This window comes from Gracilinanus agilis, chromosome 4, assembly GCF_016433145.1.
Source record: "Gracilinanus agilis isolate LMUSP501 chromosome 4, AgileGrace, whole genome shotgun sequence".
NCBI classification, from domain to species: domain Eukaryota; kingdom Metazoa; phylum Chordata; class Mammalia; order Didelphimorphia; family Didelphidae; genus Gracilinanus; species Gracilinanus agilis.
In genome coordinates, this window is record NC_058133.1 from 255,383,137 (window position 1) to 255,452,556 (window position 69,420).

A 69,420-nucleotide genomic window follows, 5' to 3' on the forward strand; every position below is an offset into this window, starting at 1 on the left:
CAGACATTCCTAGATCAGCCTTCATTGCCTAGCCCTTATTGCTCTTCTGCTTTAGAATCAATCCTGTATTGATTCTAAGACAGAAGGTAATGGTTTAAAAAAGAAATAGAGGTACCCAACAAACAGTATGTGGATTTTTTCCCCTTTGTTTAGTTTTTATTAAAATTCAATTTTATTTTCAGTTACAAATGCTTTGCCTCTCATTTTCCCCCTTCCCAGTCATCAAGAAGGCAAGAAAAACAAAACCTCTTACAAATATGTATAACCAAGCAAAACAAATTCCTGTATTGACTATGTCCAAGAAAGGAAAATATGCTTCAGTCTCTGTACTCTGAGTCCATTCGTTCTCTATATGAAGGTGGGAAGCACTTCTCATCACAAGTCCTTTGGAATTGTAGTTGGTTCATTTGCAGCAATCAGAGTTCTTGAGTTTCAAAAGTTGTTTATCTTTGCCATGTTGTTGTCATTGTGTATGTTTGTTGCCCTGATTCTGCTCCCTTAACTTTACATTAGTTCATATGTCTTCCCAAGTCTTTCTAAAACCACCCTCTTCACCATTTCTTACAGCACAACAGTACTCCATCACAATTCATAACTTGTTTAGCCATTTCTTAATTTATGGGCACCTGCTCAATTCCTTGCAGACTAGATAGAGATTTTGGAAAGAATAAAATGAGCTGCTTATAAATATTTTTGTACATAAAAGTCCTTTTCTTCCTTTTAAAAAAGTATCCTCTCTCTTGGAATCAATACTAAATATTGATTCCAAGGCAAAAAAAAAAATGGTAAGGGCTAGACAACTTGTCCAGAATCACAAAACCAGGAAGTATCTGATGATCTAATGCCAAATTTGAACCCAGCACCTCCCATCTCTAAACTGGCTCTCAATCCACTGAGCCATCTAGCTACCCCATTTTCCTCCTTTTTTTTTTTTTTTTTTTATCTCTTTGGTATTCATCCTTTACTTACAGACCTCAAACAAGAGAGAATCCATCTATGGATCGAGAATGTAAGATCTTGAAAGGATCATAGGGACCACCTAGTTAAACCCCCTCATTTCATAGATGAAGAGCATGAGAAAAAATGATTGCCTAAGTGATTGCCCAAAGTTAAGACAGCTGGGCCTTGGAGTCAGGAAGTCAGGAATTCGAGTCTTTCCTTAAACTCTAGCCTTGTTTTCTGGGCAAGTCATTGAAACTCTTTCAGCCTCAAATGCTTCATCTGTGAAACTATGGGATTGAACTCAGTGACTTCTAAGATCCCTCCTAGCTCCAAATCTATGATAAGTAGCTTCACAATGATTAAAAATCTACTCGTTTCCAAGTTCATTACTTTTCCAGTATATAAGCCAGCATTCATAAAGCACGTAAGATTTGTATCTCTTATCTCATTTGATTCTTACAACAACCTTGAGAGGTAGATGCTATCATTATTCCCATTTTATGGAAAAACGAATGGAAAAAACTGAGGCTGAGAGAAGTTAAGTGACTTGTTGGAATCCCATGACTAGTATCTAAGGAAGAATTTTATGTACAGTCTTCCTGACTAGAAGCCCAGAACTCTATCCACTATACCATCTAGCTGCCTAAAGCACAGAGGCTCACTAATTTGTTTAAGATCACACAGGAAGTTAATAAGACTAAAGTCTAAGTCTCTAGGCAACTAGGTGGCTCAGTGGACAAAAAGCCAGACCAGGAGACAAGAGGTCCTGGGTTCAAATATGACCACAAATACTTCCTAGCTATTTGACCCTGGGCAAATCACTTAACTCTAATTGCCTAGCCCTTACCCTTCTTCTTCCTTGGAACCAGAAGGTAAGCATTTAAATAAATAAAGTCTAGGTCTCTTATCTCCTTTCCTTATATTATATATTTTTATTAAATAATCATTACATATTATATATATTATTATAGTACATAGAATTATATCATACTGTTATTTATGTTATTTGTATTTATTTTATATTATATATAATTTATATTATTATACTTTCCTCATTGCATGTGCCTGTGCCTACTTTCATACAATAACCAAATTTCCAACAATTATAGGATCTAAGGCTAGAAAGAAGGGGAGAATAATAGGATCTATTCCCATTATAATTTGTGAAAATCCTTCAGAATACTTCAGAGACAAATGGCAAGGGTATAACAAAGTTCATAAAAAGCCAACAGCTTAGAAAGGAGAAATCACTTGGACAATTTCCCTATCCAGATTTTACTAGGTAATCTTGATCATAGGGAGTCTCTTGCCCTCTGGTGGTCATGTAAAGTATGGTTCCTGGAATTCCTCCTAATACCAGGACTTTCTCAGCATGATTCAATTTGAGTTGAACTGTGATCCTCCAAGAGAAAATCAAAGGATCTTAGCCATTTGGAGTTTTCCCTTACTTTTTTTTCATTTCTTTTTTCATTTATATATTTCTTTCTGTGTATAAATAAAAAGAGAGAGAAAAAATGATAAGCGAGGGGAAATAGGATGGAGAGAAATATACAGTTAGTGATCATAATTGAATGGGATAAACTCACTCATAAAACAGAAGTAGACAGCAGAATGAATTAAAAACCAAAATCCAACAATATGTTGTTTACAAGAAACACGCTTGAAATAGAGAGACACATAGAGCAAAAATAAGGGGCTGGAATAGAATCTATTATGCTTTAGCTGAAGTTAAAAAAAAAAAAAAGGCAGGGGCAGTAGTCAATCTCAGACAAAACAGAAGCAAAAACAGATCTAATCAAAGGCCCAAAAATAAAAAAATAAAAGAGAAGCTACATTATGTTTAAAGGTACCATAGACAATGAGTAATATCAATACTATGCATATATGCTTCAAATGATATAGCATCCAAATTCTTAAAGAAAAAGTTAAATGAGTTACAGGAAGAAATAGACAATAAAGTGGGGGACCTCAACTTTTCCCTCTCAAAACTTGATGAATCTAACTAAAAAAATAAATAAGAAAGAAATTAAGGAGTGAATAGAATTGTGGAAATAACAGCTATGAGAGACTTCTGGAGAAAACTGAATGGGAATAAAAAAGACTATACCTTTTTCTCAATTATATATGGAACCTTCACAAAAATTGACCATGTATTAGGGCATAAAAACCTCACAACCAAATGAAGATAAACACGAATATCAAATATACTTTTTCCCAATTATAATGCAATAAAAATACATTCAGTAAAAGGCTGTGAAAACATAGATTAAAAGTTAATTGGAAACTAAATAATCTAATCCAAAAGAATTAATAGATCAAAAATAAATTATAGGAACAATCAATGTCATTAAAGAGAATGAAAACAATGAGCAACATGCCAAAATTCATGAGATGCAGCTAAAGCAGTATTTAGGGGGAAATCTACATCTCTAAACAAAATCAATAAAAAAGAGAAATAGCAGGTCAATTCATTGAGCATGCAACTAAAAACTAGAAAAAGAACAAAAATTAAATCCCCAATTCAATGCCAAATTGAAGATATTGAAAATCAAAGAATAAAATTTCAAACAAAAAATAATTGAACTAATAAAACTAGGAGTTGGTTTTATGAAAAAATAGATAAACCATTGGTTGATTTGATTTTTTTTAAAAGGAAAGAAATAAGACAATCAAATTACCAGTTTCAGAAATGAAAAGGGTGAATTCACCACCAATGAAGATGAGATTAAAGCAATTATTAATGTTTTACATGTCAATCTAAGTGAAATGGATTAATATTTCCAAATATGTAAACTGTCCAGATTAACAGAAAAATAAATTGAACAAGCCATATATGAGCTCCCCAAAAAGTATATCCAGGACAAGATGGATTCACGAGTGAATTCTACCAAAAATTTAAAGAATAATTAATTTCAATACTATATAAACTATTTGAAAAAATAGGTAAATTCTTTTTATGATACAAGTATAATTCTGATACCTAAGCCAGAGAGAGCAAAAGCAGAGAAAGAAATCAAAAGACCAATTTTCCTAATAAATATTAATATAAAATTTCTAATAAATTACTAACAAGGAAAATACAGCAATATCTCAAAGATCATAGACTCTAAAAAGGTAGGATTCATATGAGGAATGAAGGACTAATTCAGTATTACAAAAACTATCTGCAAAATTGATCATATCAATAAAGGAAATCATGTGACCACCTCAATAAATGCAGAACAAGCTTTTGACAAAATATAACTCTTATTCCTCTTTAAAACACTGGAAAGCATAAGTGGAGTTTTCCCTAAAATTATAAGTAGCATGTATCAAAAATATTTTGCAAGTATTATATTTAATGGGGTGAAGCTACATGTTCATTGTCAACATTATTATTCCATATTACACTAGAAATACTAGCTGTAGCTAGAAAGATAAGAAAACAAATTGAAGGAATTAGCACAGGCAATGATGAAACAAAACTATAACTCTTTGCAGGTGATATGATGGTATACTTAAAGAATCCTAATTGTTGTATTGTCAAGTTGTTTCAGTCATATCTGACTCATTTGGGGGTTTCTTAGTAAAGATACTGGACTAGTTCACCATTTTCTTCTCCAACACATTTTACAGATAAGGAAAGGAGGCAAATAGGGTTAAGTGATTTATGTAGGCAAATTTGAGCTCAGGAAGATTGGGTCTTCCTGTCTTCAGATCCAATCCTCTACACATTGTGCCACCTAGCTGCTAGAGAATTCTAGAGAATCAACTAAAAAAAATAGTGGAAATAATTAACAATTTCAATAATGTTACAGGAAATAAAACAAACCCACATGAATCTTTGGAATTTCTATATATTACCAATAAAGTCCAACAGAAAGAAATAGGAAGCGAAACTCCTATTAAAATAACTCGAGACAATATGAAAATTTGGGGAGTCTATCTACCAAGACAAAACCAGGAACTATATGAACACAATTTAAAAATACTTTTCACACAAATAAAGTCATTTCTAAACAACTGGAAAATATCAATTGCTCATGGATAGGCTAAGCCAATATAATAAAAATGACAATTCTACCTAAATTAATTTACTTATTCGGTGCCATATAAATCAAACTACTAAAAAATTATTTTATAGAGCTAGAAAAAATAATTTTAAAATTCATCTAAAAGAACAAAAGGTCAAGAATATCAAAGGAATCAATGAAAAACAAATGAAGGAAGCCTAGCAGTATCAGCTCTCAATCTATATTACAAAGCAGTTATCATCAAAACAATCTAGTACTGATTAAGAAATAAAGTGGTAAATCAGTGGAATAGATTAGATACTGTTATGTGGGAACTATTAGGAGCAGCCAAGGGCCTAGGCAGATGTTGATGATGGAATATGAGAGGAGGGTGTCCCAAACCACAGCTGTATGTGAGTTAGATATGCTCCCGTATCAGCAGGGTTAGGTCTCCTTTAAGCCCAAGATTCTCTGCCACAGCCCAGGATTTAGAACCAATCCAGCCAGTCAGTTAGGAATGTTTTCAGGAAGCAGATTAAGACTTCCTGTAACCTTGAATTGAAGATGATAAACTGGCTTGGAAAGGCTTGCTCAACTAAAGTTCTAATCCAATCTGACTATTAATGATTAGATGGTTGATGGTAAGGTAAGCAAGGCTCCAAGATTGTTTAGGCTTAAGGTTAACCAGGGTTTATTTGTAATTAAACAGAGGGAAGATAAGGGTAGGAAGGTGGGTGAAAGGAAACCCTAAGATCTTGCCTAAAACATTGATGTTAATTAATCTTGAAGCACTGGTTGATGTTCCCTAGGTGCAGAATAGGAAAAAGCCTTGAGGGCAGATCCCAACTCTGTTGCTTGTTGCTGAGCCCAGAGGCTGGCAAGCCCCTGGGTCAGATGCTACTGTTCTTGGTTGTAGTTGTTCTCACTAGTTGGTAATGTAAGGATGTTGTCTATGCCAAGGAAGTATTGAATATTGGCTAATACAGGAATTAGTCCCTACCTGCCTAACAGAAACTCACTCCCAAACCACCCTGGGGCCCAAAACCCTCTTCCTCCCTAACCCTCCCGGTGAGTCAGAGAAGTGAAGCTCCCAGGGGTTTGAGGACCCCCTTTTAGACCCTGTCCTTAACTATCACCCTGGTACATGCCCTGGGTGCTCCACCAGGTTCTGTGTTCCAAAGTGGCAACTGCCAGCTTGCACCCCCAAAAAGATGGCTACTTATGTCTGCATATTACAATACACAGTAGTAAATGACCATAGAAATCTAATGTTTGAGGACAAGAAGTCATTATCTGATGAAAATTTCTGGGAAAACTGGAAAGCAATTTGGCAGAAACTAGATATCTCATACCATATACCAAGATAAGATCAAAACAGATAAATGGTTTTGACCAAAAAAGGTAATATCATAAGGAAAGTGGAATATCTTACCTGTCAGATCTATAGATAAGGAAAGAAGTTATGACCAAACAAGAGGTAGAGACTATTATGAGATAAAATTAATCACTTTTATTACACTAAATTAAAAAAGGGTTGACCAAACAAAATGTAGCCAAGATTGAAAGAAAAGCATGAAACTGGGGGGTGGGGGAAGAGGGGGCGGTAATTAAGGCTTCATTTCTCAAATATATAGAGAACTAAGCCAAATTTGTAAGACTGCAAATCATTCCTCAATTGATAAATAGTCAATGGATATGAAACAGTTTCCAGAAGAAATTATCTAAAGTCGTATTTTTTAAAAGCTCTAATCACTATTGATTAGAGAAATGTAAATTAAAACAATTCCAATGCTACCTCATACCTATCAGATTGGCTAATATGACAGAAAAGGAAAATAGCAAATGTTAGAGAGCATGTGGATAAATTGGGGCATGTGGGGATCCATATTGCTGAGAGGGGCTCAAGCTGCAGAGATGGATGCAAGCTGCAGCACAGAATTCCATAGTGCACCCCAGAACTCTGAGAGAGGGGGCAGTTAGAGGCAGTTGGAGTCCTAGCATAAAAAAGCAGGTCACCTGGCTTGCAGGGTCTTGGGTCTTGGATCTTGATCCTGATCTGGGTGCTGTCTCTGCAAGCTATGTGGCTCTGAGCTGAGCCATTCAGTCTCTGACAGCCAAACCTGTTTTACTTTGGTTAGACCTTTCAACAATATCACTATTTACCTTAGTTTAGCTATCTAGGTTTAGAAGAAGAATATTTATAGGATTAGAGAGCAGATCAGGCATTCAAGATACATTTCCCCCTTTGCCGGGAGGGCGTGATAATTAGATTAAGTCTACACTGTCCATCTTTAGATTTAATCACCAAAGGCCAGAACACCTCTAATTCTGGGGAGCACACCCAGGTGTGCTAGAGTGGGTGATGAATCAGAATCAACTGACTGCCCCCTAGGCAGTACTATGAGAATGGTCTATTGTGATTGGATGTGCAAATTGGAGGTGGATGCAGGGAAGTGACAAAAGATTCTATCTTTTAATATGATGGTAACTTCCTGTAGAGGGAGTGGGCATTTTGAACTTGGTGTAGAAGAATCTCTGGTGGGACCTCTAACTGCTTCCCTTTGAATTGTCATGGGGGTAAGTTAGGCTGACTCTTCTTTCTCTTCCCTTGGTGTTTCTGGAGGCTCTACCCTCAGGGAGGCCTCTCTTGCTTCTCTAATTGTAAAAGGCCTTGTGGCTAGAAGCCTTGTTTAATTAACCTCTGTGCTCCTCTACTGGGCCTCTAAATTCTTACCTGGTCCAGGCCAGAGTTTCTCTCTCTCAATTTCCCTATCTTCAACCTTCCTAACTGTAAATAAATCACCATAAAAGTCAATTTTGACTTGAGATTATTCTTAATTGAGGATTGATAATAATTCAATCCTCTGGTGACCATCTTTTAATATATTGAAGCCATAAAGCCCCCTTTTCCCCCTTACAAGGGACTGCTTTAGACATAACTATTTAGGTAGTTTTCCCTTACCTACCAATCCTGAACCATTTCTTCATTCCCATTCCCTGATATCATTAAACCCTTATCAACTAGGAACAGTGTCTGGATACAGATATTTATACAGATATTTTTTGGGGATATACTCGCAACCTCCTTAAGACAAATTTCTCTTACTGGTGTCCCTGAAGTTAATCCTAATCTCAGAGTCAGTGAGCTTTAATACAGCAAGATTCACCAATTCTATCCTGTGGGGAAATAATTCAGAGAAAGATATCATCATAAGGAGTTTAGCCTTTCCCACTTACCATCTAGGCCCAGAAGTTTTCAAGTCAGATTGTCCACCATTACCAAACTGTTAATTGATTCCAACTGCTTAGTGGGAGGGGGGAGGTGAACCTGCCCCTCCCTTCCAGTCAGACTGCTTGTGTGTGTGTGTCTCTCCAAAGACCTGGGATTAGGGAGACTACATTGCCTTCTACAGTTTCCCTGATCCTACAGGCATTAATGCACTATTGCTGAGGTTGTAAACTGATTTAACCATTCTGGAGCACAATTTGAAATTATTCACAAAAGTCTACAAAACTGTGCATACCAGTTGACTCAACAATACCACAACCAGTTCTGTATCCAAGAGATCAAAGGAAAAGGGAGAGTACCTATATGTACCAAAATATCTATAGCAGATCTTTTTTTTTTTTTTAATAGCAAAGAATAAGAAATTGAGAAGATGTTGACCAACTGAGGAATGGTTGAACAATTTGTGGTATGTGACTGTGATAGAATGCTATCGTGCTAAAAAGAAAGAAGAAGAAGAAGAAGAAGAAGAAGAAGAAGAAGAAGAAGAAGAAGAAGAAGAAGAAGAATGTTATTGTGCTATAAAAAATAATTGGTAGGACACTTTCAGTAAAACCTGGAAACACTTGTATGAACAGATACTAAGTGAAATGAGCAGAAACAGGAGAACATTGTACATAGTAATAGCAATACTGTATGATGCTCAACTATGAATGACTGAGCTATTCCGAGCAATACAGTGATTCAACACAATCCCAAAGGACTTATGAAGAAAAATATTATCCACCTCCAGAGAAAGAATTGATGGAGTGTGAATACAGATCAAAACTTTTTTTTTTACTTTATTTTTCTAGAGGCAAAATTTGTTTTCTTCTGCAACATGGCTAATATGGAAATATATTTTGCATGACTATACAGGTATAATCTACAACAAAATGCTTCCTTCTCAAGGAGAGGAGAGGAAGAGGCAAAGAAAGAATTTCAAACTCAAAATTTTTAAAAGTGAATGCTAAAATTTACTTTTACATGTAATTGAGAAAAATTAAAAATTTTCAAATCTCCATAAGCAATTACTCATATGTCTACTCCCCCCAATCCAAAAAAAAAAAATAATAATGTTTAGCAAGAGAGGCTTAGCAGTATAATGGACAGAGAGCCAATTTCAAATTCAGAAAGACCTTTGTTTAGGTCAGTGGTTCCCAAACTTTTTGGGCTTACCACTCCCTTTCCAGAAAAAATATTACTTAGCCCCCCTTGGAAATTATGCAACTATTTATTGAACTCAGAATAGAATGTAATACAAAAAAAGTGTGGCCATCACCATTCCCCTGGATCACTGCAGCACCCACCAGGGGGCGGTGGAGCCCACTTTGGGAATCACTAGTTTAGGTCCTATCTCTGCTATATAATTAGACCATAAAATTCTAGGAAAGTCACTAAATCTCCCTGGGCCTTATTCTCTCATCAGTAAAATAAGGGAATTAGTCTGGAAATGTTTCTGAGAGGTCTTTCAATTATAGACATCTATAAAAATAAATGTGCATATGTATGTATATGTGTATGGTACATATATATGCATATATATATAATATATATATATTTGAGAAATACAGTTTTGCAGGAGTAAGCCCTCAGAAATAATTATGGGACAAATACAAATTAAGCAATTGAATGAGAGGGAACTTCCACCGAAGACTCAAATGGGATAGTACTTCCAAATGTCTCCATGTGACTACAGACCTATTGGTTACAAACCACTACAGTCTCCCTAGAATCTAAGGAGAAATCTTATTTTCTGTCTGACTCTAGATCCTTCTTTAGGGTAGGATTTACTTTTTTTTTAATCTTTAATTTTATTGATATTTACACCACCTTCATTCCCAATATATTATTCTTCCCTCTCCTCCATCTAGAAAACTATTTCTTTTAACAAAGATGAAAAAGGAATAAGTAGTAAAAATTAACCAACACATCAACTAAATCTGACAATACATGCAATGTCCCACACCCAGAAGCCCTGACCTCTACAAAGAAGAAGAGAGAATGATATATTTCACATTTCATCTTCAGGGACAAGATTGGTCATTATATATAATCACAGCCTTCTTATTTATTTATTTATTTGTTTGTTTTTGAGACCCTTATCGTCTGTCTTGGAATCAATACTGCATATTGATTCCAAGGCAGAAGAGTGGTAAGGGCTAGGCATTGGGGGTGAAGTGACTTGCCCAGGGTCACACAGCTGGGAAGTGTCTGAGGCCAGATTTGAACCTAGGACCTCCTGTCTTTAGGACTAAAGCTCTATCCACTGAACTACCCAACTGCCCCCAACAGTCTTCTTTTTTAAAGGAGAGGGGATGGCATTCTTTCCTTTTACATTGTTGCAGTCATTGTATAGATTGTTTCCTTGGTTCTGCTTTTTTAACTCTGTACAAGTTCAAAAAAAATCTTCCCAAGCTTCTCTAAATTCTTCATATTTTTTCATCTCATGACTTTGTAACATCTTACATTCTTCTGCCACCCTTTGTTTAGCCATTCTCCAGTTGATGAGCATCTACTTTTCTTTTCTATGAGACAGAATTTTCTTTTTTTCATTATTAACATGATTTATTGTATTTTTTGTCTTCTTTATGTTTATTTTATTTATTTTATTTTTTCCATGGTTACATAATTCATGTTGTCTCCTTCTCCTTCCCCCCTCCCAGAGATGACAAGCAATTCTACTGAGTTATACATGTATTATTACTCAATACCTATTTCCATATTATTCATTTTTATAATAATCTTTTAAAACCAAAACCCTAAGTCATATATCCATATAACGTGATAAATTATGTTTTCTTCTGCATTTCTACTCCAATAGTTCTTTATCTAGCTAAGGATAACACCCTTCCTCATAAGTCTTTCAGAATTGTCCTGCAGTTCATTATTCCTTTTAACACAATAGTATTCCATCACCAGCATATACCACAATTTGTTTAGCCATTCCCCAATTGAAGGGCATCCCCTCATTTTCCAATTTTTTGCCACTACAAAGAGTGCAGCTATAAATATTTTTGTACAAGTCTTTTTTCTTATTAACTCTTTGGGGGCATAAACCCAGTAATGGCTAAATCAAAGGGCAGGCAGTCTTTTAAAGCCCTTTGGGCATAGTTCCAAATTGCCATCCAGAATGATTGGATCAATTCACAACTTTACAAGCAATGCCTTAATGTCCCTATTTTGCCACATCCCCTCCAACATTTATTACTTTCCTTTGCTATCATGTTAGCCAATCTGCTAGGTGTGAGGTGGTATCTCAGAGTTGTCTTCATTTGCATTTATCTAATTATAAGAGATTTAGAACACTTTTTCATGTGCTTATTGATAGTTTTTATTTCTTTATCTGAAAATTGCCTATTCATGTCCCTTGCCCATTTATCAATTAGGGAATAGCTTGATTTTTTGTACAATTGATTTAGCTCCTTATAAATTTGAGTAATTAGACCTTTGTCAGAGGTTTTTGTTATAAAAAAATTTTCCCAATTTGTTGCTTCCCTTTAATTTTGGTTGCATTGGATTTGTTTGTAAAAAAAAAAAAAAACAAAAAAAACTTTTTAATTTAATGTAATAAAAATTATTTATTTTACATTTTGTAATTTTTTCTAACTCTTGCTTGGTCTTGAAATCTTCCCTTTCCCAGAGATCTGACAGGTATTCTATTCTATGTTTAACTAATTTGCTTAAATATATAACTTTATGTTTAAGTCATAAACCCATTTTGAACTTATCTTGTTATAGGGCAGCATTGTTGAAGATGTGGCACACCTGGCACTTGAGGAGCTGTTCTGTTCTGCCTCTTCCCAGTACCCAAGGACATTTTTTACATGTCCAGCTACCCAAAGCAAGCATGTCCTCACTCACTCTCTCAGGTATGGGGGTGGGGAGGCCTCACAGACAGCTTGAATTTGCCCTCTGGGCATTCAAACTCAGAAAAGGTTTGCCAGGGCTGGTATAGGGTATGAGATATTGATCTAAACCTAATTTTTGCCATATTGTTTTCCAATTTTCCCAGCAGTTTTTGTCAAATAGTGAGTTCTTATCCCAAAAGCTGGGATCTGGGTTTATCAAACACTAGATTGCTAAGGTCATTTACTCCTCGAGAGACAGAATTTTCTAATCAGCAACTCGACGGAGCTTTAAGCCAAGGAGTAAGAAGACATGAGAAGAATCTCCTTAGAGGAAGAAAACTTGATATAACAAAAAGAAAAAAAAAACAATAGAGTAGGCAGTCAGAAGATCTCAGTTGGTGTCCAGGCTCTGCTACTTACTAGTTTGTGAAGCCTGGCCAAGTCAATTGACCTCTATGGATCTTAATTTCCTCGTCTTTAAAATAAGGAGGTTGGACTAGATGTCCTCAAAAAAACCTTTCCAATTCTAATTTTCTCAGCTTCACTGTAGTCTGTGGTATACACTTGCTTTATCTCCCTTATCAAATTATAAATTTCTGAAAGTCAAGGACTAAAATTCTCCACTGCAGCCCTTATAGAGATCCAAGTAGTTTCTCCCCTTATCTCAAGCCTAATTGATTATATCTTTTTTATTCCTGGGATTTTCCCCCTTCCCCATCCTCATCCAAGGCTTACATTCCACTCACTCTCAGGACCATGTCTTGATTCTCAATCTAACCCCACAGACACTACATTCTCTACCCTCAACCACAACAGGACAGACATGACCACTTATATAACTTTGATAAGTGAGAAATCATCAATTATAATCCTTCTGCTAAGATTCTGAAGAATCTGCCAGGGTGCTTTAAGGACCTATTGGGTATTACCATGCTGTCTTGCTTTTCTATTTTTATCTTCAATGCTTGGCATAATGTAATTGCTTAATAAAAGGTTTTTTCATTCATTCAACTAGAACAGTGCTTGGCAAACACCATGTGCTAAATGAATGTGCATGAAATGATTGAAAGGATGAATGAGTCTCATTCTTTAAAGAGAAAGGCTCAAGTAAGGTTTCTTTTTTTTTTTTTAATAGCATTCCACATTTAATTTTTTCCTGAGTTTAGACTCCAAAAGAGAATATTTCAATATGCACAGCAAAACACAAAAGGATTCTCTGTGGAACCATGAACTTCCATTTCCTAACACTTGCTTTTTTTAAATGCATATAATAAATCATAAACATTACTTTCAAAACTTGTCTGCTTACCTGTGATTCCTTCTATTCTTTTGTCTGCATTTTAAGAAATGTTACATTGGTCCTTTTTTTGACATCACTATTGCTAACCTCTCTTCCTCAACCCCATCTTCTATTAAAAAGCAACTAGGTGATTCAGTGGTTAAAAGGCCAGGCCTGGAGACAGTCTGTCCTGGGTCCAAATCTGACCTCAGATATTTCCTGGATGTGTGACCTTAGGCAAGTCACAGTGACCTAGCCTTTACTGCTCTTTCACCTTGGAATCAATATCAATTCCAAGACAGAAAGAAAGGGTTTTTTTTCCCTTTTTTAACTGAAGAAAAGAAAGGAGAAAAAATCCTTGTAACAAATAAGCACAGTCAAACAAATAATCTCATGGTAGCCATTTCCTGAAATATATGTCTCTATATCTTGGGTCCATCATCTCTCTGACAGGACATGGGTAATACATTTTAACACAAGTCGTCTGGTGGTATCATTTGTCATTATATTGATCAAAGTTATTGTCTTTCAAATTCATTTTTTACAGTATTTTTTTCCTAGTATGAATTTTATTTCTGGTCCTAATCACTTTACTGTGTATCAGATAGTACTACCCACACTTCTTTGGAATAAATTCTTCCACTATTTCTTCTGGCACAATAATATTCCATTATATTCATATACCAAAATTTGTTTAGTCATTCCTTCCTTATATTCCAATTCTATTTTCCCCCTTTCAGTTCCCCATTCATAAGGACATTTGTTTTGTTTTTGACTGTTCCCATTCTAATATTACCCTCCTTCCTTGTCTCATTCCTCCCTGACTCTATTTGCTTCCCTAATAACACTGATGTATTTTTCTTTTTTTTTTTAAACCCTTACCTTCCATCTTAGAATCAATACCATATATTGGTTCTAATTCAGAAGAGTAGTAAGGGCTAGACAATGGGGTTATGCCCCAGGATCACACAGTTCAGAAATGTCTGAGGTTAGATTTGAACCCAGGACCTCCTGTTTCCAGACCTGACTCTCTTTCCACTGAGCCACCTAGCTGTCTGCTGTGATGCATTCCTACACTAAACCATATGTGTCCTCAGCCTTCCTTTATCCATTTCAAATGAGTGAGATTCAGTTGCTGCCCACTCCCCCCAACCACTTCCTCCATGTTTCTATTTTCTTCTAATGTATGAGACATAGCAAGTTTAGTGTATTCCCTTTCTTTTCTTCTCTTCCCTTCCTTTGAACTCTCAGAACAAAATGCACCCCCAGGACCTTTGTTATCCTTGTTTAACTTCCTCAATGCCATTAGAAGGCTTTCTTTTCCCTATTTGAATGTTAGCTTTAATTACTATGTGTAAAGAACTGTAAGTACTTGGGGGTACAAAGAAAGGCAAAAGACAGCCCCAAAAGCTCAAAATCTAATGGAAAAAGACAACACATTAAAAAGAAACTGAAAAGCAGAAGGAGAGGAGAATAAGGTACGAAAGACAGGGTCATGATGAAGTCTTACAGCCTGTTGAGAGATGATAAGGTGATGGCACTGGGCCCCCTCCTTAAATCTGGGTGGATCTTCTACATCCAACCCATCATCATACAACTCCTTCTAAGACCTAAATGAATTGACCATTGTAGATTTCATTGGACTCATGTTTGTATTTCAAGTTTCTACTCACATCTTTTCATCAGAAATGTTTGAAGAGCCACTATCCATTAGTTCATTTTTCCCTCTACAGGACTTAGATTGAGCTTTGGTAGGATAAGTTATTATTTCTTGCAAACCAATCTCATTTGCTTCCATTGGAGTCAGGAAGACGCATTTTCCCGAGTTCAAATCAAGCTTCAGATACCTACTAGCTAGTGACCCTAGGCAAATCATTTAACCTTGTTTGCCTCAGTTTCTTCATCTATAAAATGAGCTAGATAAGGAATGGCAAACTACTGAAAATAACAGATGAGGAAACTGAGGCAAACAAGGTTAAATGATTTGCCTAGGGTCACATAGCTAGTAGGTGTCTGAAGCTGGATTTGAACTTGGGAAAATGCATCTTCCCAACTCCAGGCCTAACACTTACATACCTAGATACCCATTTCAAGATGCTTATAGTACTTTCTTTTCTTTTGTTTTAATGTAGAAACTCTAGAATTTGGTTCTGGACTTTTTGTTTTGTGGTTCTTTTCAAGGGATGATCTATAAATTTTATTTTTACTTTGTCCTCTAGGTCTAATACATCTGGGTAGTTTTTGTAAATAATTTCTTGAAATAGTGTCCAGGCTTTTTTATTATGGTTTTCAGGGATTACAATGATTCTCTTTTTAACTATTCAATTTTATTTTATTTCCCTTCTCCAATCCCTCCTAATTAATTGAGGACAGAAATATAAAACCCATTTCAAATATGAAGACATGAAAAACACATTTTTGCATTAGCCATGTTCCAGGCAAAAGAACAAGATAGAAAAATATATACTTGAAACTGCACTCTGAATCTATCTCTAGAAGTGAGTAGCATTTTTCATTGTGAGTCCTTAGAAATTGTGATGGGTAATTGTGTTGATCAGAGTTACTAAGTCTTTCATAGTTGATTATCTTTGATGAAGAGGATGGTTTCAGAAAAACCCAAGAAGACTTAAAATGTACTAATACAGAACCAAAAGAACCACTCATACAGTATTAGTTTTTGGGACTTAGTTCTAAATTGCCTTTCAAAATATGTGGACTAGTTCACAGTTCCTCTAATAGTACATTAGTGTACCTATTTTCCCACAACCCCTCCAACATTTGTCATTTTCCATTTCTGTCATCATAGCCAATCTAATGGGTATGAGGTGGTACCTCATGGTTTTTTAAGATTTTATTATTATTGCTTATTGTTTATTTATTACTTGGAGTGGAGTGCTGGTTTTGGCCCTCTTAGATTCTTGAAATAACACTCATCTTCCTGGGTTAGACTTGAATCTTTGAGGCTCAGAGTGCTGGGTCTTCGGGGCCCTCTCTAGCTTCTCAGAACTGAGTATTAGGTATATAAGAACCCATGGGCTAAGTTGTCTTGATCTGAGCACTGAGGACACCTGGGTCATCTCTCATTGCTGCCTATTTCAATTCCCCAGGGCTCCAAAAGGTTCCATTTTGGGATAATCTCAGATGAATCTTCCATTTTTTCTGTCTCTGGACACAAAGCCTCATAAACTAAATGTCTTATTTACATCTCTGGATAGTCTTTGGTCATGGTAGTGTGTGGGATGAGATTCAGCGTGTAATTCTTGGAGTAGAATTTAGTTTGTAATTCCAATTTTCAAGACCACTTAGTGTTATTATTCCTTAGAAAACTATCTTCCCCCACCCCACCCCATAAAACCTTTAGTTTTCCTGATCTATCTTCAAAAACCTTGAGACGAGTTTATCTCTAGCCTGGGAAATTTGCCAGCTCTAGGAAGAGGGGCAAGATAAGAAGGAACAGCAAGTTTCAAAAGTATCTTTTTGTCCCAAGCTAGAAATCCCATGATAGTCACAGGTTTTTTTTTTGATCATGGGGATCTTTAGGGGTACATAATGTTGAAAATCACCCGTTCAAGACTCTGAACATCACAAGTCCCTCTTCTGTGGGATTGGACAGAGGGGAGGAGGAGAATCTTGTGTCAGGATTATTATAAAAGTCTGTGATTGCAACTAGAAGAAGAGAGGACACTTTTTGCCCCAAGCAAGCCCCTTCTGTGGGCAGAAATCCCTTTTCCTTCCCTTCTCCTCCTCTTTTTCCCCACTACCTCCCCCGCAACTCCCCCACCCTGCCCCCAGTCCCCCATCTGCTATTTTCTCCAAATAAAGCACCTTTTAGCATCTTATCAAGTCTTCTGCTTGCTCATTAGAGTGATTTCTGGGGCTACGAGCCTCCCCAGAATTCCACTCCACACAGTAAGAAGCTACCCTGGCACTGACTTTGCTGGAAGAATCTTCTTTCCTATTGTCCATGAGCTGCTAACTGACTTTTAATGTCATTTCAGGGTAGAGGAAAACATGTTATTTCTCAGTGGATTTCTTGATCATTATTTAATCTGCTATGAACTTTACAGTTTTGCTGAGATAGATATGTGGGAACTGGGGGATATGCTTCCCATTCAGGTAATCAGTTGGTCAGAGGACTCAGATAAGATTTCTAAAGATGCTATTTCCTAACATTTAGGGCAATCTTAAATATGCTAAAGTGCCCTCATAAGTGATTAAAACTAAAGACACAGAACCAGGAAGACAAAGGTCTGATTTTAATTTGAATCATAACCCAAATTAACCCAATTCCTATGGTAATCCTAATTGTAACCCTAACGCTTATCTTAAACCAATTTTCCATTTTCTCTCAGTAACCCAGCTAGGTTTGAACACTACGGAACATCTTTACATCCCTAGACTAAGATGATCACCTGAAATCTCATTATTAGGCAGACTGTTTTTCATAAAAAACCCTTGCCTTCTGTCTTTAAAAAAAAAAAAAATAATCTTGGTCCCAAGGCAAGTAGAGGCTAGGCAACAAAGGTTAAGTGACTTGCCCAGGGCCACACAGCTAGGAAATGTCTGAGGTCACATTTGAACCCAGGACCTCCAATCTCTAGAACTGTCTCTCAGTCTACTAAGCCACCTAGCTGCTCCTAATTGACTCAGTTTTTGATGCTCAATACCTTTTCAACTCCCTCAGTTGCTTTATTGGAGTCCAGAGGGCAGAGCAATAAACTCCTCCCAAAGTCTTCCAGGTAATTCTTCATTTTCCATTAGGGGCTTTGCTTCCTTTCAACTCCAAGAGTTTATTATAAGCTCCTTTAAGGCAAAGATTTCCTTTTTCTTATTTGTATCCCCAGCACTTAGCACAGTGCCTGGCATATAGTAGGCACTTAATAAATTTTATTTAATTGAATTGAACCATAAAATATTTACTAATTACATCATCTCTAACTATAACCTCACATCAAACTCAGAATCAATTCAAGTATTGGTCTTCATTTTGTTCTTAAATTTTTAGAACTAACCCTAAACTTAACCTTAATTTAAGTTTATCAAATAACAAACATGAAACAAAGTAGGGTCAATAAATTGGGAAAGTGCTAAACAAATTATAGTATGTTAATGTAATGGAATGTAAGTCACAGAAGAGATGAATATGTGAAATTCAGAAAAGCATGGGAAGATATATAAACTATTGCAAAGCAAAGTAAAAAGAACCAGGAAAACAATATAGAAAATAAATATAACTAAGTGTAAAGAAAACAAGAAACTAAATCCTGTTTAATCTTATAATAAAATTTAGTCCTAAAGAGATAAAAAATATATATTTCCCTCCCACAAATACATATTTGTGGGTGCAAAACATTTGATATATTCTCAGACATATATTATTGAGGTATAGTCTAGCTGAACTGCCCTTTTTCCTTTTTCCTTCTTATTCTTTGTTACAGAAAATGTAGCTTCCTAGGAGAAAGGAGAGGAGATATATAATATATACATATATGTGGAAATGAGGATGAGGTTAAGAATAAAGGAGCAATATTTTTAAATAAACTAATAACTTTTTATAACACGTTCCAAAATCATGCTTTTGCAAACTTACCTGGCCTTCAATACCATCTTATAAATCCTTCAAAGGCTGGGACTGTTATTTTCCATCACTGTAATCCCAGGTATTGAATTTTCAAATATGATGGGTATTTTCAATAGTGTTTCCTTGCTCTTCTCCTTCACCCCATCTAGGCAACTCCCAAGTCTTTCCTTCTGTTGATATCCCATTACTCAGAGATACTAATGTCAAGATTTGGCAAATACATAAAATGTTCTTGCCAGACACAAGACCCAGAAAAGTGCAAATGAGCAAAATAGAGAGACTACCATGAATTTGCTTCTTTAAATAAGATTTACCTCATTAAATGACTGAATGCCTAGCTTCCTTTTAAATATGTCCAAGGTTAAGTTAAATCTAAAACCTCAATACCTAGAATTCATCAAAATCCTGTACTATCCATCCTTTATACAAGTTCTTCTTGAGCAACAGAAAGTGCTATTGAGAATTCAGGTCCCTTGGCTCATCTGAACTACATCCTCTGGTCTTGAGAGAACTAAGCCACTCTCAATGATCATAGATAATAGGACCAGTACCACAAATTTAGAGAAGGGCAAATGTTATGCTGGCTTTCTAATAAAGGAAAGAAAGCAGAGTCTGCAAACTATGGGACAGAAAGCTTGGCTTCTAGTTCTATGAAATTATAGACTAGATCCGTTAAAAAGACGGCTGGAGAACATATTAAAAGGAAACCAGAGATTACAAAGAGTCATCATAGTTTCATCAAAAATAGGTCATGCTAGTCTAACTTCATTTTCTTTCTTCACTGCATTATCAAGCCAGTAGATGAGGGAGTTCTGCAGATATATTTTGCCTAGATTTTAGCAAAGCTTTTGATACATATCTCATATTATTCTTGGGATGAAAATGGAGTGATGTGGATTTGGCAATAATACAATCATATTAATAACATGCTGGATGGCTGGATTCAAAGAGTAGTTAATGGTTCAATGTCAACATAGCAGGAGATCTCCAGTGGCATCTATGCTTATCCTTGTGCTATTTATTATTTTTTCTTCATGACTGAGGTCAGTGATGGGCAAACTTTTTAAAGAAGGGGCCAAAGGAAAGGAAATGTTCATCTGTCAGTCTGTTTTTAAGACAACTCTTTTGAAGTTTCCTTGTATTGTATCCTACATTGTATTCGTCAGATTCGGAATAATGTCGCAGGGGTCAGATAGAACATTTAAGGGGCCCGCATCTGCCCCCCCACACACAGCTGTAGTTCACCCATCACTGATTTAGGTGATCATAGATCAGTGCTAGCAAATCTTTTAGAGCCTGAGTGCCCAAACTTCAAAATGCATGGAGAGGGGAAGGGAAGCAGCCCAGCCCCACGTTCCTCTAGCTTTCTAGGAATGAACTCTGGCAAATTCTATGCTGGGGTAATAGTGCAAGTGCCCACAGGGAGGGCTCTGAGTGCCCCCTCTGGCACACATGCTATAGGTTTGCCAACATGGACATAGATTGTATGTTTGTTGCATTTGAAGATAATGCAAAATTGTAGGAGGATGGGGGTGGATAGCTGCTGCAATGGATGAAAGGACCAGAATCTAAAAGAATCTTAAATCTTAACAGGCTATAGTACTGGGCTAAATTGAATAAGATGAAATTCATTAGGGATAAAGTCTTGCCCTTGAGTACCAAAAACATATATATATATATATATATATGTGTGTGTGTGTGTGTGTGTGTGTGTGTGTGTGTGTGTGTATACATATATATATCAAAAGGATAAGATGAGGAGGCATGATATGCTAAGATCAGAATCTTCTAGGGTTTCTCTTTACTCCCCTCCTCTCCCTTGCCATTGTGAAGATAAGATTAACTCTCCCCTTGTCTATTTTTAGCTAATCAAATCAAGAACTCAAAGCACCCCTACTTAATTATTAAATACAAGAGAGCTCCTAAGTCACTTACTAGAGTAAGTGACACCTCCAAAGGCCACTGCCTGCCCCGCTGGGCAATGCTAGGCAAATTGGGAGGCTGCGATTGGTTCCTGTAAAGTGGAGGAGCATGAGGAAGTGACTGAGAAAACTGCTTTAAAAAGGCCAGCCTGAGGATTCAGTGATTCACTCTGCATCAGTGAACCGGGCTGGAGAAGGAATCTTTGCATCCTTGGCTTTGGAGGAGGCTGCGCTGGTGGACTTCAGCTGAAGACTCCATGTGGAGACCTGAGGAAGCCTCCTGCCAGGGTGCTAAACTGGGCTTCACTTCGCTGGAGAAGCTCTTGGGGTTGGGAGGCTTGTTAAGAATCTGTCTCTTTATCAACATTTTCCCACTCTTTCCACCTCTTTGTAAATAAAAGTCATTTTGACTTAAGCTATAATATTTTAAAATCAGCGACCACAATATAACTTTATAACTATTATTTAGTCAAAAACTCACATTTTAATCCTCACACCATGTAGATTAGGAAAGTTCTTTCCCTAATAGTTGGCCTAGAGGGCTGACTCAAGCCAGTTTCCTAGTGGAATCAGATCATTTTAATAGGGTGTTATGGTCACTATAAGGCATAAGAAGGCCCACAAACACACACATGAAGTAGGGCCCTTAACATTTAGCAGATATCTCAAGACAATACAGTCTCCAGGCTCTGTCCTGATGACAGATGAGCAGTACAGAGGCTATATGAGCTAAGTGCTATATCCTTATTGTGTATCATTTTTAATGCTATGAATAAGCTTCCTTTTTTTTTTTTTTGCCATTAAATGACCTATTTAAAAATAGTCTCAGATTCTACTATCAACCCTAAACTATCAGGGCACCAACTGAGTCATGCAAATATGTCTATAATAAAGTCAGTAGCTAGAACAAAACAGAGTCATGGTTCATATCATGATTAAACTAGGAGAAATGCAATCTAAATCCAGAGGATAGGGGGATGAGATGGCCAGGTACTCCAACATGGTACTCTGTGACAAGGGGTCTCTGTGTAGGGAAATGCTATGGAGAATGCTCTTAATGGAGCAGAGAAAAAGCCCCACAGATGCTTGGCTGACAGACCACCATGATCAACTCAGAGACAGAGAGCTTCATTCAGATGAATCAATTATATCTTTGAGGCTGTCAATCTTGAAAATCAATCACACTCATATATAAATGTTATGATTAAAATTATCTGGAGACCATTTTTATAGTTAATTTTATTATTATTTATTAAATTATAAAAAAGCAGGTCAGAAAGAGAAAAGTATGACCGTATGTGACTGGCTAGCCTCCTCTATGAGCAGACTGAGACAGTCCAGAGTGAGACTGCAGGCCTTCTAGAGTTTTTGTTTCCAAGAAAAAAAGAAGAAAAAAAAACTCAATTTCTTGTCCCCTCTATCAGTGTATACACTTAGTGATGTCCCTTTCTCAATCCTCTCTGATTGGAAGACTCGGACCTCAATCAAGACAAGAAACAAGTTTTCCAGATGCTAGGAATAACCAAAATCAGCATTTGGAATGGCTTCACAGGCATGTGCACTTTTCTCCACATGGCTCTGCCCAGCTCATTTAATTACTTCACTGCCAAAAGACTTATTGTTTACAAATAAATAAAGAACTTGTCTCCAACCTGCCTCAGCCTAGGGGGAGAAGCCAGTTCATAGCTTCAGTCTAAAAGCAAACATTTTTCTAGCTTTAAAATCAAAAGGTTGTTGAGGGGGCAGCTGGGTAGCTCAGTGGATTGAGAGCCAGGCCTAGAGACGGGAGGTCCTAGGTTCAAATCTGTCCTCAGACACTTCCCAGCTGTGTGACCCTGGGCAAGTCACTTGACCCCCATTGCCTACCCTTACCACTCTTCCACCTATAAGTCAATACACAAAAGTTAAGGGTTTAAAATAAAAAAAATAAAAAAAATAAAAAGGTTGTTGGGAGGGTGGGGTAAAAAGGAGTACAAATTAATATTAATTTTCCACATAAAGAAAAGGCATCTTTGAGGCCAAGAGGGTCATGAGCTAGAACACTGCACTGTACAAGGGAGTACATGAGTGTCCATAGAGGAGAGCAATGGATTTATACACTCAGGCAGAAAAGAAGGGGAGGTCAGATAAATTGATGGAACAAGGAACCCACAAATTATTTCTTGTAGGATAATGGCATTTTCCTGGAAAAGTCACAGGATTAGTTTAAACCACCTCTAACCAACAGAGGCAGGCCACTGACTTGATCCCAAGAGGCCAAGAGGGTCACCTGTAAACAAGATAGATGAACTACATACAGGGAGGAAGGGATTGTAAAAATATAACAGGGAGTGAATAGAAACTACTAGTCAGAACAGAATAGGAGTCCAGAATTTTCCATGGATTGACAAGGCAAATCCTAGTTGAATGTACTTAGCCTACCATGGCTAAATAAATCTCCTTCTGTTAACTATTGAATGACATACAAGCATCTCATTTCATCATACTATTGGGGGACTAGCCCAGAATAACCAGCACAATAATACAAAACTGAAATAGAATGATCTCAATAAAAAGATGAGTGCAGCCAAAAGTGAGCTCATATTGGCTGCTGTGCTTCTGGTGATGACTCTAGAGGTGAGATTTGCTCATCATGAGACATCCTGTATCATTGGGAAATCAAAAAGTGAACTAAAGCCATCCACTAGGAAGAAACTGAGGTTTATATATGATTATATCCTATATCATTAAGAATACTGCTCTAGGGGGGCAGCTGGGTAGCTCAGTGGATTGAGAGCCAGGCCTAGAGACGGGAGGTCCTAGGTTCAAATCTGGCCTCAGACACTTCCCAGCTGTGTGACCCTGGGCAAGTCACTTGACCCCCATTGCCTACCCTTACCACACTCTTCCACCTATAAGTCAATACACAGAAGTTAAGGGTTTAAAAAAAAAAAAAAAAGAATACTGCCCTAAAGGAATGGCTGAACAAATTGTAGTATATGATGGTGATGGAATACTATTATGCTATAAGGAATGATGAACTGCTTGATTTCTATAAGAACTGGAAAGATCTCCATGAACTGATGAGGAGTGAAATGAGCAGAACCAGGAGAATGTTGTACACAGTAACTGAAACACTGTGGGACAAACAAATATAATAGACTTTGCTACTAATAGCTATGCAATGATCCAGGAGTTCTGAGTGACTTATGAGAAAGAACACTATTCAACGTCTAGAAAAAGAACTGTGGGAGTAGAAATCCAGAAGAAAACATGTGATTTATCATTTGTATATATGGGCATTCTTATGGTAAAAACTGGGGTTAACTTATATATTTTATCTGAAGTTAGGTTGACAGTATATGATTTGGGGATTTGGTTTTAAAAGATTACTCTATTACAAAAATGAATATGAAAATAGGTTTTGAGTGATAATATATGTATAACTCAGTGAAATTGCTTGTCAACCCCAGGAGGGGGGATGGAAGACGGGAGGGAGACAACAAGAATCATATAACTATGGGGAAGCTTTTTAAAAATAAAATAAAACAAAAATACTGCCCTAAAGAGAATCACACCAAACTGCTGGAGGTTGATTTTGTGAAATGTCTTGTATTGGAGGATAGTAGTGGTCTCCAGGCCTGTCAGTCAGCAGGTTTAGACCTGATCTCCCTTGCCCCATTCCCAGACTGTAATTTGGGGATAGACTGAAAAGTTGTGCCAAATGAACTGATTGAAACTTTTTATGTGACATTTGAGAGGTCATTGAGGGCTGTGCCATGGGGAACTTTTGAGAGAAACTGAAAGGAAATTGATTCTTGAAAGGAAGGGTTGATTCTCCCAAGGACCTTAGAGACTTTTATGGAACTATGAATATGGACAAATATCCTAGCTGAATTGCAAAGGACAGAAGGTGGTGTATCAGCTTAAAAAGAGATATAGCTTTGAATCTTAACTATGAAACATAACTGTGTCCCTCTCTGGGTCTGCCAAGTCCTGGGTGCCCTCCTTTGCCAGAGGACATGACATAAATGAGTAACCCTGAGCTGGGTATGAGTTCAGTAATAGCCTTGACAGCCTGAGATAACAGGAGCTTCCAGGTCCCTCTGTGGGGATCTACCGCCAGAAGGAAAAATTTCTTACACTGAAAAGGAAGACCACAAGCAGGAAGAACTCAAATCCTGGCGTGATCAGCCAGAATCACTTGGAATTGCCCAAGTTGCCCCATGTGAAGGGACCTGATCTTATCAACTGTGAAGTGCTAATCAGGGGCAGTGACATTCTGGCCTGTAGTACCTGACCCAATAGAAGAGGTGGGGAGGAGAGGAGAATTAGACTCAGGCAATGAGGGACAACACTTGCCCTGACTTTGGAGGTACACTTTGCCTAGGCATAGAGGGAAGTCAGGCCTCTGCCTTGAGCAGCAAATCTCTGACTTCAGTAGGGACAGTTGTCCTATCCTGGCAAATGGGAGAAATGGAAGCACCATATCATTCATGCCCCAGTTCAGGGGAGTAGCAGTTAATCCAGGAATTCAGATCCTTTCAAAGGGAGAGATAGAGCCTGAAATATCTGGTCTTAGTTCCATCACATTCAGACATTCCTTCAAGAAACTTATATTGTTTTATCTTTCTAATTTAGTGTTTAATTCTCTCCTCTTCTTAGTATTACTTATTTATTATTTTTCTTTATTTTCTTTATTATTATTTATGTCAGGCTGCTGGCATCCCTGAGGTTAGCATTGCCCAGTAACTGACCTAAATTATTTAAATAGTAGAAAGTCCTCTAGAAGGCCTTAAGGTCCTTACCTCCAAGGGGTAGGGTGTGGTGAGTGCAACACTCTAACTTCTTTCCCTAGGTAAGTTTGACTAGCATTTCCTTAAAAGGATGAAATCATCCTCCAGGCTCAGTACCAAATTTAATTGGCTCAGTACTAAAAAGTCTAAGAGTTCCAAGCACTCTCTCAAACTTGGCTGGTAGACTATGAACAATTTAGAAGCAGATCTTCACTCAGCTGAATCAGTTTTGAATATCCCCAAACTATATCCTTAGTGAATTTCTTTTCTCTGATATGACTAAGTAAATATCCTTTTGTTAACTGCTGAACAATTTGGATCTCATTTTGCTCCAATATGGTACTTAACTATCAGAGAACTGGCCCAGTCGGACCCAGCCCAGAACACCCATAAAATAGAATTTCCACTGAAGCCAGTTCTGATAGGATTTTGCAAGGGAAGAAATGTAGTTACTAAGAAAAAATGAATTTGATAGATTGGATTTATGCAATCTGCCATGAACTTGGCATATGATCCTAAAAATAGACTAGAATAATCTGTCATTCCACTTCCCATAATAAAGAGGGAAGCCCAGAATAATTTTTGGAATCTAGTTTTTGGAGAACCTACATTCCCTATGTGAATATCCTTACGGCCCTCATTAACTGAGTTATCTCAAAATGGTTTAGTCTAAAGAGACCTCAAGTGAGGTATTCAGTAGTCTTAGCTCCTGGACCCTTTCGACCCTGTGGAGTATATGTTTTTGGAGGCATCTATCTAAAGACTTAAGCCAATGAGTTTTTGGCAGGCACTTCAATTGCATTAAGAAGAGCAAAGCTCCCCAGGAATAAGGGTGATAGTTCTGGTGCACTATTATGATAGTTCTACACTCATGATATGTCCAGTTCCAGGCATTACCATTAAATAAAGACATTGATAAGCTTGAGATTGTCCAGAGAAGGGTCATCAGGATGGTGGAAAATCTCAAGTCCATTTCACAAGTGGATTGTTTGAAGTTACTGAGTATGTTTGACCTGGAGAAAATAAGACTTGAGAAGAAAGGAGACATGACAACTATCTTCAAGTATTAGAAGGGCAGGACTACCATGTGGAGGAGAAATTAACATAATTCCATTTGGCCCCAGAAGGAAGAGTCAGGAACAATAAATGGAAACTGAAAAAAAGGCAAATTTAGGCTCAATATCAGGAAAATCTTTCCAACAATTAGGGCTATTCAAAGTAGAATGAGCTGGCTAGAGAGGTAGCAAGTTCCCTGTCCTTGAAGGGCTTCAAGGAGAGACTGGACAAACCGCTTGTTGGGTACGTTATGGTGGGGATCCATTTCATGGATGAATTTAACAGGATGGTGGCTGAGATCCCTTCCAAAACTCAAATTATGTGATTCTGATTCTACCCCTAGAAATGCTTCATCTAATGACAAGACAGGGAAACATTTCCCCTGTGTGCAAGACTTAAAAGTGCTTTTTTGAGGATGAAGAATAAAAGACTAAATAGTGTAGGGAGGAATCAATGAAGGCTTTAGTGGTGGCTTGAAATGAGATTGATGTACCTAGTATAAATCACATTCAATGAATATTTTACTAATTAATGGGAAGGAAAGGAGTTAAGGCAAGCCATGGAGGGAAAATGGTCAATGTGAAAGGCTAGAAGTTAAAAGAAGCCCTTCATAATGTGGCTCCAACATACCTTTCAAGATTTATTATACTTCACATACTTCACAGTCCAGCTAAATCATTCTTGTCTCTGTTTCTCACATGGCATTCAACCTCTCATCCCCATTTCGTTGTGCGGGCTGTCTTCCATGTCCTCCATCTTTTAGAATTCCTAGTTTCCTTCAAATCTAAGCCACTTCCTGAAAGAAGCCTTTCCTGGACCTCAGCTGCTAGCACTTTGTCTATGTGCATCATATTACATAATACTATATAGAAATAGCCATGAGTTACCCAAACAGGATAGATTTCTTGAGGCGTGTCACCCAATGCATGCTCCAGTGTGACCTAGAAGCTCTAGTTTTCTCTATTAGCCAAAAAACTGGGAAAGGATAGAAATAGAGCCCATGACCAGGGAACACCATAAAGATAGGGTACTATGGGAAGAGAGATATGTTCCAACATATGAATACAGCTAAGACTGAGAAAAGCTCTGTAATACAAGGGCAGCAATGGAAAAGAGCTATCCAAAAAAGGGCAAAAGCTGTTCTTTAAGAGTTAACGGGACTCTAAAAGTCATAATCCATACATAATAAATAATCCCCAAGGAATAGTTAAGGCAAGAGAATTTCACATTTGAAATTAGAAATTATTCATGTTTTTCAATATCACAATAATAGGACATTCTCTAATGCCCAAGGATGAACAAGAAACATAAGGTGAACATCTAAGGACAACTAGTTAAGGCAAGGAGGACAAGTATCAGCATTCACACTAGGAGGGCAGGTTCAGAGACCAAAAGGTCAGAAAAATGAGCCAGAGCAGAATTGGTCATTTGGATGGTAAACTGTGATTTTAGGAAAAGCTATTTCCTCTCTGCTATTTTAAACTTGATGTTGTCAGTTCTAAGCACTAAAGTATTAACTGGGGCAGGAAAGAGGTCAGAGTCCTGAAGGGGAATCCTGTCCCAGATTGGTGAAAAGACAGAGATATCACTACTAGGTCTATGCCCCAAAGAGATAAAAGAAAAGGGAACTAGACCTACATATAGAAAATTATTTATAGCAATTCTTTTGGTGGCGGCAAAGAATTGGAAGTTGAGGGCATGCCAATCAATTGGGGAACAGTTGAACAAGGTATATAATAGTGATAAAAAGTGATTGAGGTATAAGAAATGAGGAGCAGAATGCTTTCAGAAAAACTTAGAAAGTCTTATATGAAGTGATTCAAAGTGAAATGAGCAGAACCAGGGGAATAGTGTGTACCATAATAGCAAAATTTTATGATGATCAAATTGTGAATGACTTAGCTATTCTGAACAACACAATGATCCAAGTCAAAGAGTGCAGGATAAAAAAATGCTGTCCACCTTCAGAGAAAGAACTGATGGAATCTGAATGCTGATCAAAGTATACGTTTTTAATTTTCTTTTTTAATTTTTTGGGGGGGTTAGTTTTCTTTTGCAACGTGGCTAATATGAAAATGTATTGCATGACTTCACACATACTATTCATATGAAATTGCTTGCCTTCTCAAAAAGGGGAAAGAGGGAAGGAGAGAATTCGGAACTTAATTTTTTTAAATGAATGTTTTTAAAAAGCAAATAAGACTGGCAGAGGAAGGAAGGAATAGAAATGCTAGGCTTGCTTTACAAGCCTAAGGGTATCAACAATTATGATGAGGAAAAAATGACAATTGACTGAAGAGATTTTAAGTGTACAAATGAAGAACTCATCAACTAATTTGTATTTTAAAATGATATGTATGGAAGATGGAAACAAGTGCAGAAGAGAGGATGAGTATAAAACATGGCACAATCCTTTAAAAACAATGTCAGGAATGGAAAAACTCAAAATGAGCTGAGACTGGTGAGGAAATTTAAGGACAATGAAATATCAAAAAAAAAAAGTTTCTTCAAGTTGGGAAATGAGCACAGTATCTCTAGATAGTATGGGGGTAGAGCCTAGTGTTAGAAAGACCTGAGTTGAAATCTGACTACTTACTAGCTGTATAACTCTGAGCAAGTCATTTAACTTCTGATTCAGTTTTCCCATCTATAAATATAAATAAATAATAGCACACATCTTCCAGGGTCATTGCAAGGATAAAATGAGATAATATTTGTAAAGTGTTTTGCCAACTTCAAAAGTGCTAAATAAATGCTAACTATAGGAATCTACAAGCTATTGGACTGTCATCTTCACTTTATTTCCTGGCAAAATTCTGGAATAAATTATTAAAGATATTGTTAGTGAACAGCAAGAACAGTAAGTGGTGATCACAAAAAAGCTTGAAGAACAAGTCACACTTTACTCATCTTCTTTGACAGGGTTATTAAAAATGGTGAGCCAAGGGAATGCTATGAAGAACTTATGTAGATTTTCACCAGAGCTCAATAAAGTATATCACATTATTCTTGTAGGAGGGGGAAATGGAAAGCTATAGACAAGATGAGAACAGTAGACAGATTCAGAACTGGATGTAATGAGACAGATTCAAAGAGTAATCAATGTAAATATGATGTCTCCAGTGGAATGCTCTAGGCCTCAGCACTATTTAACATCTTTATCAATTACTTGGTGGGGATGGAAGGAAGCATAAATATTTAAAGCATTTTAAGCATAAAGCACAAATAACTCATCAGATTTTCAGATAACCCAAAGTTGGATAGATAGTTAACAAAAGCCTTCCAAATGGACTCCCTTCCTACCTCCTCCCATTCATCACCACATGGCTGCCCAAGTGATATTCACAAAGCATAGTTCTGACAAAGTTATTCTCTTACACAAAAAGCTCCAGTGGCTTCCTCTTGCCTCTAGGATAAGATGCAAGCTCTGTTTGATGTTTAAAGCTTTCTAAGCTTATTATACATTATTCCCCTTCATGTATTCTTTGGCCAGATCAAACTGGTTGCTGTTCCTTGTATATCTTTCAACTCCTGTCTTTATGCCTTTGCACAGTCTCCCATGCCTAATATGCACTCCTTCTTTACCTCTAATCTCTAGAAAAGTTTTGCTACCTTCAAAGCTCAGCTCAGATGTCACATTCAACACAAAACTCTTTCCTCTTTAAAATTAGTTTGGATATGTTTTATAATTACATATTATCTCCCCTAAAAGAACATGAGCTCCTTGAGATTAAGGATTATTTTTTCCTCTACATGCCTAGTGCCTGGCACTCTTCCTGGCACATTGTAATATGTGCTCAATAAATCTTGAACAATTGGGTGACAAAAGATCCAAAAGTCTTTGATATACTTCAATCTGGTAAGAGGAAATTTAATTTTTTAAAATATAATATCTTATATTCAACTTCATAAGCATCAGATGAAAGAGATGGGTTTACAGTAGTTTATCTGAAGAAAAAAATCTTGGAGTTTTAATACATTGAAAGCTCAACACGAGTCAATATGTGTGATATGCCATTTAGGGGCACATTAGGAAAAGTTTCCTATAAGTGATAGTCCTACTGCCTCTTACTCTGGTCAGATGACATCTATATTGTTCAATATCAGTTTAGGATGTTGGTAAGATTGTGAATATCCATAGGAGGTAAATCAGGATAGTGAAGCGCCTTGATTCCAAAACATGAAGTTGAAGAAAATGGGAATATTTAGCCTGGAGAAGATTGCGAGGGGCAGGGTGAAGGAACCTTAGACATAATGGTTGTGTTCAGTGGTGCAACAGAAAGAACACTGGCTCTGGGAGGAAAGCACCTATGCTCAAATTACACCTGTGATATTTTCTACTTAGGTGGCCTTGGGAAATTCATAACCTCGCCTAGCCTCAGTTTGTGGTTATTTCAGTTGTATCACTCTTTTGAGACCCCCTTTAGGATTTCCTTGGCAAAGATACTGGAGTGGGGGGGAAAAGGTACCGTTTCCTTCTCCAGTTCATTTTTACAGGTAAGGAAACTGAGACAACAGATTGTATATCTTGCCCAGGGTCACACAGCTAGCTGTGTCTGAAGTTAGATTTGAGCATGACTTCCTGATCTACACCAAATGTTCTAGCCACTGTACCACCCCCAGCTGCTTCCTGGCCTCAATTACCTCCTCTCTAAAATGAGACTGGACTAAATGGCTCCTTTATAGCCCTACATCACAGAGTCTAAGTATCTGAAGAGCTGTCATGTGAAGGAAGGATTTGTCATTGTCATCTTTGATTCCAAAATATTGGAATGAGAATTGGGTAGAAGTTGTAAAAAGGTCCAATTATACTTTTGATGTCGGGAAAAATGTCTTAATAATTTAGAGCTGTCCAGGTCCAGGACCTGGAGACTCCTTACCTCCTTGGGAAGTAATGGGATTCCCCTAATTGGAGGCCCTCAGGACACGCATGGATGCAGAGGGGATTCCTTGGAGGAGGAGGGTTGCAATAGCATTGCAGGACAGGTGACTCTGGGTTGAGAACCAGACCTAGAGATTCGGGAGGTCCTGGATTCAAATGTGGTATCAGACAAGTCACTTAACCCCCATTGCCTAGCCCCTACCACTTTTCTGCCTTGGCACAAATTCACAGTATTGATTTTAAGATGGGAAGTAAAGGTATAAGAAAATAAGAGAGTTGCTAAGATCCCTTCCAACTAGCAGGTTCCATGATTTTCTTTCCATGATCTACTCTTTCTCAGACTGAAAGGTGGGAAGGAAAAGGAGGAAGGAAAAGCCCTGCTAACTACTATTCTGTATTCTCATCCCACCAGACCCTGGTTCCTCCATTCCACTTCCCATTTCCCCACCACCCCCACCACTCACGCCAAGGAAGATTCTGATTTCCCCTTTATGAACTCAGCTACTGAAAAAACTTCATTCTTCAAACTCTTGGTTTTTGCATGGGGATGGTAGAAACTATTCTTTCTCCATCCTAACAGGAATTTTCCAGGCCATAGTTATTTTCTTCCTCCTCATCTCCTCCCTTGAAGTTATATCACTGCAGGGAGAAGATGGGATTCAGTAGATTTCGACTGTCTATATTCCTTCTGTCTTTATAACAATATAGAGATTTGGAAATCATTAATTTTCTTTAAGCTTTAAATAGGATGGCAGAGGTCAAGCACTCTCAGTACTTCTCTGCAAAGACATGTGGTCAGGTAATGGCAATAACCCTTAAGTTCTAAAGCATGAAAAGTAAGGGCCAAAAGATAATTCCCTACAAAGAATGAGTGCCTGAGTGCTCACAATTCACAAAAATCTCAGCAGTAAAGTCTTATCTTTTGGCTATTAAATAATAGGACTTTTATTTCACTGTCCTCATACTAAGAAGCAGAGTTCAAAGAATCTCACTGCTGAAGGATCCCTTATAATGCTATTTCATCTGTTTCCTATAGATGTTCTCACTATATCTTAATTGCAGAGGAGATTTCTCAAACTCTAATGGAAACATGCTTCAGGACCTGGAGACTTTCTATTAAGGAATCCTTCTTCTCTGCAATGATTCTAAATAACAGCTGGCCACCACCATCTTCCCCAAAACAAACAAACCTAAAAAAACCCTCCTCTTCAATATCTCTTCATTTACTTATAAATGTAAGAAATTCTTCAGTCTTCTTTTCTCCAAGGGAAAGAAATGTTTCTCCTTTCTCAACAACAGAGGAAGGAAGAGATGTCATGTGTCACATTGATCTCTGGTTTATTGAGGGCCTAGGAGAATCTTCCCCAAAAGACACCACAATATAAGGAAATATCCATGTCCAATATGTCCATCTGTTTGTCCTAGTTACTGAAGGCACCCTTCCTTCAGGTCAAGACAACTTGCCAGCTGGCCAGTAGAAGTAGCTCAATTGTGCCCCCATGCCTCCTCCCTCAAGCCTCCCTCAAACCTCAGCCCAAGGGAGTTGTGTCAGAAGGGAAAGATCATGGAGAGGGCAAATATGAATATGGATCAAGTAGTAAGTGGTTGTGATTACAGGAAGGAGAGTACCATGTGAAGGGGAGAAAAATTGTCGTTATAGAATAGGTATGATTGTGGGAGAGAGGAAGCAGGTAAGCATAGCGGAATGGAAATCTATCAACATCAGCAAGGAATGTGTAGGAGGAATAAATGGGTTTCCGAATGAGCATACATAGGGAAAGTGAGTATGTGCCTATAAAAGTACAAAGAATACAGAGCTGGCTAAGCAGAACACTTGCAAATGGGGGCACTGGTAAAAGCTCACATGACCATGAGAACATGAAATGCACACAGAACCATGAGCATCTATGAGAGCATACATGTGATGCTGAACATAGAGGAAAGGACTAAAGCTGTGATTTTATTGGTATTGGGGATTCTCCAGTAAGAAAACTCTATCACTGTGGAGTGGCACCCTCTCTCTAACTTATGGTCTTAGAATGTTACTGAGAGGGTAAACCACTTGCCCAGTGTCACAAGCTAGGATGTGTCAGAGTCAAGTCTTGAACTTGGGTCTTCCTGGTCTAAAGGTCAATGGCCTTAGGCACATTATCGCATTGCTTCTCTGATTTGTTAGACATCTCTAACTACAATGATCCTTCATTTGCTCATGTCACCCTGAAATTTCCTATGTGTTTATAATACTCTAACTTGTATTAAAATTGATTGTTGATATGTCTAATCTCCTCTACTAGACTATAAGCTCCACAAGGACAGGGACTAAGGATTTTTTTTTCATCTTTCTCTGTGCCTAGCACATATTAAGTCCTTAAAATACATTTGCTGAATTGAATGCAAACCAAGTACATTTATGAGCAAAGGTGTGTGGGGAGGGTCCATATGCAATGTTGAACATGGCAAAAACAAACCAGAGGCAAGGAGCAAGTAAGCCTGGGCAAGGAAAAAGAGAGCATGGGTAAGGGAAAAGGGTAAATGGAACAGCCTAAAGGTATATGGAGGGAGCATGGAAAAGAATGAGAGAGAGTGCAAGGGTGCTAAGTTTAGCATTGGAATGGCCAAACACTGGAGAAAACAATGGAAAAAGGAGAAAAAAAAACCACATGTTTAGAATCGGGAGAACTGTGAATGTACCTTGCATGTGGGAGGAGGGTTCCAGAGGACACATTAAGTATGAATTAGATGAGCTAAGTGGATGTGAGATGGAATTAGTGTGAGTCACAAGAAGACAGGAGATGGCAGTGATGAGGATGTATACATCAAGAAATGACTGAGAGCAATTAGAGTTGAGGTAATAAAGCTAAGACATGAAGATGTGTGAGTATGAGGAAAGAGGCTTGCTTCCCAGACTACTGGAAAGAAACCCAAGCTAGGAGAGACAGGTAGACAGCAGTGGGATCAGAAAACCCATTTCTGTCCCCTGGGGATGAAGTCTTCTCCCCAAGGTCCTCCAAATCTTTCCCCACTTCCCTCTCCCCAACCCTCACCTGCTTCCCTTCCCCACTTCCCACCACCCCAAAGCCCTCATCTGTTTCCCTTCCCTTCATTCCCACTCCTTCACTTATAGAGCAAATGGACCCGACTCCCATCACAGCTGAGCCGGTCAGGTGGCTCAGAGGTACCCCGAGGAAGGCCCCCTGAAGGATCTGGGGGAGTCGGGGGGTGACGCCGTGAACGAAGCTGCTGCCGAGACTGGAGCTGATGTCGAAGTTCAGAGACACGTTCCTCTTTCTAGTGACGGAAATACAAGAGCAAAAGGGAAAGAGATAATAAGGAGTAGGGAGAGAATGTTGAAGCAGGAGAGAAGATGTAGGAAAAAAACAGGAGAGGGAATTGAGAAAGGGGAAAATAGGGTGTAGTGGGGGAGATACCAGGAGAATGGCAAGAGATGGAAAAAGAAAGAAATGGATGGAAGGAGGAAAGGTAAGAAAAGAAAGTTTCAATATATTTATAAACTCCTCAATTCTTGATCCCAAGATTATCTGTCCCTCAGAATCACAAGCTGACCTTCCCTTAGACTCCTCTACCCACCTCAGCAATGATCTTCTCTAGCTCCCGGTTCTCTTTCTCTAGGAGTCGTGATTTCTCTTCCTCATTATTATTAGTAGATGAACCTGTCTTCATGGTGTCTTGGGCCTCAGACTGCCACTCCCCTCGGGTGATCAACCTCCGCATCTGAAAGCAATTTGTACAGAAAGGAAGGAACAAAACAATCAGCTAAGTCTAATGGCAAAAGTAGGAAGGGAAGGAAAACGAAAAAAAAAAACTTAGTGGACAAAGATGGCAGCACAGGGACAATCTGGGAAGTGGGAATGTTAGAGGCAAAGAGTAAAACAGAAAAAGTCTAAAAGTATGTAGAGGGGGGGAAGGAACTCATGGATTATGAGTAGGGATAGAACACAAGGGGAATAGGAAGGAGGATTAAGGAAAAGACAAAGGAACAGAGACAGAGCCAGGAAGGAATCGGAAAACAAAGATAAATCCAGAATAAGGAAAGGGAATGAATTAAGAAAAACTGCTTCCTCCTATCCCAAAGCCTCACCTTGGGCACAAAAAGCACAACTAGGGTAATGTAGGAAGAAAATACAATGGCAAGAGAAGCAAAAGCAAAAGCGGCATCCTGTTGACTGGATAGGATCATAGTAACTGGGGCAGTGATGAGACACAGGACCTGAAAAGGAAAATAAGAGATTGAAGCCACTAGGAATTTTAGCATCCAATAAGAGGTGGGACAAAAGCCCTCCCTCCCTAATTCTTACCTCAATGCCAGTTCAGGAAGCTACTGAGAGCAGCATGCTGTTGTTGGCCATCTCATTGGACATAACCCTTGTCAGGGATCACGTTTTCAGGGATCATGGTCACCAATGATTTGGAGATAAACTCCAAAGAAATTCATCCCACCAAACATTTCCCCGGGCAGCTGGATAGCTCAGTGGATTGAGAGCCAGGCCTAGAGACTGGAGGTCCTAGGTTCAAGTCCAGCCTCGGACACTTCCAGCTGTGTGACCTTGGGCAAGTCACTTGACCCCTATTGCCCACCCTTACCACTCCTGGGCCAAGGATGGTACCTAGCCCGGATGAAAAAAGGAGGAGGGTTGGGCATGGGGCTAGCAACCCCACCCTGTAAAAACTACACCTGCTAAAGAAACTGCAACCTAAAGTAGGGGCAGCTGGGCTAGCTCAGTGGATTGAGAGCCAGGCCTAGAGACGAAAGGTCCTAGGTTCAAGTCCGGGCTCAGACACTTCCCAGCTGGGTGACCCTGAGCAACTGTGTGTCCCACTGCTTACAGGTTGTGGCCCTATGCTCCTAGAATGGAGTCCCAGGATAAAAAAAAAAAAAATCATTTCCCCAATCCTGAACAATCTCTTCCTCCCTTCTACTGTCTCAGAAGTGTGAATATAGCTAATAGGCAATATAATATCATCTACACATACTTTTGGTATTCTCCATCTGCCTCAGAAGTGAAAAGACATTTAATTTCATTCATCAACAACTTCTTAAGTGACCACTGTGAACAAAGCACAGAGGCAGAACAGAATCCATTTCTTTTTAACTTACTATGAATCTTAGCCAGAGCCATAAGGGTGGTGTGACTACAGCTTTTATCTAGGGAACTAACAACAAAAGGTAAACTTCCAGTCTGTCAACCAGCTCAATCCATCACCCAGTCCAAGATCACTCATCCCAAAGTCTCCTACAGGTGGCACTGGTCTACTATTATGTCTCCTCTGCAATTCTTCCTAAGATTGGGGAAAAGGTGATAGTGGGGTATATGGAAAGGTCAGGGGCTTTTCCATGTCTTAGAAGCATGGATCAGGCTCCCTGAGGGACAAATCAACTCTTTCCCCAGCATGACTGAACCTAGAGAAAACTGTGTCACCTCCCTCCCTCCCCATTTTCACCCTCCCCCCTTTCCCCACCTTCCTATCTACTCTAAATGAATTTGCTCTAGTATCACAAATTCCTGATTATGGCTCTGATCTTAGGCTTCACCACCTTATTGTTGTCAGACCCTCCATTTCTGGACCCTGAGATAATCTACCCATATGTAGCCAGTCACAGGCCCTAGTTTCAAAGATCACATCAAAGTGGCTCACCGCCACATTGTAGATTGCCATGCCAACAGCACGATGGTCATTGATTTTCTCAGTGGAGACACTCTTGGTCTCATAAGCAAGGAAAATCCCGAGCAGCAGCAACAGTCCCTTGTACCCATAGAAGATGCCTAAGGGATTAAAAAAAAAGGAGTCACATGGAAAAAATTGATCTTCACTCTTTACCAAGACCTATGCTTTCTTCAATCCCCTCTATTTCCCTGATCTTTTGCTAACTGCCATCTCTTATAATAGCTCCATAATTTATCATTAAAGTTAAGTGACCTATTTAATAGCCTCTCTTATCCAGTAGCACCACCAATCTTTTTCTCCCTCCCACACCAACCTCACCTCCCACTCATCTTCCCCAGACCACATCTTTTCCCCTTATAAGGCACTATCCTTTGAATATAAGATGATACTGCTGGTCTCTTTTCAGCAGGTCTTTTTTTCCCCTAGTAATAATGATGGACTGAATACTGAATACTGAACTGTACCTACTGGCTTACCTAGGGTAGGTAACAATAAACATGGTGTATGTATAAGAGGACTTTCCAAGGTTAAGGATGAAGTCTGTGACCACAGAATACAGAAAAACTAACTAAATGAAAGGAGAAGGAAGCCTATGACTTGCCAATTACAGATGGTAGATACTTATGGATAAGGTAGTCTCAGTTTATTCCTTTGCCACTACAAAAATCTGATTCATATCTTTATCTTTGAGTTTCAGTTCCTTGTAGACAAAGACAAACTTTCTTCCATTCTTGGAAAAGCTTTTATCATATGAAGTACTTTCATGGGAGACGTGCAGTCCAAGTTGTCGAAAATGTTAAAATTTTCAGCATCCTGCCCCAAGTGCATCCTACCCATGTCCCCCTAACCCCCCCTTCCTATTCCTGTCCTCCTCCCTTCTCTTTTCATCTCCAGATCCCCCATTCCTCACCCACCGAGCCAAGTATTCATCTTCTTGGAGCTGCAGTGCTCCAGCTGGGGTAGAATGGAGATATCAATATCTTGCTTTGGCTCTTCCTTGGTGAAAGACTATAGGGAAAAATGGGACCATAGATACAAAGACTGCCAACTTTCACATTCTACTTCCTATCTAGGATCTGGTCTCCAACTTCTCCCCTTTCCCCAAGTAAGTTATCCTCCATATCAGTGACTCCCATTCAATAATATCCCCAGTTCCCATTCTCTATCCATGATCTTTCCTTCTCCATCCCCATCCCCAAATCCCAGCTTCCCACTTTTGAGAGCATTGCTTCCTCAAAAGTACCCTGCTTAATTACTATCTACATAATACCTTTGGTCCTCCCTCCCACCTTTAAACTGTATAATTAATAAGTCTTTGACAGAGCTCCTTCTAATGTCTAGTAGTCACTAGAAAGCTATCTCTACTGTAGTCTTCTGGACTAATTTCTAACAAAATCAATACCTTCATGATTGCCCTCAGCCCCTTCAGTTGTAATTCCATAGCATTTAAGTGTACCTCAATAGTTCGGTGTAAGGGATCCACAATCTGCCAAATAGCCAATGTAAAAACATCCAGTCCCACCAGCAGCCCCACTGTAGCATAAAGTTTCCAGGATTCTAGAGTCTGGATCAAAGAGGACATGATAATTTTTACTAAAGAGTCTTGGATCCAACCATTCCCCATCTTCAGTACCACCAAAGGCCTAGCAATTATCCCTGAGGACGTTCAGTGGTTTGAGGCAGAGGATCAGGGGAGAGGGCAGATCAGCTCACCTTTCTTCTTTCCTTTTTCTCTTCCTTCTTTGTGAATACTGTGTGGACCCACCAGATCTTAGTGAACATGGAACCATAGCCCAGACTGAAGCCCAGGCCTAAAAGCCAGAGTCGAGCCTAAGGAAAGAAAAATAGTGTATGTGTACATTGTAAAAAATGGAGAGAAGGTGAGGGGCCCAAGAAAGTGAGGACTAAGGAAGAGACTTGAACAAAGAAGTTTAAGATGATGGAGCAATAGAGAATGGGAGACAGAGGAAGAAGAAGATTGAGAGAGAGATTGAGAAAGTACACACAAAGTATGAGGATTCAGATAAGAAAGACAGAGCTGTGGAGATGGGAGAGTGAACAGTACCAAGAAAATGGACTTGGGGTAGATTTGATAAAGTGTTCCCCATTCAGTGAGTCAGAATACAACATAGACTTCAGTAGAGCGCCATGGCAAGTAAACCTCTCCTCAGAAATATTTCCCTGAGCATACACTGCACCTTGAGCTCACTCCTCACCACATGTCCTGAAACTTTCTCTTGATCTTCTATCTCACTATCCCCAATTTCCAGTTTTCTGAACCCAATGTGATGCTCCCTCTTATCAGCTTTCAGTTGCTATCCTGAATCCTACACTATCAGGCCATTACCCTAGCAGGTTGCTTGTCCATGCATGTTTTTTTTTCTTCTCTCCACTGTATCCCCTACACATCCAAGTATCTAATGGTGACTTTGGAATCTTTTTTTTTTTTTTAACAGAATTTCATCCATGTAGGGAGCTCCCACTCTGGTTACTACCTTAACCAATATGAATGGCACCTGCTCTGAAACTTATAATTGCAGAATTGTCTGACATACTGAAGTTAATGGATTTGCCCAAGAATCACTTGCCCAAGTAAAACTTGAAAGCAAATCATACTGATTCTGAGGGCCATTCTTTGTTTACCATGCCATTCCCCGAAATTTATTGCAAAATGAAAAAGGTTTGGGAAAGACTTAAATATTCAGAGATAAGTATGGGATATATCACTAGATAGAGGAAAAGAATATGAAGAACAAAGTTGTAAAGAGAAAAGGGGGAAAAAAGAGAATAAAGCAACTTCCAAGATCAAGGCTTCTCACCTGACAGACGAAGGGAAAGTGGCCCTGTCTAATATGGTGGCCATCCAGCCCAAGTGGGAAAACAGCAGCCAGAGCCAAGGAGCAGCCCACAGCAGTCAAATTGTTCAAGTTTGGCTGTGAGTTCTGGATATACCTGGGAGGGAGAAGGATAAAAAGATCAATTACCCCTCTATGGATAAATCTAATCTTTCCCACTCAACACCACAGGTCTAAGCCCAGAAATAAGAGACCATGGAACCACAATAAAGCAGACTTTAGACTTCAGAGAAATCAGGTTAAGGGCAGATTAGTATTTGAATATAAAAGGAAATTTCTCTCCCTAATCCTAGGAAGGAAGAGTGGAAGGAAGCATGTTCACAACTGGGCAAAAGGTAGGGTTATACAGGACCTACCAATATCACCTTGAGTTTACACCTTGCCCAAGAACTATGAATGCCTCCAAGGGGGCATTTTCACCCCAGAGAGATAACTTGCAAGATAGGAAGAGACTTAGAACTTATATCCCTACTCTGATTTCCAGTGCTTACTTGAAAGTCAGTGAGCCAACACTAAGTGGCAGGAACTCTTGGGGTACATGGCTTTATGATGAGGCAAAGTTTTGTTTCTACCACAAACTCCATTTATGGGTAGACTGATGGGCCATAGCAATCATATGAGAGGTAGAAACAAAAAATAATAAAAATAATAATCAGAGAAAGGGGTAGGAAGAACCGACCGGACATGAGAGTTGTAGATGTTAAAGGACAGACAAACGATGGCCAGCACGATGCCCAAACTGGATAGTACTGAGACTGAGATAAAGAGCTTCTGGGACAGGAAGCGGAATGTCTTGATGACCAGAGTTTGGTCAGCTGGAGGAGACCCTCCTGGATTAAAGAAAGAAAAGGAAACAGAAAAGGAAACAAAATGAAAGAACATTAAAGGGAGAGGGATCTCAAGCAAATCCACACACACAAGTGAAATCCTAATCTCACTGAAGAAAGGAGAAAGACTGAAGACTGACGAAGAATACCTGTTTACAGGAACAAATATCTCTAATAGGTTTGGGAAAGATACCGAGTTTCATCACCAAAGTAGAATGTTAAGTTTTCATTTCTTAAGCAAAGGGAGTTATAGTATAGTGAAGGGAGCAGGATACAGCCATGATCAGGCAAAAAGGTGGACCAAAAAAAGTTTCTTCCAAGCTTGAATCAAAAAATCATCAAGTGAGAAAACTATAGAATCACAGAGCTAGAAAAATCCTCAAACATATAATTTAATACAGGGTCTGCTTTTCCATAGAAGACTTTCTAAACAATACTCAGAGTATCTAAAAATACCTTAAGGGGCACCACAAAATTCTTTCAAAGTTCTCAAAAAAAAAAAATCTTCACTTTAAATAAGACACACACACACAGAGTATATGTGTGTGTGTATATATATACACATACATACATATAACATTTATATATTTATACGTAAATATATAAGCATACAAATACTTAGGAGTGGAGGAAGTTGTATTTAAATAAAACAATAAGGTTCAGAAATACCAAAAAGAAAAAACATTAGGGATCGATAACCTAATTCAACAAGGTCTGATACTTGGCTAGCTCATCTTTCTCTTAAATGTCTTCAGGACAGAGACAATACATTTACACTCAAATGCCCACGTAAAGTTTCACACCTCTGAAATCCTTCTTTTTTTTTTTTAATTTTAAACCCTTAACTTCTGTGTACTGACTTATAGGTAGAAGAGTGGTAAGGGTAGGCAATGGGGGTCAAGTGACTTGCCCAGGGTCACACAGCTGGGAAGTGTCTGAGGCCAGATTTGAACCTAGGACCTCCCATCTCTAGGCCTGGCTCTCAATCCACTGAGCTACCCAGCTGCCCAGAAATCCTTCTTTTTTATCTAATTGTTATCTGTATTTTTATTTAAACTCATTTCCACATAAATGAAGAGTATTATGCAGCATTCTTCTCGTTAAAAACCCTTTATATTCTTGTTGGCAAAAATTATACTCCTCCTTAGCATTCTCTTCCACAGGATAAATATGCCAATTTATAACCTAAATTTTCATCTCAAGTCAGTTCAGGGGTTTAAATTATCTGGAATATTTCTATGGTAGCACCAGAATGTAGAATTGTAGAAGAAGAATAAAATATCAGATAAAGGTCTATAAAGAGTCTTAGATATTATTGAGACCAATTACCTTATTTTACAGACTGGAAATAAAGCACTATAAAGTTAAGTGTTTTGCCCAGTCATTCATCGAGCCAGTAGAAAAGAACACAAGTTATCTTATCCTCATGGTCTTTCCACTGTATCAGAAACTCTCAGTGTGGAAATCATTTCCTTCCTTTAAACCACCCATACCTATGGTGGTAGATGCCAATCCTACATTTTGATATACTTACTGCTAAAATCTCTCTCTTACTACTCCAGTCAATGATATGGCTATTAACTACTTAACCTCAACAGTTCTTCACGAAGATAAGAATCATTATCAATTCCCCTCTAATTTCCTGCTCTTAGGTCCTATGCTATAGGCTATTTCATGTCACAGTTCTCCATCAACATTAATGGCCTATTCTTTCTTCTTAGAAGGGCAAAGAGTATGAAAAATAAAGTCACAGAAGAAAACTATAGATGTTACTTACCAATCCACTTGTCAGCACCCAACCAGTGGAGATCATCCTTGGTGCTGTCATAGTAGCCAATCTGCATGTATTTTCCACCTGGGAGGAGGAAAAAAAAAGGGAAGTCACAAGAAAAATCTAGAAAACAAACCTGAATCCCCTTCTCTCCCCATTTCCTGGAAAGCCATACTGTCACTGTCTTTCATTTCTCTTTTATCTGACCCTACCAATGTCAAGAATCAAGGAATCCTAAAGATAGAAGGAATCTTGGGAGTGGTCATTTCATTTATCCCCATGAAAGCAATACAGCACACCTTAGCCAGCTCAGACAGATAAGAATCTCTCCTGACTTTAAAACTCTATAGGGAAGGATTGCTCCACAACTTTTCCCAGTTACCTATTCCAATGTCTCACACTCGTCTGTTCTAGGCCGCTTCTACAAGGACTACCTTATATCCCTTCCACCGTGGTTAAATATCTATTTCTTATCCTGGACACAAAGAGAAGGGGGTGGGGTAGGAAAAGAATCTTTTCAAAGAAGCTGAAGAAATAATTCTCTTTACCAAAGACTGGAGAGGTAAATTTGGAAAAGCCTATTGCCAATCCATATCAAGAAAACTCAATACAATACTGATTCATAAAATTAAAGAAATATCATATTTAAAAATCGAAGTGGTTGCTGGCATTAAAAAAGTTTTTTGATGAGTTCATTTAAATGGAAATGTTGTTTGAAATAATTAGATTCCTTTGTAAACTTAAAACATATGCTTACAGATAAAAATTCCTTGAAAGGAAGAGCTAAGATGAGAGTGAGAGTGGGGTGTGGATAGAGAAAATTTAATATAGGAGACTTGGCCATTTTAAGATCTATCAGAAATTAAGTTAAAGAATCTCTGAAATAGTAATATGTCATAGGAAAAATAGGTTTTAATTCAATTTACAAATATCTTTTTAGAGGCAAAGATATTACATCATAAAATGTGTTAATATATATGTATAGCGTACACATGTACATATATGCATATATAAGTAAGTTAGAAAAAGAGAGAGACACAGAAAGAAGGCAAAAGACAGAGAGACAAAGAGACAGAGAGAGATCAACTTTTAGGGTTGTTGCTTTCTTAATCCTGAGAAATGGAGATGATAAGCCAGAGCACAAGAGAAAAGAAAATGAGACAACCTTGTAATTTTTCTCAGTTTTCCATTTGACATCTCTCTCTCCGTTTGGTGTCTCCCTCTCCATTTAGGAGCCCTCCCACATCCCAGTTCTCCTCCCCACAAACCTTGCCCTCACCCTGCAGCTGTTCAATGAGAGTCCGTGCCATCCTAGAACCACTAGCATCAAATACCACATGGCCCTAAAGGGAGGAAATGGGGTAGGAGGAGGGAAGTGAGGAGGGATGAATAAAAAGAGGACAGGAAAAAAAAAAGAACAAATCAGGGACACTTTCATTTCTCATGTTTTCAATAAATGCTATTTATGGTATTTTCCTACATATAGGACACACCCCAGTTGTCAGTACCCTAGATTTTAAAACATCATTCCCCTAAAGAGATGAAGCTAAGCATCTATGACAGCAAATCACCTTCAAATTATAAGGAGCTCTAGAATCAGTTAAAAGACCTACAAATCTGGTCTTAACTTTGCCTTTAGTTAGCTGTATGATGCTGGGCAAGTCATAAACCTCTGTGGACTTCAATTTCCTCATCTATAAAATGAAGGCATTTGTGTAGATACTTTCTAAATTCTCTTCCAGCAATGAAAATTCTATGGTCCTGAGGAAATTTATGAAAAATAGATGGTAACCTGATAACAGATCTAAAGGAAATGGAATACACTCACTTTTATTATAATAATTTCCTTTTATAATAATAAGTAGCATTATATAGAGCTTTAAAGTCTAAGAAGGGTTATCTCATTTTATCCTCACAATTCTAGGAATTAGGCACTATGATTATCCCCATTTTACAGATGCAAAAACTGAGATGGGTGGCTTATTCAAGGTCTCATAATTATTAAAGCCTCTTAAGTCATTATTTTAATTCAGGTCCAGGTCTATCACTCTAATTGCTATACCATTTAGCTGCCTTTATATTGGGTATTTCTATAACTCCTTAAGATTCAGATAAGTGCCAAAAATTATTCTGAGGGCAAAGGAAGGTTAGGTACATGCAGTATAAGGATTCAAAGAAATCTATTCTGAATAAAAGTAACTGTGGATATGGAGGAGGGAAGGAAAATATTCTAAAGTATAAAAGTCTTTGAATGAGGGGAAAAAAACAGTGGAAAATAAAGGATGGAGAAATACTCACAGAAACTCCTTCAAAGGATGAAGAATTCATTGCCCTGTAGATCTGGTCTGTAATGGTCTGGTTATTGTAGTTAAAATCCTCTAGTCGCACCCCACCATTAGAATGGACACCACTGCCCCCTGATGTTTTGTTCAGTGCCAATGCCAAGGCCCAGATGGCATCATAAGCCAGGGGTGCCTCCTGAAAACCACCAGTCTCCTCAGCTTTCTTGCTCCCCAACCGCTGGGTCAGTTTTTGCACAAACTCCTGGGATGTCTGATGAAGGAAAGAATAAAGGAATAAATATACAGCATTCCCATTGGCATATCCAATTCCCATGATTCCTGCTACATTCCCCATTTAACTCCTATACGTATTAATTTAATATACAAATGAGGATCATAAGTCTAGAGCTAGAAGAAATTTCAATAGCCATGTAATCTAAAAACCATCATTTTAAAGATGAAGAAACTAAACTCCAAGGAGGCTAAAGTCACCCAGGGTCACATAGGTAGGAAGGATTTGACCCCAAGTCTTCTGACCCCAAAGCCCTTGCTCACTCCATCATACCATGCTTCGATTCTTGTTATATACATCATCTGTCTTGGCCAGTGTATCTGCCATAGCTTAAAAAACAAATACAGAGAGTGGGGGAATTTAGTCTTTTTAATTTACTTTGATTAGCATTTAGCAGAGAACCATATATAAGCAGATTAAATTCATAAGGACTTTGGTTTATTAAAGGTTAGCAAAGAGTGAAAATGAATGTGGATGGGGAAAAGGGGGAAATAAGCAGTTCAAGAGAGTTCTCCCTATATTGATACATGAACTTTCCTCAGAACTCATCAGTTTAAGGCCTAGGGATAAAGTGAAAAGAGAATCAGATTTGGAGTCAGAGTTCCCGAGTTTGAATTCTTGTTTTGCTACTTAGCCTCAGGAAAATTATTTACTTCCAGAAACTGATTACTCCTTAATAAAATGAATATTATTTGACCTCAAAGGTCCCTGCCAGCTTTAATTAAGTTCCATGCACACTTCTTTTTTGCCAAGACAAGGATATAAATTTTTATTTACTAGGAACTAATAGAAAACAATAAGCAAAACAAAATGCATAAAAACGAACAAGTCTACAGAGTACATATTTCTGTTCCTACCACCTAGCCAGAGATCAGTTCGGCTGGCACAGCTCACAGGAAGCCAGCTTTTTCCTCCCAAAATTTTCTTCACCTCATCCTTGTCTGGGTTAGATGTGTGAGAACGGATGCTAGACCAAAATACAAAAATTCCTGGCTCAAGATCGACTTGGCTTGGCACAGTTGCTAAAGCTGGTGGGATTCACAATCCCATCAAAAGCCAGCTGCTAGGCCTGATAGAATTCACGGTCCCTCCAAGAACCTGCTTCAAGGTCTAAGAGAATTCTCAATACCTCCCAGAATTTGCTTTCTAAACTTATTTTGGAATGCGAAGCCCTCTGGCCCTAGATGTTTCCTACATTTTCATTCTGTAGTCACTCTAAGTCCCCGCCGAAAGGCCCTTTCCTACATTACTTGGAAGAATTTTCCCCCTAGGATTCAAGCCATCTCACAGTGACCTGCCCCCATTTTTCCATCCTATTCAATATGCCTAAAGCCTGCTCAATAGGCAGTTCAAGCCAATTCTACTCTTTGCTAAAGCTAAATAACTTTACATTTTTTTCTAAGCTAGCAACCAAGCCTAGTCTTATTAGTAGCATTGTAGCCTCAGATGGTAAATGTCATCTTTCTCTAGAACCTATCCAAATGATAACAGCTTTCTCAAACAACCAGAAACAAATTCCCCATCATTTCCTATTTAAAAGTCGGAGCACCTTTTTTGAGAGGCCTATTAAATTCTCATTTCCTATCTGAGAATATTTGTAGTTAGCAGTTCATTTGCAGGGGAAGGGATGACTGACAGGTCCTTGAATTCAAAAAATGAAAAAGCCTTTCCTAGTTCAGTTAACTGGTCCTATCAACTTTCCTCAAATTCCCTTTGGTGATTCATTTTTCAGATCTCCCCATCTGAGCATTAGGGGCTTTCCAAATTCAAGCATTACTCCAAAGGGAAGAGAGGGAAGATAAAGAATTGAGGACAGCAGTATATATTCGTTCATTTCTGGATGGAATTATTTTCTGTAGCTGTTTCTTAGGGTGGCTTTTGGAATCTAGAGTCCTGGATTTAAAACTTGCCTCTCTCACTTATTATCTATGTGACCTTGAACAAATCTGTTTATCTCTCAAGGCCTCAGGAGTTCCTCACCTGTAAAATGAAAGGACTGAACTAGTTGGCCCCTGAGGTCCCCCTAGTTCTTAATATATAAACGGTCAACCCCCTCTCCTAAAAGTTATTCTTCAAAGCTTAGGTCAAATCTCATTACAATGAAGCATTCTCCAACTTCTTCAGCCCATATCAATTTTCTCCGTTCTCTGAACTCTCATAGCTTTAGTTGTAACACTCATATTGGCTCTTTTATATTGCCATGAATTATCACCATAAATGTTTTATGCATTTCATTGTGTTTCCCCAAATAGATTGTTTACTCCTAAAGGGCAAGGACCTTATCTTCTAAGCTCTCAGTAAATGTTTATTGAATCAATGTACATAAGAATATACAAAACAGATAAATTAGATGGTTTTTGCTTTTCAAAAAAAAAAGATTCATCAACTAACTCCCTTAGTTCTTTTAAGTATTTATTTATAAACCATTAACTGCTTACCATAAAAATTTAAAGGAAGTATTAGGAACCAAGCCAAATGACTATCAGTCAGAAAGGGTAAAACATCTAAGTAATATAAGTCCCTGGGAAAATAAAATCTGATTTATATCCAGCTTTTCAGGAACAGAACGAATGCCAAGCAAAGTACAGTTGTACATTCAAGGATCTAAGTTATTAACTCTGCAGCCCTCCCTTTACACTTCTCCAACTTCCTTTCATCTCCATGGTGACAGTCACCCCCCACCCTTTCAGTAGAACACTGAACATATTGAGAATTCAATTCCCCACCCCCACCCATCTCCAGAGCAACCACAACAGAGACAGTCCCTTCAATAAGTCCCATTCAAGCATTTTCAAAACAGGAAATTGTCCACATTCCCTAACGCTGACTCAGATCTGGTGGTCTCAGATCCACCTGCATGCTCTTGATTATAACCATCACACTCATATCTCTGACCCATTTTACAAACCTACTAGCTATCCAACCCCAAACACCCCTCACCATGTTAGAGATGCCACGAGTGTTCTCGGGGTTTAGCATGACAATCTCCGTGGTGACATGTCCCTCTACTGCTTCTGCCATCTCCTGCTCAGTACAGTTGATGGCTGGGTCCGGGGTTCTGAACCAGTTATCTGCATACCAGCCAATGAGGAACCAGACATATTTCTTCCCAAAGAGTCGCTCCTTGTAAACCTGAGTATAGAGAAGGGAGAGGCTAAGATTGGCTCAAATCCTAGATCATCCTCTTGAGAATAAGAGAAAAAAAGATGAGGTAAAATATGCCATATAGTAGTTTCAGGGGGAAAGAGAACAAGGGAGACCCAGAAATCCCCTCCTTAGAAGTCTCTCTTTAATATCCTCTATTGATCCATAGGACCCCTTAATGCCTCAACTGATTCATAGGACCCCAAAGGAAACTGAGAGAAATAGCAATGGTATTTGAAGAAATGAATGGTAGAAAAACTAAGAGATGGTAACCACTAGGCATCATAAAGGCATAAAAATGATGATATAAGAAATGAAGGCTTGATGTCTCCTCCCTGTCCACCCTCCCTCTTCAGAGTCCAGTTCCACCTCACAGAAAACTTTACGAGCTTCAGTTTCATAGAAAAGTCCCACGATGATTCGAGCATCCTGGCGCTGCAGAAGGAAGAGAGGCAGGGATCCTGAAAGAGGTCTGTGAGTGTCCCAAATTAATCTCCATATAATAAAAGTCTGATTGATATAAATTAAATTAGTGAAATGAACCATTCCCCTTCAGTACCAAGACCTAGATTTATTGTCACCCAAACTCAGACTTGCTCCACTACTCCCAAAATCAACTCTTGTCATCTTCACCAATTCCTGGGGCTCAGGCTTTCCCCAGACCTCTGTTTTATTCTTCTATCCTACCTTAAGGTTCTTGACTGGCACAGCTGGATCAGAAAAGAAGCTCTGGCGAAAAGTAATCTCAATTCCTGCTTCCTTCACTCGTTCCTCTAGATCATCCAAAGTCTGATACAGTGGGCAACAAACAATTGGGGGAAATATGAAGTATGCTTTGAGTAAGGACAAATTCAATACATGTTCTTAGAATAGCACTTTTGAATACTTTCTCCTACAAGATCTCTTTTAACCTAAATCAAAGCCATATGAGGTAGGGAAGGTCCAGGAAGATATTATGAATATGAGGAAATAGCTTTCAAACATACATAATGTCTATGTACAGGGCAGCTTCCTCACTCACCTCCTCACTTATTTAGTTACATCCTTGATGAAAACCAACGAGGAAAGGCAAAAGCCATAAGAGCTAGTTTAACACACATATACACATGCGCACGCACACACACATATTCATAAAAAGAATGGATTGGTCTCCTAAATTATTCATGGCAGAAGTCACGATGCCTCAAATTCCAGTTTCAAATTCTAGATGAGATTTGAGGGGGAAACTAGCTTAGAGTTGGCCAATAATCCCATTGTCTACCAACTACCAAGTTATATCAGTACCAAATTATCTTTCTGGAATCTGTAAGTTTTTCTGCTACCCTTTAATAATGAAAATATGCTTTCCCAAACTAATTATACTTAGATATGAAAACTGGAAGTCAGATAAAAAGAACAGATACTGAATTCATATGTGGCAATAGGGACCAAGGGGGCCAATAAGATTAGAGAGTGTCAGTTGGACCCTTAGGACAGAACTCATCAGATTTAAATCAGTAGGATGTAGAACAGGACCTTCTCCCACAATCAGGGGGCCATATTAGCAACAATGCCTACAGGTCATTGGAAAGACCATAAAAGTTAATGGGCAAATGTAAAGATGGACAAGAAAATCAGAATTATATCTAGAGTAACAAAAAGTAAGCAATGCCAAGAAGGAAAGTGGACACAGGTCCAAAATAATAGAGCTAGAGAGAAATATATATTCATGTTGATGGGTCTCCTCCTCAGATGTGAAAATATATCTCCTTTCTCTACCTCCTCCCTCCAGCCTCTCTCCTTCAATTCATTCTCTCAATATTTCTATTATCAGTGCCTATCTCTGTGTCTGTTTCACCCAAAGTGTATGATCATGGGGGAAGCTGGATAGTTCAGTGGATTGAGAGCCAGGCCTAGAGATGGGAGGTCCTAGGTTCAAATCTGGCCTCAGACACTTCCCAGCTATGTGACCCTGGGCAAGTCACTTGACCCCCATTGCCTACCCTTACTGCTCTTCCACCAAGGAGCCAATACACAGAAGTTAAGGGTTTAAAAAAACAAACAAACAAAAAAAAAAAACAAAGTGTATGATATCAGTGTATCTTTGTTCGCCTGTCTCCTTTTCTGTGAATTCAACCGTTTCTCCTTCACTTTCACAATCACACACACCAACTTTCTTCTTTCTGACTCTATTTGTACTTTTTTCTGTGTTTTTCTCCTATCTTTGAGTTTAGGAAGAACCTTCAAAAGATCTGAACAATTTTTGATCTTCTGATTTACAAGGTAAGAGCATAAAGAGGAGAATGACAGAACCCTAGGATTGGAGAGGTCAGCTATTGCATCTAAAAATTTATTTCTCTTTTTATGAACTTAACACAATACTTGGCACACAGTAAATGCTTAATAAATGCTTTTCCATTCATTCATTTACAATAGGAAAATGACCTTCATAAGATTCCTTCCCATTGTGGTTTAAATAGCTTTCTCCCATCTCTGACCCCAGTCTCCATATCCCTCACCGAAGTGAAGACTTCAGTGGTCTGCTGAATGGTGGCAATCTTCTTCCAGCCCCACTTTTCAAAGAGCTTCACCCGAGTAGGATTATGGAGGGTGGCTGATGGATGAGTTCGAAAGAAAGTAGGAAAACGCTGTCGATTTGACAGGGCTGGTGAGCTTGAACCATAAGAAAGCTGAAAGGGATGAGAGAGATACAATAAAACTTATTCAACATAGGCTATTAAGAGTTACTAGAAGTCAATCCATTCCTCTCCTCTCCTTCCTCCCGACTACTCATACAGATGTTCCTTTTGTGCTAAAACAGTAATATGGTAAGAGGTTACTCTCTTAATTATTCCTATAAAAATTTCACATATCTCCTCAAAATTGGGAAGTTTTCCCCAAGATCCAACTAATTCATTTGCTAGACAAATCAAGCAATTACCACTGTCTGAACATCCCATTGGGATACCAGTCAGAGTTGAAGATTCATAGATTTGGTCTTCAAGAGTCTGTGAATCAAGGACCACTCTCCCACAGTGCTCTCAAAAATACCCCCAAGCATTTATCCCCACAGCCAAAAAGTATGTCCCCTGCCTCTCAACTAAAACACTCTGCTAGGCTGAATTTCCTAGATAAAAACCCACACCACAGCTCACCACAATGAGGTTCCACATCCTTGCAGCCTCTGCTACAAGGGTGGAGACAGAGCTGCAGCCTGGCAAGAGGATGATCTTGATGGGATCGTTGTAGAGTAGCTCATATAAGTACTTGGTGGCTTGTCCAGGATCACACTGCATAATAACAGTAGGAAATCAGAGAGCAATCTTACTTTAGAACCCTCTTCTTCCCTTTACTTCCATTCATTTTTTGATTTAAGATACCATTATCCTCTATCCCTGCCCTGAGATTCTTTCCTTCATTACCCTTCTGTCCCTCTTCCTTCTCCAGATGTACTTGTCCATCATAGATTTTCCTCCCTTTTCTATCAAATAGCATCTTCCCATGCCATTTCTCCTTCCCCTTAACCATGACTCTATTTTCCTTTTTGCCCCTTTCTATTGATCTCCAGATACTCTCTCCTCCCTTCCTCAGACCTCTATGCCTTAAGGTTTTTCTATGAATAGAAAGAAATGAATAAGAATATAAACAGAATCCCCATAAGTCCCTACCCCATTTTAAATTTTTTCTTCCACACTTCATATTTTTTTTTCTTATCTCTTTTCAGGACTGGTAAGAGATAAGAGAAAAGGATAGGAGAAGGAACACCATGGGAATCTCAGCTATCCATCCCCCCTACTGTGTCCTGACATTTTGACTAGTACTTTAGAAAAGAGAAACAGTTGGGGGATGGAGGGAATCAGGGACCTTAAAAGGAACAAAAAGACAATAAATAGGGAGTTCAGACGAGAATGAAAGATACTTTGAGGTCTGGGAGAGGAAATTGATGGTAGAGGAAGGTGTGTAGGAGAGAGGAAGAGACAAAGGAAGGAGAAGGAATAATGAGAAAGAAAGGGAGTTAAAAAGAGCAAGTATAAGCCACAGGTCTCTTAGTATATATTCTCTTCACACTGCCTGACCTTTCAAAAGCTGCAGAAACCCAACAGGGGAGCAGGGGTATAAGGGAGATAGGCAGGAAACACAAGGGGCCTGGAGACAGTGAAACATAGGAGCAGGTAGAAAGGAAATAAAAGTGGCCTCCTGGAGATACCTCCTTCCCCACTGAGGTTTGATATTTGGGCCACTGTAGGAAATCAGGAAACCAGGGGGAACTAAAGGGAGGTTAGCACAAAGTGAAGTAACAACATTCAATATAAACTTGACACCCACCCCCCCTTGTCAAGGTCAGTTCTCAACAACATTCTGATGTGGGGTTTTTTCTCATCCCTCATTTTCTGGCATCTTCTTTGAGACTATTCTCTCTCAGGGACTTCCTTCTCCCAGATATCCATCATTTATCCCAGTTCCTTTCCTTGGCTCTCCCCAGTGCCAAATTCTGAGCCCCCTCAATGTTCCTCTAATTTTTTGCCCAAGGTAGAAGTTGTCATGAGTAATAACCTATGTTTATATATGAAACAGTATATATGAAAGTCCTTTCAAAAAAGAAAGCACTATGTAATATTACTGATCCCTGAGAGTGGGACATTCCTCTCTCTGTGTATCTGACTCTGACTCTGTCTCTCTCTCTCATTCCCTCATCTTTTTCTTCTTCTTTTTCACCTTTTCCTACACTTCCCCCCTTTCCCTTCTCTGTTCCACACCTGTTGGGGGAGAATGTATTTGGCTCATCATGGGCTAAGAGACTCATATGTTAACACTGCTCCCCTCCCCCGTAGACTACCTCTCCTCTCTGTTGCAGTGAATCTAGGTTTGCAGTCAGGGAAAACATTTTTCTTTCTCCCCTTCCCCCACTCTTCCATTTCTATTTTCTTCTCCAGCTCCAGCTCCCATGTCCCCCCATCTGCTTCCCCTACACCTCCAGGGAATCACCTGTCATGGTGGATGAATTTGAGCTCATAGTCAGGTCTCCCTCATCTCTCTGATCTCGTCTTAGAAGGGATCTTCCCGTATTCCATCCCTCACCATGATTCTTTGCTGTATCCAGTTATCTCCCTCTCTCTTTTCAAGAGGATTATTTTGCATCTCATGATCAGCATGACCTCTTCAAAGAAATTGTTCCTCTCTTTTTACATATCCTTCCCCTCTCCCAGTACTTTTTTTTTTTTTTTTTTACTTCTGTTGTATTAACTTGCTCTTTCCATGTATCCTAGGGTTATCTGATCATCTCAGGGGTTAGTTAAGAGTTGGTTTTATTATTCTTCTCCCGTCCCTACCTTGGCATTCCCCCTCACTCAAGTTGCCCTAAAGAACCATATCTCTGGGTTTACTTTGCTGCCCTAAAAAAACAGCAAAAGGTCAGCCTTAAAGGATATTACTAAGATAATTTCCACCCCTTGCACAGCATTTTCCTCCTACACCACATTCTCCTCCATACATCCCCAATACTTTCTTTGTATCTAGGATTACCTGTCATGGAGTATGCCTGGTCCATTAGAATGCCCCCTGAATTTCTCCCCAAATCCTTATTCTCAGAATCACATTTGCCCCACATTGTTGGGAAATGAGAGATTTTTCCTCTTGAAGGATAAACTTGTGTCCCTGTCCCTAGCTCTCTTCAAATACCATTTTTCTCTCAACTACATACTTCCTTACTGCTAAGAAAAATAATGATGACCTGTAGTCCATCACAATGATTAAGGGTTCTTCTCAATTCCAGTTCCCTGTCCCAACCCCTTCCTTTAATCTCACTTATATAGGGGATATCTTGGGGCAGTGAGTTTAAGTCTAGATTCTGCTCTGCAACTAGTTCCATTCCTACCTCATCTCCACACCCATTCTTTTTACCCCTGCATAACCCTATTTCCCCATATTTCCTCCCAAGAACCCCAGGGTCTATCTTGCTGTAACTGAGTTTCTAGTATATCCTTGGGTTTCCCCACCCCCATCCTGTTTGAATGGTTCTAGCTCTCGTTCTCCCTTATACCTTACTTATTTCTTCTCATACCCTAAATCACCCCAACCCCCACCTCGGGTTCCGACATCATAACAATTACCTTGATATTGTGTTAGCTCAGCTTGTACCCCTAAACCATTTCCCTCTCCAAGTCTCTCCTCCCCTCCCCCTCCTTCATATGCCATTTTCTCCCATGCCCCCTTACTCCCTGCATGAGAATTTATTTTGCATGAGATTATTTTGCTAGATAGATTACCTTGGACTCCTAGCTCCTCAAGATGATCCGAAGTCTCTCTCCACCCTCCTGTCCTCCGAAACTCCATACCCCCACATGGAAGAGGGGGCTGGGCTTGCCTCGTGATTCTAGAGGCTTGGTTTAAACCCCAGGTACATACATCCTCCAGTGCCCCCAGCCCAAATGCCACAGTCCCCTGCTTCCCCATCCCGGGGGGCTACCTTGCTGTCGTGGTGGATGAGCTTGAGCTCGTAGTCGGGCAGGATGTCCCTGCGGCTGTTCACGTCCTCCAGCGCCATCTCCACCGCCGGCTGGCAGGCCTGGCCCCCGGGCCAGCCCCCGCTCATGGGGAACAGCGCCCCGATATAGACCGCCCGCCGGCCTGAGGAGGGGGCTGAGGGGGCCCGGGGGTGCGGGTGAGGGTGCGGGAGCCCAGGCCGCGAGGGAGAGTGAGGGGCCCACACCGGAGCCACCCCCGCCACCAGCACCATCCCCACCAGCAGCGACCAACCCACCCTAAGGGAGGGAGACCCCGGGCCCATGACCAGCGGAGGGGGCTGTTGGGGGAAGGAGTGGGGAACCTCAGGAGGGACACTTTTTAGGGGGGGCTGCGGAGGAGAGACCGGGACTGAGGAGACGCCTCCATCCCGAATTTGGGAGAAAGGGGGGGAGGGGGGGACTAAGAGGGTCTGGTCTCCCTAAACCCCGGCCGCTCCCGTCGCAGTTGCCGCGAACTCTTCTATAGCCGACTGACTGAGCGAGGAAAGGAGGAGGGAGATATGGGGAGAGGGGAGGAGGGGGCAAGAGGCGGGGAGGGGGCGGGCTCTGACGTCACGGGCGGCGGCGCGGCCGCAGGGGGCGCGAGGGGCGGCGATTGAAAGGGAGGATGTGGGGCGGGAAAGGGAAGAAGAACTCTCTGGTCCAGAAGGGAGCTGGGAGCTGCTGCGTGCTGAGAGGGGAGAGGGGCAGCGAAGGCGGGGAGAGGAGTGAGGGCGGGGAGCACGTGAGAGAAGGTGAGGAAAGGACGTGGTGGGGCGCTAGAGGTGGGGGAGGGAAGGTGGATGGACTGAGGGGTAGGGGTGACGGAGAGGAGGGGGGGATGGGTGAAGAGTTGAAGAGAATGAGAAAGGGAAGAGGGAGGTAGAAGAGGAGAATGGAATGGGAGGCCAAGAACACAGAATGGGGAAAGGTTTAGGAGGAATGATTGAATGGAAAGGAAGGTTTGGAATAGAGAAGAGAGTTGGGGAAAGGATATTGGAGCAGTTAGCCGGTTAAGAAATGATGAGGGATGTTTTGGGGGGCAAAGAAATGGGATATTGGGAAAAGGACTTGTAGAGTTAGAGGAAGGAAATGAACAGGCTGTAGGAGTTTGGGAAGTAGTGGTATAAATTGATAAAGACAGTGTTGAGAAAGAATGAGTCAGGGGTCATTTGGGTTAGGAGAGCGTTTCAGTTAGGGTAGGGGCAAAGTTGGGTAAAAGGAAGAGGTCCGTTAAGAAAATGAACAGAGAAATGAAAGCTATCCTGCCCTCCTGTTGGTATCCTGACATTCAGCTGAACAGGATCAGGGAGCAGAAGTTAAGGGAAGGTAGGGACTCTGGAAGTGGGGGATGAGAGAATAGAATGGGAGTGGACACCACAGCCCAGAGAAAGAACTGGCAGAAATCAGGGAGAGCAAGAGGTGGCAAAGAGAGCAGAAGGAGGAAGGGACCTCACAGTCTAGGAAGGAGAAAGGGGAGGTAGTGCATTAAATGGAATATAGGTTTTCTGGTCTCACCTGTGTATGTGGTTCTCTTCACTGGCAGCAGGAAAGACGAGGATGCAGAGAAGAGTTATCACTGATGCCCAGCTTTCCCTGGCCCGATACCCATTACCCCCCCACACCTGTCCAAGTCGAGCACTTGGGAGAGCAGAACGCCTGAGTTTCTGGGAGGGGAGGGTGTCTGGGGATAAGAGCAAGTTGGGGCTGGAAGTCAGAACTTGTATTTTCTCAGTAGGAGAGCAGAGTTTGGGGAAGGAGAGCCAAAAGCTAAGGTTGCGTCAAGGAATAATGGACATCATGGAGATTTGGGCCCCAATGAGGAAGGTGAGGGGTTGAGGGGTTGGACCAGGATCTTAAGGGAAGGGAAAAAAGCCATCTATAAAGTTGGGGAAGCTGGGACAAAGAAAAGGATGCCTAGGTACTGGGAACCAAGGATTTAGAAACAGGAAGCCTGGTTCCTCAATGTAGAGTATAGGTTTGATAGAGTGGAAAAAATGGGGGGGGGGGGGAGTAGACCAAACACCAAAATTCTTTTAAGAAAGAAGCTAAGGGAGGAGACTTAAGGACCAAAAATCCTGAGTGGACAAAATACATTTACTATAAAATCCCCATCATCCTAGGTTATTCCCAAATATTGTGTTTCCTTCTCCCAAATCCCCTCCTAACCCAACCTCCCCATTTCAAATTTTGGAATAATTTTAAGTAGGACCTGAATCTTGGGGGGAGGGTGTATGTAGGAAATGTGATGGCTGAAAGGAAAAGATGGGGCCCAGGGAGCAGGAGGAAAGAATCTTAAAGTATAAAGAGAAACTCAGAGAGAAACAGTAAGATTATGGAGAAAACAATGGAAAATGTATATCACAAGAGTTAGGTGAGACATATTGAGATAGAGAGAAAAGTTGAGGGTCAAAGATGAGGAGTAAAGAAAAAGAAAAATGATAAAAGAAGCCAAGGGGTGGACAAAGAGTAAGAGAAGCAAAGTTATAATTAGAGGAATTGATGTTGGGTTATCGAAAGAGGGAAGAGAATATTATTTCTGACCCCACCATTCATTCTTCCTAGCATATAGATCTTCCCTATCTATCTCCACCCAATCCTACTTAAGACCTGTCTCCTAAAAATTGTCATTAGATATACCCAAGTGCTTATTCCCCTCACCCTGGCAGGAGGGCTTCGGGGTGTCCCACTGTCCCCGGGCACAGATGCTTCGGGAACTGCCCACTAGATGGAAACCAGGGTCGCATCTGAAATCCACCCAGGCACCATCCAGGGCTGGACGGTTCCCGCCCCTGAGGAAAGCTGTCCCATTATCCAGAGTCAGATAAGACTTGGAACAGGTACGTACTGTAAAGAAACAGGGAAAGAAAAAAAGAGATGCAAGTATATTCTATGTACATGTATATGTAAATGTATATACTTTTTGCATATATGTATATACTATATATAGTGAACTTTGTCCTTTGATACATATATCATATGTATCTCCTTTGATATATGTAACAAGGAAGAAAGCTCTTTCGTTTCAATGACGGGAAGGAAGGTAGGGTGGGGATAGGAAGGCATGAACATGATGCTTTACAAGTAAGGGGTGGGGGAGGAAAAACAAAATCCCAAAAGAAAAAGAACCCAAGATCTGTAGGCACATCAGAGAGAGGCCCTTTCAAATAGTGATTCATTTATTAAACACTTAAGTACCTATTTGAACAGTGGACTATACCAGGTCCTTATGAGAACAGGAAAGATAAAATATATTTTTGTCCTCAAGAAGTTTAGTTGGTTATAACAGTTAAAATTCAGTTGTACAATACTAATCAAATATGCTTACTAAATTATGGATAATGCCAATAATTTTTGTTTTGAATATTGATGAATATTACTTTTATATGTAGTAGACTTTTCTATAGTTTACTTAATCTAGTATTAAAATCCAGTTCATAGAATCACAGCTTCAGATCTGGAAGGAACCATAGGAGTGATCTAGTCCAGTGCCTTATTTTATGGATAGGGAAACTAAAGGCTAATGAGCTTAAGAGGATTGCTCAGAGTAGCACTGCTGGCAAGTGGCAGTCCAGGTTTGAACCCAAGTACTCTAATCCTCAGCCCAAGATGCTTTCTACTGACCCATGATGCAGTAAACATATGTGGCTACATTAAGAAATGGGAGTGGTCAAGAGTGTGATGGGGTGGTATGGATAAATCAGCCTGGGATTTATTTTTGTTAGGTGCCATCAATAATCATCAAAATAAAATAACAAGAACTCAATTAGTTATAGCCATAATGGACTATGTGGAGAGTATGGAAAAAATGCTTTAGGCTGATGACTTCATTATATTACTAACAGTAGTAGCACAGCTCTATAAATATTTATTTCATATAATTTTAGGTCCTTACTTTCAAGACTGCAATGCCAAGGGGTTTGGGTGAAAGGAGGAAGGAGAAGGATCCCTTAAGGCAAAGGAAGGGCAAAAGGAGCCATTGCAAGTTTACTCACCACACCGGCTTGGCATGTCCATATCTGTCCAAGAACCATTGGAGAGACACTTGCGAACCTTGGGCCCCACAACCTCACGATCCCCCCGGCATACATACTCAATTTCATAGTCAACAGGCAGGAAGTTGATTGCCCGAACCTGATCTCGGGTCAGGCCCCTGTAGCGGATCCCCCCTTCCCATGGTGGGTGTATGATTTGGCAGCCTGTCAGAAGTGTAGGGGAAAGGGAAAAGGTAGTCAAATTTAAAGAAATGTGATGTAAGAGAGCAAGGATCAATGAGATGTCACAAGGGAACAGAGGGAGGGGTGGGAGTGGTGTTAAAGGTTAGGAAGAGAGCGGCCAGAGGGAAGACAAGAGCAGAATGGCTGAGACTATGATTTGGGAAGATAACAAGAAGCCAATAGGATCAAGAAAAGAATTGGGGGACGTGGAGGAGGGGGGTGTTCAAAGAGGGTGGGGAAAGGAAATGGAGTATAGTAAAGAGGGAAAGGATAAAATGGGTTGTCCAAGCTAAGTTAAAATGAAAGAAAGATGGACTAAGTTTAGATAGTGGATGTGAAAGCATGGAAACGGGGAAATGAAAGTGGGAGTGGTCAGGTATGGAGAGATTTTAGAGAAAGGTGCACCTTCGGAGGTTGTGTTGGAGTTCTGGGCCCCATCAGAACCCAAGGGAAGGAGGAGATGCAGTAGCAGCAGCAGCATCTGGATAAGAGGCACCCGGGTTAGGACAGAACTGAACCTCGCTAGAGCGGACCAGACGGGATGCGGTTCTGTCTTTCATTCCCCTCCTAGGTTCTACAGTGTTTCCCTGGCTGCTGCTTGATTCAGCATCGGGACGTGTGGACAGCGCCCCGTGGAGGAGGCAGAGGCGGAGCACCGCGCCAAGTCGGGATGAGGGGGAGGAGAAGAGATTATGTCCCCTCCCTCTTCCTCCTTTCCTAGGTACCCCACATCCTTTTGGGACTCTACCTTATCATTATCACCCGGTGCCCCATCGTCCCCCTCCTCGGGAGTCCATTTCCCCCTTTCGTTTGGTAAAAGGCATCTCCCACCTCCCCTTTTCCTCCTTTTCCTCCTTCTCCGCACCATTCGTCCCCTACCTCATTTACCACCTTCCTTCAGGCCTCTTATTACCCACTTTCTAGCCCTATACCCACCACCACCACCACCACAACCCGGCCTTCTCGTATTTCCTTCCATTCCTGCTCCCCTTCCCCGTTCTTTTCCTATTTCCTTTCCCCCTTTTTCTTCCATCTCCTCCCATGTCCTTTCCTGTCTTCCGTCTGTCTTCCCTGCCCTCCTCCCTCCAGGCCCTTGGCTCTCTTACCTCGGCGCTTTGGCCCAGTTCACCCGGCTCTTTCCCTGGCCCAGCTCCCCGCCTCTCCCCGGGCCTCAGGGCCCCAGGCCGGGCCGCTCCTCCCTCCCCCCCACTCCTTCTTTCTCCTTCTCCTCCTTTTTTCCCTCCTGCCTCCGGTATATGGCGTTGGGCCGAGCAGGGGTCTTTTCCCTCCTCTCTCTCTTCTACTCAACCCCCCAGTCTCTCCTTCCCCCGGGCAGCGGCTGTAGCGGGAGCCCAGAGCCGGGAAGAGAGTAGGCGGCGCCGGGGACCCGGGAACCTCCGGGCGGAGGGAAGAGGGAGGGTGGAACGGAGGACAGGGAGGGGGACAGGGGAGAGGGCGCCGCCCACAACCGGAGCCCCGGGAACCGCCCCGGATCCCGGCCTCGCCCTGGACCGCCCACCGTGATAGAAGAGAAAGGTGGGGAGAGGGAGACAGAAAAACCGAATTGTGAGTCAAGAGCTGGGAAAATGGGAAATACTCGAAAACGGGAAATAAGAAGAAAAGAAACGAGCTCTAGGCAAAGAAGAAAATTAGGCTAAGGGTTTGGGAGAAAAAATGAAGAATTGGGACTGAAAGAAGAGAGAAAGGGAAAGAGGGAGAGATAGATACATGCATGCAAAAGCATGGTTGGTTTAGAGGACACAGCCTGCGAGTAGAATGGGGAGATGGAGATTGTGTAAGTGAAGAGAGTGAGGTGAAGGTTTAAAGAAGAGATCAAGAGAAGTAAACTAGGAAGAGAGAGAAAACAGAAAAAAATAGGAACAGATAGTGCAAGAATAGATGGATAGCTGGATGGATGAAACTTAACCTAATGTACTAAGTACTCGATTTGGAGTCAGAAAACCTGGATTCAAATGTTGCTTTCTACTACTGCTATTCTGAGACAAATACACAGGGCAGGAGACTGAAGGAGATTAAGCACTTGAAGCAAAGGGAGAAATGAATTTTTAAAAATGAGATAAATGGGGCAAGAACTCAGAACAAGAGGAAAGAGATTGCAAGCTTCTTGTGAGTAGGAACCATGCCTTATACATCTTTTTTAAGTAGCTCCACTAGTTTCTAACAAAACACTGGGCACAAAGTAAATAGTGAATCAATACCTGTTGATTAAATGAGAACTGGAGAAAAATCTCAGAAAAAATTCATTCCAAATGCATTTATTAAGCCTCTATTATGGTCAAAGCACTGTGTAAATCTCTGAGACTGATGAATTTAGGTAAAGCATAATACCTCCCCAGAATTTATAATCTAGTAGGGAAGAGAAGAATAACAATACACAAATAACTAAAATACAATGTGATTCATCACATGCATAATAGAAGTGAAAAAATGCTATGAAGTCTGACTGAGAAGATTCTTACTTATTAGAACATCAGAGAACAATTCATGGGACTGTGAGGAAGTGTCAAATAATGAAAGAACTCTGGATATGGAGTCAGAAGATTTGGGTTCAAATTGTTCAGTTACTGATTAGCTATGTAACCTTAAGTAAGTCAATAGCCTCTCTGGCCTTTAGTTTCTCATCTGCAAAATGAAGGTTTGGACCACTTAACTTAAAGTTCCTTTAAGCTCTAAATCTATGATCCTCTAAGTAAATGTTAAAGATAGGTAGTAATGCAATAGACAGGAGGGAGACAATTCCTGTAAGAGACAACAACATGAGGGAAAGAAAAAAGGAAATTTAAAAAAGGAAAACAAGGGCCTTTTTTAACAAGAAAAAATTTGATTGAATGTATGCATTAGGGAATAGTATTGTACACATCTGGGAAAATGCAGTGATGCCAAACTATGGAAGTCTTGAATGATATCGATATAGAGCTTTAAGATTTAAACTTCAAGTGATTGGCATCTACTCAATAATTAATAGGTAGAGCAGAAGTGATATAACTAGGTATGTGTTAACACCTGGGATACTCCCTCACATGTGGATGCCTAGAAAAGATTCAAAGCACTCTAAGGATCACCATCCCCTCCAAACAATAGCTCATGAATCCCCATCAATATTTTTATTCGTAGTAAGTCAAACAGGAAGAACACAGTTCAAAGAAAATGGCATTTAATGAAATGGCATAGCAAATAACATGACAAAGAAAAGGTCCCCATATAAACACATGTACCTTTGTAAATAATAAAGGTCAAGAGGGGCCATGTTCAATGTATATTGGTGTACTCCAAAATATAAAAACAACTTCATTTGAGTATTTTGGTTCTAAACATTCCATTTATACCAGATTAAACTGAATTTAAGCTTGACCAAAAGCTACAAGTCACCACACATCCAAGGAAAACTAACAAAGGCCTACAAAATGATCTGAAGCTAAGTTTGTTCGTTCTTTTTACACACTGGTATCTAGTGCTGATTCCAAGTCTGTGGTCCTGTACAATATTCTGATTTAAGATTAAATTAATATGAACTCTTTTTATATCCCTAACTGGATATCCCAAAATCTATTTCAAAGATGTTAAGTCAAAAAATTGCTACAATTATAGAGTTATATAGAAGTTGTAACAATGAAATCTAGTATAAGATCTTATTTAATTTGCATGCAAATTGGATTGGGAAAAAGAAAAGCTAAATGAAGAAGACAAGACCCTGACCTTCCAACTACCAGTCCTCATTTCTGCCTTTATTGTACATCAGAAACACAAATCTACAAACAGATGACTTTTATACTATTTTCTAGCAGTACAAAAATTAGTTGTCTCCTCACATATGCATACAGAAGATATGACTAAGTTTTGCAAAGAGGATGGTTTAGAAAGGAAAGAAAGTAAGCACATGAAAGGTAAGAGAACTAAGAGGATTTTGTAATGACTTAAGTTGGTTGGTTGGTTAGTTCTTTTCCTTCATCCTTGAAGAACACCGAAACATTATCACTGATTATAACTTTTGACCTTTGAATAAACTGGATTTAAGTAAGGCAGAGATGCAGATTAGCAACCTCACTCTGTCTTGCAAAATCATCAAAATCCACTGGCAAGATAAAAGTCAAGACAACTGATGATGGCTTAGGATGTAACAAATGACTTCAACATCTAACCAAGTATAAACACTCTATATTATGTGCTTTGGCCACTTTCATGGGCACTGGGAAAATTTGTTCTTATCCACTTCTGCCAGGGGAAGTCTTCACATGCTTGGGGTAGACACTCTAATAACTCACCTCTGGGTTCAAGGTCTGTGAGTTATCCTCAATCTGATTTAGCCTACCTACTGGGAAGATTTACCAGAGGGTGGCTTTTGTGCATTCCAGAGCTTCTTAGAGCCACCGGTGAGAACTAGGTAGACTCTGAAGAAGGAAAGCAGCTCTGAAAAGGACTCAGCAAGTCCTCCCACAAGAGGTACTAGTCTTCCCTGAATGCCCTGCATGATCCAATAATCTAGGAAGCTGGCAAGGATGGTAATGAAAAAAAATAAATGCATGAGTGCAAGAAACATTGTGGATGTAAAATTTACATAAATTGGTAGCTAAATGTTAGAATGAGAGAGAGCACCAAGACAGAAACCCCTATGGTTTAATACATAAGAGATTAGTATAGATAAATGGTGACATTACTGACAAAAAGAGTGGGGTTATATTGACGTATAGTTTAGCAAGAAAGAAAAAACAGAGGTCCAATGAAGCTGGAAGACTGAAAGGAAACATTAAAGTCTAGTTCAACACACACACATACACATACCCCAGCAATAAAGTTCACCAGACTGAATTCTGATGAAGAAAGTCAAGCTGAAGTCACAATGAGTCATTTTTCCAGCCCTGGGCAGCTGAGGAGGTCTAGCCAAGAGATCATGGTTGCAGCAGCAGAGGTGGGGAGCATTATTCCAATACCCAGAGATGGAAATAGGGTACTAGAAAGAGATAGGTAATTCCTAAGCAAGCATTGGGTGCAGAAACGAATGTCTCCTAGGTCACAGATCCAAGAGTGAGCATTGGCCCTGGCTGTGACTGACCATAGAACAAATTTTGGGAATCACATGTTAGCTGTGTGGGTCTGAGCCCAAGAGTAGAATGCAGCATCCCAAATCAAAGGGGAGCTAGCAGTTCAGTTACTCTGAACCTGCAGAGACTCACAGCATGCCAATAGTAGCTGAGCACAGTGACAAGCTACTGAAATTTGCTAATGTACATAACACCTTAAAAACAGGATTGGCCAAATAGTAAGAGATAAAACTTCACTAATGGAAATAACTCCTTAAAAAATAGAATGGGGGGGGGGCAGCTTTGGTCTCGGACATTTCCTATCTGTATGACCCTGGGCAAGTCATTTAACCCTAATTGCCTAGACCTTACTGCTCTTCTGTTTTGGAACTGATACTTAGTATTGATTCTAAGACAGAAGATAAGAAAAGAGAGAGAGAAATGTATATACATATATATTCATATGTGTATATATATGGAGAGAGAGAGAGAGAGAGAGAGAGAACCAAAGAAAGGAAGAAAGGAAGAATAATTGGCCAAATGGAAAAAGTGGCACAAAAACTCACTGAAAAAAAAATTTCTTAAAAATTGGGTAAGTGAAAGCTAATGACTCCATAAGACAATAAGAAACAATAAAATAAAGTCGACAAGATAAAAAAAAGAAGAAAAATCAAAATGTATCATTGGAAAAATAATTGACCAGGAAAATAGATCAAAGAGATAATTTTAAAATTGCTAGACTACATGAAAGCCATGATCAAAGAAAGAGCCTAAACATATCTCAAGAAATTATAAAGGAAAATTGTCCCCAAATACTAGAAACAGAGTAAAATATAAACTTTTTAAATCTACCAATCACCTTCTTAAAAAGATTTCTAAATGAAAACTCCAAGGAGTAGCCAAATTCCATATTTCCCCAGTCAAAGAGAAAATATTTCAAACAGCTGAAAAGAAATCAAATACCATAGAGCCAAAGTTAGGATCACACAAGATTTAGCAGCTACTATGTTAAAGGAGCAGAGGGCTTAGAACATGACATTCTAGAAGGCAAAGGAACTAGGATAAAAATCAAGAATAACCGGGGGCAGCTGGGTAGCTCAGTGGATTGAGAGCCAGGCCTAGAGACGGGAGGTCCTAGGTTCAAATCCGGCCTCAGACACTTCCCAGCTGTGTGACCCTGGGCAAGTCACTTGACCCCCATTGCCTACCCTTACCAATCTTCCACCTATAAGTCAATGCACAGAAGTTAAGGGTTTAAAATTAAAAAAAAAAATCAAGAATAACCTACTCAGTAAAACTGAGTATAATCTTTCATTGGAAAAAAATGAATATTTAATGAAATAGAGGATTTTTGAGTATTCTTAAAAGACCAGAGATGAATAAGAAAATATGACTTTCAAATACAAGACTCAAGTATAAAAGATAAACATGGAAGAGAAATCATAACTCAGGAAAGTTAAACTGTTTCCATTCCTATATAATATAGGAAGATAATACAGGTAACTCCTAAGAAGTTCATCATTATTAGGTTAGTTAGAAGATGTCTGCAGAGACAGAGGGCACAGGAGTGAGTTGATAATGTTGGAATGATGTAAAATTGATCTAAAAAATGGATAGATGAGAAAATGGGAGAGAAAGAATGGAGAAAATTATCTCACATAAAAGAGGCATGGAAAGAAGATATTGTACAGTGACGAGAAATGGAATTGTGGGGGCCCATGCTTAAACCATCAGAATTTGTTCAAAGAGGGAAGAATAAATATACATACACTTAATTGGGTTCAGAAATATAACTTACCAAACAAGGAAGTAGGAGGGAAAGGGAACAAGAGAAAAAGGTGACCAAAGTCAGGGCAAATTAAGAGAGACAATGGTCAGAAGCAAAACACTTCTGAAGAGGGGCACAATAAAGAGAGAGGGAGAAAGGTAAGCATAAGAAAACGTGCTGAAGGGAAATACACAGTAATCATAATTGTGAATGTCAATAGGATGAACTCACTCATAAAACAGAAACAGGTAGGATGGATAAGAAACCTAAATCCAATAATATATTGTTTACAAGAAGTGTACTTTTGACAGGGAAACAAATACAAAAGAATATGCTAAAGAAGAATCAATTCTGTTTCAGCTGAAGTTAAAAAAAGAAAAAAAGCAGAGGTAGCAATCATGATCTCAGACGAAGCAAAAGCAAAAATAGATCTAATTAAAAGAGAAAATCAGGGAAACTACATTTTGCTAAAGTGTACCATAGATAATGAACTAAACATATAGGTACTGAATGACAGAGCATCCAGATACTTAGACACAAATAAAACCATTGTAGTCAAAATTAGAAGGAAACCAGGAAACTGGAAGAAAATTTTTTACAGCAAATTTCTCTAATAAAGGCCTCATTTCTCAAATATAAAAAACAGAGTCTGTTTTATAAGAATGAACCATTCCCCAATTGACAAATGGTCAAAGTATATGAACAAGCAATATTTAGAAGAAATCAAAGCTATGAATAATCAAATTTAAAAAATGTCTAAATCACTATTAATTAGAGAAACATAAATTAAAACAACTCAGATAATACTTCGTATATCAGATTGGCTAATGACAAAAAATGAAAATAATAAATACTAGAGGAGATGTGGAAAAACTGGGACACTAATGTATTGTTGGTGGAGCTGTGAACTAGACCAACCATTTTGAAAAGCAATTTGGAACTATTTCCCCAAAGCTATTAAATTATGCATACTTTTTGACCCAGCAATGCCACTACTTAGCTCATATTCTAAAGAGATCTGAAAAAAGAGGAAAATCTACTTCCTGGTTAAGATGGCGGAACCGAAACATATAGGACTCCTCAAGAAGACATAAAAACAAATCCAGAGGAATGAAGGGACTCCACAAAAGGGCACAGCATTGAAGGTACATGGAATTGGGGCATTTCCATGCTATAAGGGGGTGAAACAGCTCTCACTAAAATGCAAGCTGAGCAACCCCACACCACCTACAGTGCCAAAGCCAGCACACAAGAGCTAGAGCAAGCTTGGGGCACCCATTAAGTCCTTGGCAGCTACCTGGGGTTACCAGGGCCTGTTCCTGAGAGCAGCAGGACTTAAGACCCCAAGAGGCTAAAGAACCTGTGAACTTTGAACACTGAGCAAAGGCGCAAGTGCAGGCTCTTGCTTCCACAGATCCTGAGCACAGGAGTGGACCTTGAGTGAGGACCCAGTGCAGAAGGGTGCATGACTGTGGAAACAGCACTCTGAAACTGTTAAAGGAGCTTCGGTCAGAGGAACAAGCAAGGGGACCAGCAGGAGGCTTGACCCTGTTATTATTAAAAATGATGAGGGCCAAGATCAAAAGGGAGAATAGTATTTTAATAAAAGCCATGTGCTGATAGAGATAAACTGACCACGTGCCTGTAAGAAAAACCTATTCCAACCTCACCTCAGCCATTTACCTTCCTCTCTCCTCCAGCTCAGGTAACTAAAGAGGAAGTTCCAAGTCACTACCCCCTACTTCAAACAGTCCCTCACCTTTAATACGTCATCCAAAACAGGAAACCCATGAAACCCGTTGGACCACGGGAAATGTAGTTTTAAGGACCCCCACAGGTCCACAGAAGTTTGTCAAACACTATACTGAGGTTCGATCCTTCCAAATAGAACCCCAGGTGATTTTAACTAACACATTACCCCCCCTGTGATCCTTTGGGAGATAAATCTCCCCAATGGATCAGGAAAATATAATCAAATTAGAGTTTACAATAATTTAGAGATAAAAGGGAGAAAGAACAAAACCAATGTTCGGTACATTGACAAAAAACCATTAAGGGGCAGTCCCCCTTTCTGGCATAAACTTAAATTCAAAATAAATGCATCCAACCCCATAGTTCAGATAAACTGTGCCCCAAAGTTCAAATTGGATCTTCATGATCCAGTGAAGGCTCTTCAGGCATCTTTTGGTGCCTCCACCAAACAGGTTCGTCGTCTGGATTCTGGGGAGATGGCAAAATCCTTATCCTGAAATTACTTTCAAAAGAATTTAAACTTTACATTATAGATTATAAAACATACATTTCCTTCTGAGAATTAACATTACCCCCCTGAGTTTACTTCGAAAGGAGTAAAAATTGGCTTGCAATATAGATTATAGTTCACACATTATGATTATAAAAACTTAACACACACACCCCTGAGGAAAATATTTAACTAACACATTATCCCCTGAAAAAGTCAGCCAAGGATGCATGGCTAAGTGAGTCACGGGGGTGCATGAAATCAATTGGAAAAAGAAATAAAAAAATAAATAAAAAGAATAAAATTCAAAAAAAAAAAAAAAAGGAGAAAAAATTAACTTGTGAATAAAATGTAAAATGTGCAAACAATTTAGGGGAAATAAACAGGCCTTTGATTCAAGGCCCAATGAAAGCGATTTAAGCAGTATGCTATAACCCATTTAGGGCCAGGACTACAGAAAAATTTCCATTTACTCTATATATAGAGAGAGAGGAATAAGGGAAATGCCTTTCTTTGATCCGATTTTTCCCTGCACTTTCTCAGGGAATGAGCCATTAAATGATAGCCAATCTTAGGTGCTTCACTAGGAATTTAAGTTGAGGGGACCCACGTCCTCTAAAGTTTTAGAAAAGACTGGGACTCCAGGACTCAAACCCCAATTTCCAAGCCCTAAAGTATTGGCATAGAACTCTGCAATCCATACATAACTTTTAGTCAAGTCTCTGACCATGTGGCTCGGCACTTCTCCTGGAATCAGAGAGGCATTAAATCACAATCCCATAGTCTCAGGCTCAGGCTCAGGTATTTGCATTGAGCTTATTTCGCTGTAGAATCAAAAAAAAAAAAAAAGGATAAATAATGATTATATATGTACTTCCAGTACAAGATGAGAAAAAGGAAAAATCAATTGCTCTATAAAAAATGTTTTAAAAATCAAAAATATATATATATAGCTTAGAACTAGAAGGGTTTTGGTACCCAAAAATGAGGTTTTCATTTCGTGAGAGAAAGTGGGTTTTACAAAATAGCAGATTCACAATGCACATTCAAATAGAGTACCACATTTCTAATAACACATTTTAAAACAATAAAGAATGATGTTCAAAAAATCATATACTTGTTACAACTTTTAAAACTTGGCTAAGGGTTTCTCAACAAACTTATTGCTTCCATATAAAAACCTGATATTAAAAAAAAACTTCTGGTCTAAATTATCCTCAAGAATTCTAGACCCTTCTGATAAAAGAGGCTAAAACATAGACTAATATAAA

General features: G+C 39.5%; 2 protein-coding genes across 3 annotated transcripts; both read right to left on the reverse strand.

The window, feature by feature from the left end:
- Window positions 1-34,659: 34,659 nt before the first annotated feature.
- Window positions 34,660-57,622, reverse strand: GABBR1 (gamma-aminobutyric acid type B receptor subunit 1). Of its 2 annotated transcripts, XM_044673611.1 has the most exons (20): window positions 57,545-57,622; window positions 56,402-56,422; window positions 54,847-55,019; window positions 51,536-51,670; window positions 50,900-51,070; window positions 49,089-49,190; window positions 48,771-48,836; window positions 48,198-48,389; window positions 44,982-45,236; window positions 43,963-44,026; window positions 42,690-42,767; window positions 40,765-40,915; window positions 40,050-40,182; window positions 38,944-39,060; window positions 38,687-38,794; window positions 38,145-38,238; window positions 37,201-37,328; window positions 35,645-35,773; window positions 35,134-35,277; window positions 34,660-34,833 (listed from the first exon to the last, which is right to left on the reverse strand). In XM_044673611.1, exons 3-20 carry the CDS (start codon window positions 54,970-54,972, stop codon window positions 34,660-34,662), a joined length of 2,367 nt encoding a protein of 788 aa, XP_044529546.1. In that variant the 5' UTR covers window positions 54,973-55,019; window positions 56,402-56,422; window positions 57,545-57,622. The 2 variants fall into 2 exon arrangements, with proteins under 2 accessions (XP_044529546.1, XP_044529547.1); XM_044673612.1 differs by lacking the exons at window positions 56,402-56,422; window positions 57,545-57,622 and having other exon boundaries at window positions 54,847-55,398.
- Window positions 55,365-60,107, reverse strand: LOC123246345 (gamma-aminobutyric acid type B receptor subunit 1-like). The gene is made up of 5 exons (XM_044675254.1): window positions 59,506-60,107; window positions 58,879-59,082; window positions 57,524-57,730; window positions 56,402-56,567; window positions 55,365-55,662 (listed from the first exon to the last, which is right to left on the reverse strand). The coding sequence occupies exons 1-5, from the start codon at window positions 59,579-59,581 to the stop codon at window positions 55,365-55,367; spliced, it is 951 nt and encodes a 316-aa protein (XP_044531189.1). The 5' UTR covers window positions 59,582-60,107.
- Between the last annotated feature and the right edge of the window lie 9,313 nt (window positions 60,108-69,420).

Bases quoted from the DNA above. Each gene is read 5' to 3' on its own strand.
- GABBR1 (XM_044673612.1), bottom strand. From the start codon at position 55,167: ATGGGCCCGGGGTCTCCCTCCCTTAGGGTGGGTTGGTCGCTGCTGGTG. The intron at 45,237-48,197 runs GTGAGGGGTGTT...TTCCTTCATCAG, and splicing joins CTCGTGGCATCTCTAACATG to ACATCCCAGGAGTTTGTGCA. The intron at 40,916-42,689 runs GTAAGTAACATC...TCTTTAATCCAG, and splicing joins GGGTGCTGACAAGTGGATTG to GAGGGTCTCCTCCAGCTGAC.
- LOC123246345 (XM_044675254.1), bottom strand. From the start codon at position 59,581: ATGCTGCTGCTGCTACTGCATCTCCTCCTTCCCTTGGGTTCTGATGGG. The intron at 59,083-59,505 runs GTGCACCTTTCT...CACTTCTGACAG, and splicing joins CTCCAACACAACCTCCGAAG to GCTGCCAAATCATACACCCA. The intron at 57,731-58,878 runs GTGAGTAAACTT...GTTTCTTTACAG, and splicing joins GGACATGCCAAGCCGGTGTG to TACGTACCTGTTCCAAGTCT.